Genomic DNA, 72,089 nt, shown 5'->3' with positions numbered 1-72,089 from the left:
TAAGATAATCATTAAGCCATACACACAATGCAGAGTTAAATCTTGACCTGTCAGGTGTTTGATCTGTGCTGGGAAGTTACCATACAGGATCCAGTCATGAGCTAACAATGCCTAGGTAGGCCTTTTTCTCTAAGAGTGGATTACAAGCACCTCAGGGCAGAGTGGGGAAGGGGGCAGTAGAATAAAGTCAGGATATTTGCAGTGGGTTTCAAGTTGGCCAATTCATGGCTTTTGTTCAAAGGGAATGGGGAGCATGTATAAGAAGGTACCTCATCCGGAAAAGCCCATCCATTATAAGTTCACGAGGTCAGGAGTGCTTATCACCCCTCAGAGAGAGGGGGCTCAGGGTCAGCCCGCTCAGACTCTCATGGAAATAATGGCTTGGACTTCCCAGACAGTGGGCCTTTCCCCACACTATTTCACTTCCCTCAGTCACTCCAAGGCTAAACTTGTCAGACAAAGTAAGAACTACAAAAGCTGGATAAGGACAAGAGACCAGTATACTTTAATGATTGCTCTTTTAGTGACTAGCAGGCCACCCCATCACCCAGGACCCTAGTCAAGGAATCGTGGGATTCCCACACAGACATGATGGGCCTAGACCTCTAACAGATTCCTGTCTCTATTGTCACTGGTCACCTCTATCAAGAACAAAATAATGGACCCCTTTGTAGGCCCTTATAGGACCTTACCTCCTACGAGAATCAGCAATGGTAGGGACAGCCTCATTCTCCAGAGGGAGGTTGGGCCAACATATTCTACCACTCAAGGAAGATGAATCCTAAAATTAGTGCAGCCTAGAATGTTCCTAACCATGACCACAGAATGCAAGCTCAGACCTACAGGGATGCAGAGGTCACACAGGCCCCTGTGCTGAATATGGGTCCCAGATCATATCAGTGGGGTTTGCAGTTAGCAGTATTTTTATGCTCTTCCAATATTTGGGAGCTACTCTCTTCCTTGATTCAGCTTTCTAGCCCTATTTCTAGTCTTATAACTCTGACACCATCTTCCCAAACAATACCTTTAGCCCACAATAACAGCAAGTTAGCTGTTAGGCTCAGACAAAAGTTGGTAGTCATGGGCCCCTTGAAATATACCTAAAATAGACCTCCTAGCTTTTTCCAGAATGGAGACCCTGAGTCTCATCTGCTATATTCTTACCTTTAGGTTCCTGATTACTCATCAATTTGTTCTGCTTTATATTGTAATGCTTTTCAGCTGCCAAGTTACAAGTGCTACCATGATGCCAACCTGACTTCCATGGGCAGATGACCTCACCAATGTGTCATGGAACTCTGCTTCTCCAGACCCGTACCCCACTAGGGAAAATGAGAGACAGGCTGGGGGGTATTCAGGTTGGATTGACCTGTCAACGCCCATGTTCAGCGGCGAAGCAATTACAGAAGCCAGACCTTTCACCTTCTGCACCCCACAATGATCCTGGGTCCATGCTCCTAGAGGGATAAAGAATAGGAAACCTTCCAATGAAGGGGATAAGGATACATAAATCTGGTGGTGGGAGTTGTATGGAATTTTTACCCCACTTATCCTATGGTCTTGTCAATATTTCCATTTCATAAATAAATTTAAATAATAATAACAATAATGATATAAAAATTGAAAACAAACAAAAATAATAAAAATAGTTACATTATAAAATGTATTTGGGCTCACTACAAATGATAGGGGATACAGAAACTTTCTGCATAATCCTCCTGACTTGATATAAATTTAAATTTCATCCTTATTAACATCACTCAATAGAATCCTATATTTTTATTTGACCTGAGTTTTGTCCTAGAATGTCAAGTAGTTGGCATTATAAGAAATGCTGTGTCATATCCACTTCTTTCACTTATTAATGCATATTTAAGGTCTTCCATAATTTAGTCATTTCTTTTTATAATTTTAGCACTGACTTAATATATTTTATTTTGTTGTCTGGATGGACTATTAAAGGACATATTGGTTGCTAATTAATTTCAATATTATTAAATAAAAGTACTTCAAACATTATTATATAGATTTTTAGGTAGACATAAGTTTTCAACTCCTTTGAATAAATACCAAATAGCATGACCACTGGATCAGATGGTAAGAGTGTATTCAATTTTCTAGGAAACCACTATTTTCCAAAAAGGCTATACCACTTCGTATTCCTCCTATCAAAGCATCAGTTCCTATTGCTAAACATCCTCAGAAGCATTTGATGTTTTCTTACTTTTTCAGATTTGACTCTCCTTATAGGCTCTTAGAGGTATCTCTGTGCTATTTTAATATATTCTTCCCTGATGGCATGTGATGTGGAGCTTCTTATATACTTGCTCTCTATATATATATTCAGAGAAATATTTAGGGTCTTTCTATCATTTTCCAATTGGAAGTTTTACTTTAGCAGATATATCTTTTGCAAATACTTTCTCCCAGTTTGTGGTTGGTATTTAAATTCTCTAGACACTGTCCTTTTTAATTGTAATTAAATCGAAGTTCTTAATCATGTCTTTCATGAAGCATGACTTTGATGTTTAATCCAAACTGTCATCATCATACCAAATGTGATCAGGGTTTTCTCCTTTGTTACTGTCTAGGAGTTCTTTTTTTAAGTTTTATGTTCTACATTTAAGTCTACAATCACTTTTGAGTAAATTTTTGTGAACGGTGTTAAGTTCTCTGGCTAGCTTTTTTTTCTTTTTTTTTCTTTTTTGCATGTGGGGTTTAATTTATCAGTTATAGTTAACTGAAGAGACTAACATCCCTCCACTGAATTCTTTGTCCCCTTGTCAAAGATAAAATGACCTTACATTTTATGAGTTCTGATTATGAGTTCTCAATTCTGGTCTACTGATCCATTCCCTACTCATTTACCCATACTATACTATATAGATAACTGTAGTTTTATAGTAAAATTTCAAGCTGTGTAGCATCAGGACTCTAATTTTGCTCTTTTCCTTTAGTATTAAGTAAGCTACTCTGGATCTTTTGCCTCTCTGTATGCATGTTAGAATAAATAAATTGCTGGAATTTTTATTTAGATAGAATGACTTCTTGGGTATTTTAGAGCTCTCTAAATCCAGATATAAGTTATAGTTACAAATAACAGAGTAATGTATGACTCCTAAATAAAGCATTAAACAGAGTGAACTAAATCACACAGATTATTGGTCATACTATTATGGGTACCAAGTTTGTCTTTCCTTGTTTACAGGGCACTACACATTATTTCTGTTGAAAGCTTAGAATTCCAAAGGCAGTTTCATTTATTGCTTTATTTATTTGTTTATTTATTAGTTTTATTACCAGCAGAGTTATCACTGGAGCTTGGTGCCTGCACTACAAATCTACCATTCCCAAAAGCCATATTTTTATCTTACTTTTTTTCTGTTCTTTCTATTTTACTTGATAGGACACAGAGAGAAATTGATAGAGGAGGGGGTGACAGAGAGGTAGAGAGAAAGATAGATACTTGAACAGCTGCTTCACCTGCAGGTGGGGAGGAGGTGGGGGCTAGAATCAGGGTCCTAATGCGTGATAATGCCTGTGTTTAACTAGGTGTACCATTGTCCAGCCCCCTTCTTATCAGTTTTTAAGTTTATGAATTGTCAAAACATCAGCAGACTATGGCTTCAGTTTGACATCAAAGTCTAGACACGTTTAGATATTGGCAATTTTGGGCCAGAGGGATAGCTCAGCCTGTTGAATATCAGCTTATATGCCTAATGCCCTAGAGGTTGCAGGTTTAATCCCTGGTCCTGCTGTATTTGAGAGTTGAGAAGTGTGCCGGTCCTTCCTCTCATAATAAATAAATAAATAAATAAATAAATAAATAAATATTAGCAGTTTCGAGAAGAGCTCTTGTACTCTGATGAAAAAAAATAATAACACAACACTGTCCAAGTGGTGGTGCACTGGGTTAAGCGCACATAGTATTAAGTGCAAGGAACGGCTTAAGGATCCCCGTTCGAGCCCCTGGATCCCCACCTGCAGGGCAGTCACTTAGCAAGCAGGTCTACAGGTGTTTGTCTCTCTTCCCCTCCCTACCTACCCTTCCCCTCTCAGTGTCTCTCTGTCCTATCCAAAAAAAAAAAAAAAAATGGAAAAAATTGCCACAGGAGCAGTGCATTCCTAGTGCAGGCACCGAACCCAGAGATAACCCTGGAGCTAAAATAAAATAAAATAAAATAAAAATAACACAACAGCCAAATAGCATTCTAAAAATAATTTGGGCTTCATAGAAAAACCTCTGAACAAATCTTAGAACCTTGAGTATGTTGAGTACTTAATTTTGAAAACCACTAAGTTTGGGTGGATGTGGCACAGGAAGCAGCATCATAGAGCATTGACCATTCAAATATGGAGCCTTGAATTTGATCAGCATATGCCAGAATGACTCTCTTTTTCTGTTTCCCTCTCCTCCCTTTATTATTAATAGATAAAAAAAATCTTCAAAAATAAATAAAATAAATTTGAGGACTATGCTTCAGAGCTAGAAAATACTTTTTAATCTCTATCTTTATCATTTCACTTTAAGTAAAATGAAGCACTGTAGTGTGTATTCCTATTTTATGTCTATTCTGAATTAAAACTGTATTGTTTCATTCATAGTGTTAAGATATTGAAACAGTACAGGTCCACTAGTCACTAACACACCTTTTGTGCTTTCATTTTTATATGTACATGCACATAAAGCCCATAAATCTTTTGCTTTTATTTGTATAAAATATATTACTTTCTTTTCTTTAACTAATTTTTTAAATTTGTTAATATTTATTTATTCCGTCTTGTTGCCCTTGTTATTTTATTGTTGTAGTTACTATTGTTGTTATTGATGTCATCATTGTTGAATAGAACAGAGAGAAATGGAGAGAGGAGGGGAAGACAGAGAGGGGGAGAGAAAGATAGACACCTGCAGACCTGCTTCACCGCCTGTGAAGCGACTCCCCTGCAGGTGGGGAGCCTGGGCTCTAACCGGGATCCTTAGGCCGGTCCTTGCGCTTCGCGCCATGTGCATTTAACCTGCTGCACTACCGCCTATCTTCTTTGACTACTTTTTAAATATTTATTTATTATTGAATAGAGGCAGAGAGAAATTGACAGAAGAGGAAGAGATAGAGAACAAATGAGAGAGACACTGGCAGCCCTGCTTCACCACTCCTGAAGATTTCCCCATGTGGATGGGGACCAGGGGCTTGAACCTGGGTCCTTGTATACTGTAATGTGTGTGTTTAGCCAGGTGCACCACTGTCTGGCCCCTCTATGACTACTTTTCAATTTCTGTTATATATACTTTTCCTTTACTAGCTATTAATGTTTTTTTATACATATTCAGAAATCACTGTTTAGTTTTGTAATTCCCTTTAACACACTGACAAGACCATTCTGCTTGCTCAAAATAGTGTTATCCTGGACAAAAAGTGATTGCAATAATGCCAAAAAAAAAAAAAGAGGGGGACAAATCTAAGTTATTTGAGTGTCTAAATACTTAAATAAAATGGATTTTCTGATTATGATATTGTTTTTAAGCACAATGTCTTTAAGTATTTGGCTAACTTTTACTGGAAAACATGCAATTGCAAGATTTACTATAAAAAGTCTACATGAGTTACCAATAATTGAAGTTTGATCAGTTTGAAATGTATTAACTTTTAGTTACTTGTAAATAGAAACTTTCACTGAATCAACCACAAAGAATATTAGAAAATACACTTATAAGGCATTTTTTTCATGTAATCATCTAGAAAGCATAACTAATAGTAGTAATGCTTGCTCAGTGACTTCTTTAACCAGGAATCTCTTTAGTTCTTTTAACAACCCAATGAATTAGGTACTTATTCCCAATTAAATCTGAGGAAATTGAGGCTTTAAGGTTAATGATCTCATCAAGATCTGAGCAGCAGTAAGTGGAGGTGAGTTTAATCATGAAGCTATTTAAGAGTCATTGTGAATTCTAGAACTGGTTAGAGAAAGAGTTAAGAGAGACTTCACGTGTGGAATGACAACCTTTCAGCTTCATTACTCGGGTGAGACCTTTCCTTACATAGTATTCTCTAATTCCATCCCAGGTGGTTCACCTTCTAACAAAGTCCCAAAACCTAGATATACACCAGTTTCTGTGAGAGAGAGCATATGTTCACACGTATCCATAGACTACTGCAAAATATATACCTGAAAGCAGAAGTACACTAGAGTTTGCAGTGAGTACCCCCCTAACACTTCCTCTCCACTATTCCAACCTTTGGGTCCATTATTACTCAAGAATTTGTTTGGCTTTGTATGTTAACTCTCTTTTCAGTTTTCAGGTTTCAGATGCCATCAGGATGCCAACCAGGCTTCCCTGGACTGAGGACCCCACCACTGTGTCCTGGAGCTCCGCTTCCCCAGAGACCCACCCTGCTAGGGAAAGAGAGAGGCAGACTGGGAGTATAGACTGATCAGTCAACGCCCATGTTCAGTGGGGAAGCAATTACAGAAGCCAGACCTTCCACCTTCTGTAACCCACAATGACCCTGGGTCCATGCTCCCAGAGGGATAGAGAATGGGAAAGCTATCAGGGGAGGGGGTGGGATATGGAGATTGGGTGGTGAGAATTGTGTGGAGTTGTACCCCTCCTACCCTATGGAGTTGTTAATTTATCCTTTCTTAAATAAAAAAGAAAGAAAGAAAGAAAGAAAGAAAGAAAGAAAGAAAGAAAGAAAGAAAGAAAGAAAGAAGGAAAGAAAGAAGGAAGGAAAGAAAGAAAGCTCATGTCAAAGTAGGTGGTTCCTGTCTTAGAACCATAACTTCATTGCACTGACAAATCTCTCACATAGTCTAGCGATGGTGTAGGTTCATGACAACAGAGTTTCTCCTGGGAGGTTCTCCGATACCAGTGTCTCTTTCCTGGGATCTGTGAACTGAGTCATGGTTAAAGAAAGCTTAATGAAGTTGCCTCAAGAACCTTGAGCCTGGATAAAGACAGCAGAGTCTGATGCTGAGCTTCAGAAATTATGACAGACTATTTTGGGCTGGATCAAGAGGGTCAGGATTGACAGCTAGTTCTCAAGGGAACTGAGAGGCAAAACCTCTCTAGTGGTAAGTCGAGTGTGCCCTAGTTATGAGCTGGAAGATATTCCAAAGGGTGGCGCTTACTTGAGAGAAGTTTTTCACCTGTGATATCTGGGGCCTGGAATTTAGTGAATTTCCTATCTTTGGAGGTAGAAGGGATAACACTTGTTCAAGACACTGGAAAAAGAATAATCCTCATTCACCTACATTTCATGAATGAACCTTTAAGATGTATTTCATTTACCAATACACAGAAGAAAATATTAAAACTTTAATTTTAAAAAATTTCAATGAACCCTGACTTCACACATACATCAGTTTACCTTTTCCAGTTGAGACTCTATTGGGGACCAGGCAGTGGTGCACCCAGTTAAGTGTACTTATTACCAACTGAGACTTTATTATTGTTATTGTTATTTAGATGAAGAAGAGAACTAGAGAGAAAATGAGATACACCACAGCACTTGAACTGTACCCCAGTGTCTTGGCACTCCCATACGATACCAAAACTCTAACATGGCAGACATGGGATGAGAGGGTGTCTTACTTTGTGAACAAAGAAAGAAGAAAAAGGAAAAAAAAAAAAACACCACTGTCTTCTAGTTCATCCTTGTTCATCCCTGGAATGCTACAAAGATGTAAACAAGGAAGGCATTTAATTGTTTATTCTACTCCTCTCAACCTGCTCACAAAGAGTCCTTCAAATAACACAAAAGCTAAGAAAAAGGCAGAGATAAAGAATCAGTCCAAAGTTTCATTAGAAACTCATGAAATAAGGGTGGGAGTAGATAGCGTAATGGTAATGTGAGCACTTAACCAGATACATCACCACCTGGCCCCAGCATAACGGTAATGCAAAGAATCTTTCATGCCTGAGGCTCCAAAATCCCAGATCATTCTCTTACACCAACAAAAACCAGAGTTAAGGAGTGCTCTGGTTCTTCTTCTAGCGTTTGCCCTTCTTTCGTAGCCAGTCAACAGCGTCAGGCTGAGCCTGATGTAAAGTTTCGAGACCTCCTTTGAATCTGGAGAGGTGGCAGTCGTTGACTATGTGGGTCATAGTCTGTCTGTAGCCGCAGGGGCAGGTCGGGTCGTCTCAGTGCTCTGGTGAAAAAGAAAGAAAGAAAGAAATTAAGATAGAGAGAAAGAAAGCAAGAAAGGAATGAAGGAAGAAAGAGAAAGAGAGATATTTTTTTTAAAAAGGGGGGGATCAAGTAGTGGTGCCCTGGGTTAAGCCCACATAGTATGAAGTATAAAGACCTGTGCAAGGATCCAGGCTCAAGCCCCTGGCTCCCCACCTGCTGCGGGAGGTGGGGTGGGGACTTCACAAGCAGTAAAGCAGGTCTGCAGGTTTCTATTTTTCTATCTTCTTCTCTACCTTCCCCTCCCCTCTCAATTTCTCTCTGTAATATCCAATAAAACAGAAAAAATGGCCACTGGGATCAGTGGATTTGTAGTGCTGGCACAGAGCCGTAGCAATAATCCTGGAGGCAAAAAAAGGGGGGGGATGCATGGGGTGGCACCTGGTAAAGTGCACATATTATAGCGCACAAGGACCCAAGCTCAAACCCCTGGTCCCTACCTGCAGGGGGACCTCATTGAGTGGTGAAGCAATATTGCAAGTGTCTCTCTGTCTTTCTCCCTCTCTACCTCCCTCTCCTCTTTCAGTTTCTCTCTGTCTCTACCCAATAGTAAATAAATAAAATAAAATAAGTTCATAAAATAAACTCTATACTAGTGTTAAAAGAAAGGAATAAAAGGGAATCCGGCTGTAGCGCAGCGGGTTAAGCGCAGGTGGCGCAAAGCACAAGGACCGGCATAAGGATCCCAGTTCGAACCCTGGCTCCCCACCTGCAGGGGAGTCGCTTCACAGGCGGTGAAGCAGGTCTGCAGGTGTCTATCTTTCTCTCCTCCTCTCTGTCTTCCCCTCCTCTCTCCATTTCTCTCTTTCCTATCCAACAACGACAACAACAACAATAACTACAACTTAAAAAAAAAAAAACAAGGGCAACAAAAGGGAATAAATAAATAAATAATAAATAAATAAAAATAAAAAATATATATAAAAAAAGAAAGGAATAAAAATCATTTACTAATTGGTTAAAAATTATTTAATAACTGTTCTGGTCATGCACAGTTGTAGAAACTGGACAGGTACAATGAATAAAATAGAAAAATGATCCAGTTCTATAAAACTTTCACTATAGGAGATGAAAGATACTTTAGTAAAAAATATATATAAAATGTGATGAATATAGTAAAAGATATGTAACATATCATTAATTTATATATGAAAATGTAGTCAATATTCGTTTTAATCCCTAAACTTTTTTTTTCATTTTTTTTTTTTTTTAGATAGAGACAGAGGGAGTGAATAAAAGAATTCATGGCACCACCAAAGCTTCCTTCAGTGCAATGGGGGATGACCTTGAACCTGAGTCACATACATGGCAACAAAGCACCCTGCCCAAGTGAGTTATTATCAGCCCACAATGCATGTTTTAATCAAAAGATATCAGACTGGCAAAATAACTCAGAGGGATAGCAGGTTATTCTGCCATATGTGTGACCTGGGCTTGAGCTTGCTCCCCAAATATGGACAAAGCCTCAGGGCTACCCTTCCTCCCCACCCCCAACCCCTGCCTCTTCTATGTGAGAAAAGTGTGCCCTGAGCAGTTAAGTCCCATGACAACAACAACAAAATATAATTATTTATTTTTGAGTGAAGAAAAGGCTAGAACACTACTTAATTATAGCATATATGATGGCAAGTTCTATGCTCTACCACTGAGTTATCCCTGACTCAAATGTATTTTTTAAATATTTATTTTATTTATTTATTCCCTTTTGTTGCCCTTGTTGTTTTATTGTTGTAGTTATTATTGTTGTCGTCGTTGTTGGATAGGACAGAGAGAAATGGAGAGAGGAGGGGAAGACAGAGAGGAGGAGAGAAAGATAGACACCTGCAGACCTGCTTCACCGCCTGTGAAGCGACTCCCCTGCAGGTGGGGAGCCGGGGTTCGAACTGGGATCCTTATGCCGGTCCTTGTGCTTTGCGCCACCTGCGCTTAACCCGCTGCGCTACAGCCCGACTCCCAAGTGTATTTTTTTTAGTGAGAAAGATATATAGAGAAAGAGACATAGGGAAAGTGAGTTGAGGGGGGGAGGCTTATAACACTACTCAGCTCTGACTTATGGTGGTGCTGGGGGTTGAACTTGGAAACTTAGAGCCTCAGGCATGAGAGTCTTTTTGCATAACCATTATACTATCTCCCTGACAGACTTAAATATATGCCTTTAACTATTTTTTTAAAAGCAATATCAAAATCTCATTAATAGTAAAAATGAGTTTCAATGCAACATTTTAATTTTTTCTAATTTTTTATTAGTGACTTAATAATGGTTTATAGATGTAAAGATCTACACACCCACCACCAAAATTTGGTGTCCCCCTCCCCCCTATTCCCATGATAATTACCATAGTTCTCAGTCTAAGAGCTAGTTTGGTCATTATTTTTTTTTACTTCCTTACTTTATTAAACATAATCACCTTTATTTTCATCCCTTTTGTTGCAAAGGACAGAATATTATCTTTTTTTTAATATTTATTTTATTTATTTATTCCCTTTTGTTGCCCTTTGTTGTTTTATTGTTGTAGTTATTATTGTTGTTGTCGTTGTTGGATAGGACAGAGAGAAATGGAGAGAGGAGGGGAAGACAGAGAGGAGGAGAGAAAGATAGACACCTGCAGACCTGCTTCACCGCCTGTGAAGCGACTCCCCTGCAGGTGGGGGGCCGGGGTTCGAACTGGGATCCTTATGCCGGTCCTTGTGCTTTGCGCCACCTGCGCTTAACCCGCTGCGCTACAGCCCGACTCCCCAGAATATTATCTTTTAAGAATGTTTTTAATTTATTTATTTTGGATAGAGACAGAGAAACATTGAGAAGGAAGGTGATGAAAGAGAGAGACGAAGAGGGGGGGAGGGAGACCTGCAGTGGCTCAGGCGTCGCCATGCGAGCTGCTTGACAGGGTACCAGCTTCGCAGGAAGTTCAGCACAGCCGGACTCTCCAGGCCAAACTGAAACCATCTCGCCTTTTGCCATGATTAAGCTCTGTGTGGTCTAAATAATATTTACCTATGGCCAGGCTCAGAGCCTGACCAAATGACAAAAATAATGACAAAACCTGCACTGCGCTCTGTAAGATTGAACATAATGGAACAAGCAATATCAGTAATGCAGAATTTTTCAGGAGGCTCCAATAGGAAAAAATGTTTTCCCCTTTATCTACATCACTTCCTTTAGTATTCCCCCTAAAATATAGAAAAAGATTGGTGGTTCCCACAGTGGAGGGGCCACCTTACATAACATAATGGAAAGTTATGGTACCTGCCTAGATACAATGGGCCTTTTACCATCCACCACTATGCTCCCACCTCCTTGTGCAGGAATAGTACACAAGAACCTAGGTCACACAGTGAGCATACACAGAAGATGGATTCTAGCTAGAGAGTTTAACTTGGAACAAAATAAAACAAAACTCCTTGATCAAACAATGGAACAGGTTTTGTGGAAAATGGGCTGCTCAATTTGTTTAAGGCCCCTAGAAACATAACAAGCTTGAATTTTCTATAAACCATTGTCTTCTGATACACAGGGCCAAGAGAATGGCATAAAAGGTAGAATATTAATCTTAATCAATAGGACATTTGCCTAGCACACAGGTACAGGAGAAACAAAAGACACAGGAACGGTGATGTGATCTCTAGGGTGGAAAGTGCCCCTGGAATGTAAATGTTCCACAAAGCAGGAGGTGTTCCCTACCTGTGCTGTTCTTACATGGTGATTTTTGTTTCAATAATCAAAGCCTTGGTGATTTTTGTTTTAATAATCAATACCTTGGTGATTTTTGTTTGAATGATCTAAGTAAGCCTTATGAGACTATAAAAATAAAGTTCTGCTTCGGTAAGACAGAGATGTCTGCTGGAGCTTGATTCAGCATCAGCTCACTAGTCTCTCATCCTTCATTCTTCGCTGAGGCCCCTCCTCCAGGCTGACTCTAATAACCTGCTGGGGCAGGCCCCAGGCACTGCAGCACTGTTTCACAGTTCATCAAGTTCCCTCCTTTTCAGATGGGGACCCAGGCTTGAATCAAAGTCTGTGCATTGTAGCATTGTACTCTACTGGGTGCCCTACCACCTGCTCCCCCCCCATATATTTTTAAATTGCAGAGTAGTAATTCATTGAATATATGCCTTAAAACTTCAATGAGTTTATGCACTATTTCTAAAGAAAAGACTAAGCTTCTTCAAAAGTAAAATGATTCCATTTGCACACCAAGAGTGTATTTGATGAATATGACTTATACCTTTAAATTTAACAAACTCTGACATTTATGTAGATAGTAACTTTTTTTGTTGTTGTTTTTTTCCAAAGCTGGTATTTGCACACACATGATTTCTCCACTCGGGGCTGCTTTTTCATTCAAATAGAGATAAACACAGGGAGAGATACCACAGCACCAGACCTTCGTTCAGTACTGTTGCATCTCTCATGTGATGTCAAGGTTTGAACCTGGCCACACTCATGACAGGCCACAAGCTCTAGCCACTAACCACTTTATTCAATATTAAGTTGAATGTTAAATATCTATTAAAGACTTTGTTCTAGAAGGATCCATGATCCTAGAGGTAGGAAGAATTGAGGAAGGCATAAAAATTTGCAGGCTCATGACCCCTCCCTGATAACTCCAAGTCCAAAAGTATTTAATATGTCACTTAATATTGCATGAAATTCTATCACAAAATTTCAACATTTCTTAGTAAAATGAAAATATAATATAAGGAGTGTTTTTTTCTAACTTTATATTTATTTATTTATCACTAAGATTATGGCTAGTGCTTAGTGCCTATACTATGAATCCACAGCTCTAGGAAACCATTTTCCTCCCCCCTCCCCTTCTATTTCATTTGGTAGGACAGAGAGACTTTAAAAGGGGAGGTAAGGAACAGAGAGGGGAAGAGAAACATACACACCTATAGACCTGCTTCACCACTCTGAAGCTTGCCCCCTGCAGGTCAGGAGTGAGTCTTGAACCCACTCCTACTTAGATTATTTTCTAATATATTTAAAACATTGCAATCCATTAAATCATTTCAGACTTTGGAAAATAAAAAAAACTCAAGAAATATCTCTCAGGCCAGGCAGTGGATACCTGGCTTAGTGTACATATTATCTTGCACAAGGACCAGAGTTTAAGCCCGTGCTCTGCTACCTACAAGGGCCAAGTTTCATGAGTCATGAAGCAAGTATTGCCGGTTTCTCTCCTCTATTTCTTCTCTCAAAATTTTCAGTACTATAAAATAAAGAAAAAAGGAGAAAATAAAATCACCACCAGGAGTGGTAGATTTGTTATGTAGGCAATGAGCCCCAGAGATAACCCTAGTGGCAAGAAAGAAAGAAAGAAAGAAAGGAAGGAAGGAAGAAAGAAGGAAAGAAAGATGGAGGAAGGAAAGAAGGAAGGGAGGAAGAGAGAGAGAGAAAAGAAGGAATGGAAGGCGATCTCTCCCTATAAATGCTTACAGTATTGCTGACTGGACACATGATGCTCATATTTAAAGACTAGAAGGCATCAAGTACCTACTATGTGATAGGTATTAAGTTAGACTCTTTCTTTTAAGCCTTTGACAATCCCAAGATTGTGAGTAGAATCAACGATTGTATTACAGTCATCAGGATGCAGAGAATTAGAAGATTTGTGGCATGCAATAAAGTACATGGAAAATACATCAATATTTTCACATTTCAGAGGAAAACAAATCTTTATTAAAACATTTTCCTTTCTCTAGCAAACATACAGCTTATATGAGTCTGAGAGGATTAATTCTGATGTGTTATTGGAGGATTTTTTTTTTTTATTACTGAGCTGGACTTCCCCACAGTGAGGTAGCAGTTTAAATTTAAAAAGATTAAAGATCAAAAGGAACTCCATGCAATCTTCTTAGTTTCCTAGGATTCCTGATCCAAATAGCAGACTACTTTGTAAATGTAAAATAACCTTAGGACATAGGACAGTTTGAAACATTTTATGCAGTCAACTAAGCGAAAATGAAAAAAAAGACCAAGATTTGGACCCAGAAGTGTCACTTTTAAGGCTTGACGCCATCATTAATTTGTGAATATAGTCAAAACGATTCCTTTTTCCTAGATCTTTATTTATCTGTATGTAAAGAGATTATACTGGGGTTCTTTCAAAATCAAATGATAGAAATTCAAATCACAGTGCATTGAGGAAGCAAGAATAGTTGGTTTTTCATGCAAATAATTTAAAAGTCTAGAATTATTGCTGAATTTAGGTGTGATTGAGGCTGGGAGCTCAAATAATGTTATCAAATTCTCTGTCAGACATCCTACTACACACACACACACACACACACACACACCTCAATTATTTGAAAATACAGCATCTTGCCATTTACTACAGCGTGGAAGAGCTGGATGAGGTTAGGCTAAGTGAGGTGAAGTCAAAGGCTAAGTCAGAAAATGAAGGGCAAATGCTGCATGATTCCTCTCCTATATGGCACATACAGAAACAAACTAAGGGAAAAAGCCAAGGCAAAAGAACCCCTTTGATTCTGACCCCAGAGCTAGAGCAGGGAAGGATCAAAGGACTGAAAAGGTCCATTAAATGATTGTGAAGGCAGTGTCAGGCTTGGGTTCCTGTGTGGTGCAGATGAAGTCAGACCACCATAACGACTGGGTTTGGTCTATCTGACATGACTGTGGGGATGGGGACAGAGGTTGAATTTAACTCTAGCGATTAGTACACTAAGGCCAAATGTGAAAGCAGAAGAATAGCCTGAGGATTGATCTCCACACACTTCCTTATCCTTTTGTTGCAGTGAAGAGTTGCAGCAATCCATTAAGGGCTTTGTTTTAGGAAGAGCCCTGAACCTAGAAGCAGAAAGAGTTGTGGGAGGATGAAAGCTCTGCAGGCTGATGACACTTCCCTTATTGCTCCAGACTCAGTTTCTGGCTTTCAAGCCCTTCCCCTCTCTCCTCCCACTACCACCTCCTCACTTGCACATGTATAAAAAGCTGATGCTCCTGGAAGGGGGGGGGGGGAGAGGAGGGGGAGTGATTTGAGTGAAACAGCCTCCAGACTGTTTCACTGTGCAGTAAAGAAATTTCCCTTCACACAAGCTGCTGTGACAGGAGTTTGCCTTTCTATGGTACTGAGTTTCCTTTAGGCATGGTGTGGTAACGTACATTTGAAAAGATGTGAAGCTACTCTCTTAACACCTATACAATGGGTCTGAGGAGATAGCATAGTGGTTATGCAAAAAGACTTTCAAGGCTGAGGCTCTAAAGCCTCGTGATTCTTTCCCTTTCACTACCATAAGCCAGAGCTGGGCAGTACTCTGGTCTCATCCTCCCTCCCTCTCTCTCTCTCTCTCTCATTAAAATAAATATAATAAAATAAAAACTGTGCTAAAACTATTAGCTCAATTTGAAAAAGGAGTTTTATCAATATGAAGGATGTGAAATTGTTTCTCCTGTTGGCTCAAAAGTTCAAAAAAAGTTGATTCAAAGTTCTTAGAAATTCAACTCAATTTGTGTTCTATTTGACACGCTTATTAAATTTCTGTTTTTGAGGCCCCTGCATGTGAATTTCTGGGCTATACCCTGCACAGCCCCTAGGGGGCACTATTCAAATAGAGAATAGTAAGGATGTAGGTGCAACAAAGTATGGGCCATGTTTTACTCATATTTCTCTTCCAAATTGTATTTGAATCAATATTTGTCACCAAGTTGACTCTAAATAAGAGTTGAGATTGAGAGATTTTTTTTCTTTTCCTTCTTCCCTTCCTTTCATCTTCTTTCTTTCTTTCTTGATTTCTCTCTTTCTTTCTTTCTCCCTATTATTGCTACCAGAATTGGCTGGGGATTAATACTGGTATGAGTAACCCACTGTTCCCTGAGGCCATTTTTTCTATTTTTTTTCTTTGATAGGACAGAGAAACTGGGGGGGGGGGGGACAGAGAGAGTGAAAGAAAGATACACCCCTGTAGCCCCACTTCACCATTTCTAAAGATGGGGAGAAGGATACTTGGGAATAGTAATGGGTGTTCTTAGCCAGGTATGTCACCGCCCACCCCAAGAAATGGTATTTTCCCTGATTAACATTTTAGTAACATTGTTTTGCTTCCAACAACTCTCGAAAAAGAAAAATAATAATAATAATTAATTAGTAAATAACAGTATGAGGCATTATTTTTACTATACCTCCATTTTCTTTTGGTGTGTGTGGGGGGGTCACATCATCTGAAAAAAACCTGTGAGTGGAATGTCGTGGTTTCCAGAGCTTCAACACATTACTAAGGTTTCTGACTGTTTTTGAACTCCACAAACTGCTCCCACAAAGCCTTAGAGCCTGCGTGATGTAGGGGCTGGGAGGTGGAAATTGCACATCACCATACACAAGCAGTGTAACAGTCCTGTAGGTGTCTTTCCTCTCTTTCTTTCTACCTACCGCTCCTTCTCTCAATTTCTGCCCTGTGTGTGCTGTCTGTCAGGTCTCTGGTAGTAGCTAACTGTGTAGATATTTTAAGAGTAGACTGGGGATATGTAGCATATGTCTGGGCAGAGGCTAAAGGGGGGCTTTAGAAATGCTATACCTTGATGCCTTTGTGGTGGTGAGCCTGGTTGAGCATATATAGTTACAGTGTGTAAGGACCCAAGTTCAAGCCCCCAGTCCCTAGATGCAGGGGAAAAGCTTCACATGTGGTGAAGCATTGTTGCAGGTGTCTCTCTCTCTCTCCCCCCACCATCCCCTTCCCTTTCCACTTCTAGCTGTCTCTATCAAATAAAGATTATAGCAAAAAAATAAAATAAAATAAAAAAGAAACTTTTACTAAGTAAATAAAATAAAATAAAAAGAAATCCTACATCTGAGCCACATATAAGGACTGAGACAGCATATGGTTTTGCAAAAGACTCTCATGCCTTAGGCTCCAAGGTCTCAGGTTCAATCCCCAGCACCACCATAAACCAGAGCTGAGTAGTGCTCTGATTTCTGTCCTTCATTAACATAATATAAATATAATATTTTTTAAAAAGTAGGGAAAAGAAATCTCCTACCACATCATACTAGAATTAACAACAGACTTAAAAGCGTGAGGCTGCAGGAATGGTATGGGTTTTCCCCTCCGCACAGGAATGCATCTACAAAAAAGTGTGCCATGGTTGGCAGAACAACACCTAGTAAGGATGAGCTCACACAGAGGTGGGTGTGGACTTGTTATGATTTATAGTCCAGGTTTTTCCCCTAAGAACTCTTGTCAGAAGCATCCAGGAATGAAATTTCATAGGCCTGGTTTCTATCTTTAGAAAGAGGTGGAGGTTCTAACACATCACTTAATTCCAGGGGAATTAAAAATCAAATGGCAGGGGTGGGGCGGTAGTGCAGCAGGTTATTAAGCACATGGCGCGAAGCACAAAAACCGGTGTAAGAATCCAGGTTTGAGCCCCAGCTCCCCACTTGCAGGGGGGTCACTTCACAAGCAGTGAAGCAGGTCTGCAGGTGTCTATCTTTCTCTCCCCCTCTCTGTCTTCCATCCTCTTTCCATTTCTCTCGGTCCTATCCAACAATGACGACATCAGTAACAACAACAATAATAACTACAGCAATAAAACAACAAGGGCAACAAAATGGAAAATAAATTTAAAAAATCAAATGGATTTGACTATCATCTTTGTCCTTCATGCATCTTACTAATTAATGCCTGAGAATCTGCATTGGGCAGCTATCCATTTTTTACTGAAAGCAAGTTTGTTTGTTCAGTATGAAAATTGCCCAGGTATAGTTAAAACTTTTCAATTATTGATACTTTTCATATGAGTACATAAGTCAATGGGTGTCAGTCACTTGCTTTCCTAAGAGAAAGTTTTTAACAATAATCATTACAAAATCAGAGGGTGTCTAGTCTACTTTTTCAGTATTCTACCTTTTGAGAAATAGAACCACCATAAGCTTTCAGAGTACCTGATAGCTGCCTATTTTATCATGTCACCACTCACTGTCACATGAGCACTTCTTGGGGCTGAGGAAAACTTAATCTTCCTGGAATTTTTTTCTATCACCAGCTTAGGTGTAGAAGAAGCTTGGTTTTAGGGAAATAGAGCATTTTAGGGGGTGGAGTCACTAAATTAATTGATAGCCTAGAGGCACTAAAGTTTTTTTTCATCAGGAACAAAAAGTGAGTCAGTTCCTACACCCAGTCATCTCTTTCAAGCTTGGGAATTTTAAAATAACGAAGGAGAAAAAAAAATAAGCTTTAAGTTTTATTTTATTAAAAAAATTTATTGAAAAAGAATAATGCTGTGTACAAACTCCTATTACAATTCCCCCCCAAAATATCTATTGGTCTGTTTCCAGGTACAGTAGAATACAAATATATCAAAATTGGGTAAATTCTGGTGCAGCAATTCTGTAACTTTTTCTGAACTACAGATTTCTTGGTAGAGTATAGCAAAAAGCAACTATATGCATACATTATTAGGATCTTGTGATGTAGTAAAGACCCTTTGAAGTATACATTCTAGAGGCAGACACAGGTTTAGAAGGAACACCATAAAATTTACTATGTTCTAATTCTTTTATGCTGCATTCTTTGGTAACTTAGTCATGTGGCTTCACTGTGAATTACCTGGTTCAAACTACCTATCCCCCTGTCACCTATTAGCAACAGCTCTGAAAGGAACATTTAATAGATAGTTATCTTCCCTACCCTTGCAAGTTACTATAATTCAGAAAACTTCTTCCATACTTTGGCTATGCAAAGACTTGCACATTTGCTTTATCTCTTATATTTGAAGACTTGTTCTAATTCAATTCTGTATCCCTGAATAGGGAAAAACTTACTCACAAAAAGCATATGATCAGACTGATTAATGAAATGAAAACTTTCTTAATAGCTTTTTCATTTAGTGAGCCAAACTTTGCTTTAGCATCTAGCTGCTTGAGAGATGACTTAAGTCAAAAAGCCTGTTTTTAAAATCTCTCTTTTCAAGTGGTCTGAAAAGTAATCTAAAACCTATGCATTTAAATCCCATAATTCTTTCTCCTACTACAGTATTTTTCACCTTAGAAGACATTTACATGTATCCTATTTCACTAGATCCCCACAACAACTCTGTGAGGTAGGCCGGTCAGGAATGTTTTTTTTTAACAGATGAAACAATAAGTCGAAAACAGACAAGTGTTGTGCTCAAACTTAGTCAGTAATTGATAGCACCAACACTGAAATAGGGCCTCCAGACACCAGAACTAACTAACATCCTTACATTATCTGTCTCAAGTGAAGTACCATTTTCCTTAGACTTGATGACAAGAGCAATTGTCAAAAAAGAAACTGAGCGGGTGGGCACGGATAGCATAATGGTTATGCAAACAGACTCTCATGCCTGAGGTTCTGTCAAGTCCCAGATTCAATCCCCCACACCACCATAAGCCAGAGCTGAACAGTGTTCTGGTTAAAAAAAAAAAAATGAAACTGAAACTGAGCACCAACAAAATACTAGGCAGATCTGAGAAAGGAAAGGGGAAAGGAAGGTGCTGAATGAAGAGAAGGCATGTTTATATGTTTTCTTCAATGACTTAATAGCCAATTGAGAAAATAAAAACACTACTCAGGTGTAATTCATGTTCAGAAAATAAGCACAATACCAACTAATTGATACTCATACTACAACTAACAGCTGGTTAAGTATCATTATCTCAATTTGACAGACAGATAAGAAGAGAATATTTGTCACCAAATTATCACAACAGCAAGTCTGGCAGTTCATTCGGATAAACAAACCACACCTACATATTTACATCTGAGAAAGCAGTATGTTTAAAGAAGTGGGGGAGAACTTTTCAGGGGCTTTCAGCTGCATAAATAGCTTGACTTTTAATCTATAAAATCGTGTTACAACACCCAGACAAGCAGCACACTGCTACTCAATAGTACAAATATTTTCAAGGCAAACAAAGATGTTACAGGTCAGAGTACAGGGATCATGTAGAAAGGTCACAGAAATACATCGTTCTGGTCATGCAGAAAGATGTGTGCCCAAAATCCTAAATAGAAAGAGGTTTTTAATGACTTGAGGGATTAAATTGAAAGCTTATAAAATACATTATCAGATTCAGGAGGTGAGCTCAACCATATTTTAAAAAAAACCAGAATAACTGACCAATGGTAAAGCAGATGCTAGCAGATTAATGTAAAAATAAAACAAGCAAGGCCCAGGAAGTGGTGCAGTGGATAACATAAAATAAGCATATGTAAGGGCACAAGAATTGAAGGAATTCCTACTTGTTATAGCAGGCTATGTCTTCTGTAGAAAAATTAAAGGCTAAAGGAAAGTAAATGTGTACATGTAGAAAAATGAGAAATACATCAAATAAACTGCTTATTCAATCAATACAGAATTAAATATTCTCTCTTGTTCTATATATATATATATATATATTTAGGTATGCTTGTGCCAACATAAGAAGTTTCTTATACTATCTATTTTTAATAGAAAAAATGTATATATATATACACATCTATATATATATTTGTAAGAAGTACTCCCCACAGATGAGGTGATTACTCAGTGGAATGCAGTAATATAACAAAAACACCTTCCGTCCATATTGAGGGAGAGATAAAATAAGACTAAGCTGCTTTTGCAATGGACATTAAAAAAAGGAGCTTTTTTTTTTTTTTCCTTTTTCGATATCACAGTTCAGACTATAACAGTCAGAAGTATAAGGTCTTCATGTTGATGACAGTATTTCAACGTCCATTTTCTGTCTACTCCAACAGGTTTGTCTCCTTTGGTGTCTATGTCACACGTAGTCTTTCCCACTGGATGGTGCAGGCTTTGGATAGGGCCGTGGTGTTGGGTAAGATGTTGTTTTTCTGGGACAGGAGCAGCAAAGTAGGGCACCTCCCAGAAGGCAGAGAGAAGCAGCAGCCCAGCCAGTGAAGAGAGCCTGACCAAATTCATACCTAAAAAGAAGATAATGCCATTTGTTTAGTCAATGAATCACTGGGAACTTCTCTAATATAATTAAAGAAGGATAACAATATTATACTCATTATCTTTTCCCACTGAAAAGAATCCTCCTTGATTCTTTGGGGAAATACTTGATGGTTTGTGATCACATGCACACAAGAATGTTTCTATTGCAGCTGTTTACAAGTTGCGATAGTATTTCAGGCAATCCCACAGGCAAGAACAGGCTAGTTGCACAAATATTTCTAATGACCTTTCCATAGGTAGGACTTTCAAAATATGTTTACATATTCTAGCAGCCAGATTTGCAACACAGTTCCTAAATTAAAGTTTAACATGTATGCTACTATGATCAAGTAGTGACCATATTCTACTATTTTTTTTAAAAAATCTATTTGAATATGTGAAAAAGTATCAGTTTTAAACAATGACCCCAGATTTACAATAAAATCTGAAATTTGTGGTTTTATGAAGAATGATGACTAAGCTGATCTAGATTAAGCTGATTCGGGTGGATGCATTAGGTCAGAAACTTGGGGAAAATATCTGTGACTAATTATGGCCAACAAAGGTAGAGCAAGGCTGGATCTAGAGTTCTAAAGTCTGATTTGATTCCTGATGCAAACTCTCCTGCTACAATTGCAGGCTAGTGATTTTACTTCTAAACCTCAGTTGCTGAGTCTCTTAGAATTGGACAAGCCTGGGGGTCAGGCAGTAGCGCAGCGGGTTAAGCGCACATGGCACAAAGCTCAAGGACCAGTGTAAGGATACAGGTTCCTTTTGAGCACCCAGCTCCCCAACTGCAGGGGAGTTGCCTCACAGGAGGTGAAGCAGCTCTACAGGTGTCTATCTGTCTCTCACCCTCTCTGTCTTCCCCTCCTCTCTCCATTTCTCTCTGTTCTATCCAGCAACGATGATATCAATAACAACAATAATTGCCACAACAATGATAAAAAAAAAAAGGGCAATAAAAGGGGAAAATATAGCCTCCAGGAGCGGTGGATTCGTGGTGCAAGCACCAATAACCCTGGAGGAAAAAAAAAAAAAGAACTGGACAATCCTACCTGCCTCACTAGCCTGCTTTCGAAGCAGTTTCACATGTGACAATGTAAATAATGAAAATACAGTGCCTAGCAATTTATAGACTTTTCACATCTGTTACTAGTAAAATTTTAGACTAGTGACCTGCAGCAGTTTCTGTCCCTACACTGTAAATCTTATGGGAGAGGATACAATGCATTAATTGCAGTATTTGTTCTTTCATATGTGGGTGACTATATAAAAAGTTACACACCTTATCTCCTCAACCACTGGGATTTTCATTCACTCATCCTGGACTCAACAAACAATAATTACATCTTAACATCCTGCCTCTGAATGTAGTTATTAAGCTTTAAAGATGTGAACACAGTGAGACAACGAACCTTGTCCTTGATCAAAGCGTGTCATTATATGACATACAAGAATCAACTCTGTAAGGTCCACATATTATAATATTAAAACAGTGTAGCCTTTATAAAGTCAAATTTACAGCTTTGATGGAACATATATTTAAAAGCACTATCTCAAGTTATTTTCTCTCTAGACAAGCTGTTTTTTAAAAGTAAAATTAAACTATTAGGAATAAAGTACTATTTGTCATTCCTTATAGAAGTATTTTTTAAGTAATCCCAAACTTTATTAGCTACAAGTAATCACAACTTTTTAAGTGTCAGAATATACTTCAAAAAGGAATTTTCTAACATGTTAACACTTTAATACTAAAAATAAGAAAAAGTCTCCTATGCAGTTGGAACATATCAAACTTTGGAATTTTCTATGTTTAAAAGTATTTTGTAATTAATATAGACTAGTAAAGCAATTACTATACTCATTATTAACACAAGTCACAGGTTAGACAAATTATTTTGAAACCTAGGAAAAAAAAATTGTGAAATTCTGGAAATCAAATCTGGGAGATTCTGTCACTAGTTGGACTGTTCCAACAAACAAAACCAGGAGATGTTCTCAGAGAAAGCTACTTTATACATGAATAGTGTTACCTGGCATTTACTGGGGTCATGGGGTCATAGAACTCTTGAACAATTCTATGGCCATACCACGCTGTGGCAATTAAAAGAGCCAGACCTACAAAAATTGAAAACAAAAGACTGTTAGCTTCTAGGAACACTAAGCATAAATACGCAGTCCATTACATTTGCAAGTATTTTACAAGAATTCAATCTCATCAATAGTGCTGACATTTTCAATTTAGATAATTTCAGTTTAGGGAGATTAAAGCATTCAACATGATTTATTTCAAGTATTCTGTTCAGACAGGCCAAAGTAGTAGGTCAGAATTAGGCATATTTTATATTCTTTAAGTTGCTTCCCTCATTTATATTTCAAGGACCCTGGTACGAATAGCAATTTGGGGGGAACACTCGTTAGGTCACATCATTCAGGTTCACCTTTAAATTTATTACTATATATAAGTATACAAAAGTGCCTTTAATAAAATTGATGTTCTTGTGGCTTAGAGATGTGACTCAATAGTAGAGCGCAGGATTGCATGCATGAGACCACAAGTTCAATTCCAGACACTACAGAAACTAGAGCAATACTCTTGATTCTCATTTCCTCTCTTTCTTTCTCTCTCTCTCTCACCCCTCTTTCTTGTAAATCTTTTAAAAATCTCACTAGTATAAAGTCACTTGCAAAAGGGAAGATAAATACTATTCTATATTCCTCTTGACTGAAACTCTAATTTACATTTCTTCAGGATCAAAAGGAAAGCAAACAGCTAGATCATTAAGAAGAAAAATTGTCTTCGAATGAATTTAACCACCCAGACTCCTACTAGCCCACTGATCAGACTTTCTAGTTATCACCTTGCAGCTTGCTAAGGATCTACATCATTAATTCATACAGAACATTTCAGTTTCCCAGGTATTCTGTCTGTCCACAGTACTGGAGAAACTACTTAGACAAAATTAATTCATTGTAAGAAATATAAAATCTCTTGCTTTGCTTATCAAAAACATTTTTATAATGATTCTAAGAAATCATATATTATATATATATATTAGAACTTCTTGTTCTCCTGCATCTGTCCCTTCTCAGAAAAATTGTTCAATCAAATCGCCTCTAATACTTAACAAGCCATGGCTTGTTAAGATAGGTAATGTGAATGTTCTAGAAATTTCCAACTTTTATTCTTTATAAATTTCTAAAATTGTTGTGGAAGTGATGCAGTCACTTACAAGAGTTATAAGAAATCCAGAAAAGGAAAGATGTCAGGCAGTAGGTTTGTTCACAGTTTGATGAAAAGTTGGAAAATAGGCATTATCTCTGCTGTGTCTGCCAAGACTTCATCTAGATAAACTAAAAGACTGTCTACTTTAAACTTAGCAAAGCCAATGGCATGCCACCTTAAGTACTGTTCAGTTACATACTTTATGTTGGGAGAAAGGGATCTTTGTTAACAAAAAAAAAAAAACATGATCTTTGTAAAAAAAAAAAAGTGTCTAATTTATTTTTTGTCCATTAAAATTATATTACTGTCTTTTCCAAAGCCAATAGTTACTATATGCATTATAGTACATATAAAAGCCTTTCTAAAAAATAAAAGACTACTATATATTCTTAATAATACAGAGGTATGGTCACTCTGCAATACATATGTAATAGTTTATTTATTATGTAATAGCTTGTACATTATACACACATTATAGTAATTAATATGTTTCATATAAGAATTCACAGTGGAACTGTGATCTTTTGGTACTCAGTTTCTCAAAGGTCATATTGAGTCATCTACACCAGAATAAAGCAACAGATACACATGTTTTCTATGAAAAAATGTAACCACATTCATGTGTCAGGTTTTTTTAAAGCTCTCTTTATAGTCAACAGAGCTCATAACTCATTTAACCTAATTTGTTACCTTTCCAACATTCATCTTCAACTCCAATTGACCTTTCTATTTACTGATCTGTTGATATATGCACACATTCTGTATATTTTTTATTGTTCTACCATGGACAGTGTCTCAATTTTTCTCTGATGATGACAATCCCATCTATTCCTCACATACTTGTTTTCCTGACTTACTCATATATTTTAAAATGTTCCATTCATTATTTTTTACCTTTTCCATATAGAGTCTTTGGAATAGAAATGTTCTTAATGATTTAGAATTGTTTCTCTTTTTAAAAGATTACTTCTCTGTGTGTGTATGTTTGTGTGTGTGTGAGAGAGAGAGAGAGAGAGAGGGAGAGGGAGAGGGAGAGGGGGAGGGGAGGGGGAAGAGAGGGGTTGGAGAGGGAGAGGGAGAGGGAGAGGGAGAGGGAGAGGGAGAGGGAGAGGGAGAGAGAGAGAGAGACTATACAAAGTCTGAGGTTAAATCTAGTTCGCAAAAATCATGTGATCACTGAGCCATCTCTCTGGGCACTAGAGTTGTTTGCTGGTGTACATTAGATAGAAACTCACTTTCTTCACATGGAGAGACTGATTCCAACAAGCCATTTGGTGCCATAGACACTTTTAAGTGCGGTTAATTCTTACATTTGGTTCTTGTTTACAAATGTGAGAATCAACCATTCTAAAAAGTTTCTATGTCTTTAGATTTTAAAGAAACTGGAATCAGGTTCTGGGCAGTGGCGCACCAGGTTAAGCGCACATAGTACAAAGAGCAAGGACCCCTGGTCAAGCCCCAAGCTCCCCACCTGCAAGGGGGTCACTTCACACATATGTAGTAGGTGTCTCTATGTCTCTCTCCCTCTCTATCTTCCCCCACCCCCTCTCAATTCTAGAGCAACATATTCAACATGATCCAACAAAAGTGAAACCCAGTCTATAACCATGCCAGAGAAAGTCGAGTATGCTTGGAAGTTGGAAAGGGGTCAGGATCTCTCTTACCTGAAATAAGAAATATCACACCCCCAATGACAGCCATCCGCATCTTCTGCACTTCATCATCTTCCATGCACTTCATGCACTTCATACCAACAGTGGCCACACAGATGGCTATTAGTCCTAGCAGGATACCAATCACCATCAAAGCACGAGTTGCTTGCAAAGTACCTAATAAATACGTTAGGTTCATGATTAGTCAACAATTTGTTTGTCTTTATATCTTCACTCTTTTTTTTCAGCCACCAGGTTCCAGATTCTACCACAATGCCAACCAGACTTCCCTGGGCAGATGACCCCACCAATCTGTCCTGGAGACCCACTTCCCCAGAGCTCTGCCTCACTAGGGAAAGAGAGAGACAGGCTGGGAGTATGGATCGACCTGCCAAGGCCCATGTTCAGTGAGGAAGCAATTACAGAAGCCAGACCTTCCACCTTCTGCACCTCATAATGACCCTTGGCCTATACCCCCAGAGAGATAAAGAATAGGGAAGCTATCAGTGCAGGGGATGGGATATGGAGTTCTGGTGGTGAGAATTGTGTGGAGTTGTACACCTCTTATCCTATGGTTTTTATCAGTGTTTCCTCTTTATAATTAAAAATTTTTTAAAGTAATATGTTAAAACCAGTGAAAATTCTGCCTAGACCAACAAGACAACTAGTCCAAGTGTGAATCAATATTGGATGGAAGAGAGAAATATGAACTAGGGGCCAGAAGATCCCAGTCCTGAGATGTTTTTATTAGTAACCAACATGGTTACTTCTCCAGAAAAGGAAAAGCCTGGGAAGGGTGATGAGTAAGAAACACTCCAGCTCCCCACTGAATGTTTCCAACATTAAATTCAAAATCTTCTGAAAAACAGTTAATGATATGGTTGAACAGGTTTAGCTGAAATAAGCATTACTAATGGAGTATTTTAATTATGAAATAATAACGTGCATTATTCTTAATATGACAACACTTATAATGTGTGTGTGTGTGTGTGTGTGTGTGTGTGTGTGTGTGTGTGTGTATGGACAGTAGCTAACAGCTTTATACCTATACCCCAATCATCAGGTTTCAGGAAAATGAGGTGAATGTGAAGGATAAAAAATAATTTTTTCCTTGGCTTCCATGACTGGATAAACACTACTTGTATCACTAGCCACTGAGTGGAGACAGGGAAATATTAATGCCTTTTTCTTAGAAAAAAATAAATAAATAGCTTTTGAGTTGTTACTTTGGAGCCTAGTAAATTCATATACAGAGATACTACCAGTTTTGGACACTCAGACCCCTATCAGGGGGAAAGGAGTAGTCATGCTTACTGTCAACAACGGTACTGTAAACAACCCCCCAAAAATGTACTGTAAACCCCAATAAAAAAATGTCATGCTGTAGAACAGCAGAGAATGATTCAGTGTAGTATCTGTCAGAATATTACAAAAAACTATAGAAAAACTTTTTTTCTAGTTTTCTATCACTGTCCTTGGTGGATGATACTACAATCATATAGATAGGGTCTGGTTTGAGATATAATACCTGTATATTTTTTAAAAAGAGTGAAATACATGAAAGCATCATCTGTAAATTCTGTGGGCTAATGTCCTGGAATTAAACATGAGCTGAAACTGTGCTAACTAGAAGAGTTTTCTTGCTTACATTTCAGATTTATTTTCTGTAACTAAAAAAACTCAGTAGAGTTAACCTAAGGCAAGCAGTTCATTTTTGATGTAACAGATTATACTTTGGTACATAACTAAGCATCTTTTGGAACCATGTTTCTATTATTGAAGTATGTGACTGATACTTTTGCACTTGGGAATTTATTGATAGAACAACTTATTTATTTATTTATTTTAATAATTTATATTTTATTTTATTTATTTTACCACCAGGATTATTGCTGGGGCTCGGTGCCTACAAAAAGAATCTGCTGTTCCTGATTGCCATTTTTTCCTTTTTTTTCTTTCTCCTTTCTATTATACTTGATAAAATAAAGAGAAATTTAAAAGGAAGGGGAGATAGAGGAAGAAAAACAAAGACACCTGCAGACCTGCTTCACTGATTATAAAGCGACACCCTCCAGGTGGAGAGCAGGGGCTCTAACACAGGTCCTTGAACATGGTAATATATGCACTTAACTGAGTGAGCCACCACCAGCCAATATTCTCTTTTCTTTATTCTTCTCTCTCTCTCTCTCTCTCTCTCTCTCTCTCCCTCTCCCTCTCCCTCTCCCTCTCTCCTTTCTTAAGCAGAAGAAAATAGAGATAGAGGGCAGGGGAGCAGAGTGAAAGAGACCACAGCATCTAAGCTTCTTGCAGTGCAGTGGGGGCTGGCTTGAACTTGAATCATGCACATGGCAAAGCAGCACACTATCCAAGTGAGTTCTTCTGTCAATTCAACAACAGACTTTTTGATGATCTTCAAAACTTGTTCACCTGAAGACAAGGTTCTATACCTCACAAATCAGTCCTAGGCTCAGTTTTAGAGACTGTTAGGGTTGAAAACATGGGCTACTAATTGTCATTAAATCAAAAGATTTCTAACACTTGATTCAATCTTACTTGCAGACAATTTATGGTAAAATCACAGTTCACACATTCAAAAGGAACGGCAAAGTGTTGTTTTTTTTTTACTGCATATGAGAAACGTTTTAAAATCAAGATCATCATCACTTGATTTAATAGAGCCACTCCCTTTCTTAACTAATATATCCAAGTCTTTATAAGTGAGTATAAGCATATATATATACCCTAGACCCGAGAGTGAATTCACCAGGTTGGACTTATACTTTGCCACATGTGCTGTCCAAGTTCTAGCCTCAGCACCATAGGGGAAGTACCATAGCACCAGGGGACACTCCAGTGCTGTTCTCTCTCTCTCTCTCTCTCTCTCTTCCTTTCCCATAGACTTCTATCTCTCTTTCACTCTCTAGAAGTCTGCATGGGAATAATGACATCACACATGTGTAAATCTCTCACTAAAGTAAGTAAATAAATAAACTCAGACATACCCTATTCACACCCTTATCCTATTTCAGGATGGTGCAGAACTGCTGAATCAAACATATACCCTATGGGTCATGACTTTACTAGGAACTACAGTTTCTTATAGGCCGCTGTAAAGTGTCTTCCTTGGAAGGTGAAAAGAATAAAGTAATATGGTCTCTATAGTTTTGACCTATCCTTATCACATATTTGCCAATAGCTCTGCAAAGACCACCACTACAGATATGGAACAGAAAAATAAAATACTAAGCTCTTAGCATAACAGAAACTTTAGATTTGTTTTTAAGATTACACTCGGAAGGGAAGCACTTCAGTCAAAGGAATGTCAGAGATGTTGAAAGTCATGAAGGTGACCCATATGCCTGGAACCAAGTACCCACCTATTTGCCTGAACTTATCTGGGCCTTAAAATTACAAGTGCAGGGCCGATGAGATATCAAACTCAATGAGATATCAATGAGATAGTGTTCCTGCTTTGCTAGGCTCATGACTAAGGTTTGCATTTGCCCTGAAGGAAATTTTGGTGCTGTGGTATCTTCACCCTCTCCTTTTGCTACTGTCTCTCAACACCTAAGAAAGTCAGCTCACAGCAATAAAGCCTAGATGACAACAACAAATAAGTATTAAAAAAAAAAAAAACCTTACAAATTCTACCTCCTGAGAAGGCCCTCAATCCTAGGCAAATTATAAGAGTTGGTCATTCTATTGGAGTGTGGTAGGATATGATAAGTACAATGAGGTAGCCCATAAAGGTAAGAAAGCCTATATTATGAAGGGACTTGCAAACTAGATAAAGAGGTTTAGAGTTATTTTTCATGTAATCAAAAGTTACTGGAAGATCTTAAAGACAGAATGACAGGTTAGAAAAAAATATGGTAGTCATCCTACAATAGGCCTTCAGATATGTATGGCTCTTAATCTCTCAACCGTTTTGTTTTCTCATAAATACTCAGTTTTCTAGCCCTTTATTAATCACCTTTGCTGCTTTCTCTGATCTCTCTCCAAGTTTTCCACTTTATTTGAGTTGCAGGGCCCCAACCCAGATCCAGCTTCTGTAATAATCATTTTGATCTGTATTTCACATTAAAACAGCAGGCCACTGGCCCAGCAGGTCTGAACACTTGGATCACAAAACTTTTTTTTCACAAGGAGTTTACTGGGCCTCAATCTTATGAGTCAGGCTTGTATAAAACCACCCAGGCAGGAAGCACACATGGATAAATTACTTTAGGGATCTAACTACATTCACCTGGAAGTATCTAACAGTGACTGTTTGTATCTCTTGGATTTTATTTCTTCAAATTCTGAGAGAAGATATATTTGATTCATGTCATATTCTTTCTTTTAAACTATTTTTTATTTTATTTATGTATATTCCCTTTTGTTACCCTTGTTGTTTTATTGTTGTAGTTATTGTTGTTGTCGTTGCTGGATAGGACAGAGAGAAATGGAGAGAGGAGGGGAAGACAGAGAAGGGGAGGGAAAGATAGACACTTGCAGACCTGCTTCACCGCTTGTGAAGGGATTCCCCTGCAGGTGAGGAGCTGGGAGCTCAAATCAGGATCTGTACACTGGTCCTGTGCTTTTAGCCACGTGCAGATAACCAGCTACACTTCCGCCCAACTCCCTCATTTTACTCTTTCTACTACTTTTACAAAGTTCTAAATTAGAGTAGACAAACATTTTTGTCATGTTTTATTTTCCTTAAAGAATAAAGTAACTTCTACAATGCACAAAACATGAGAGAAAATGGCAGAAAAGGTTTACTCTGGAATCACACATGGCATTTAGAGCAAGAGAATGCTCCATTTAAAAAAATTAATAAATCGGATAAAAGCAATGACAATGTTGCACTTATATCCTAGTACCCACTGGTCTAGGAAATTCCTTCATTTCATCCAACTAGATGGTCATCAAATACAAAATTCTATGTTGGAGCTATGTGGGTGAATTATTAGCTATGGTGATATGTGGGTAGAGATAAAAAAATAACTTTTAAAAAGACTGAAAATCATTGCAGCATGAAAATTCACTAGCTAGGTATATGTAATGATGGATTACAACTGGAAGTTAAGCAGGGGCAGTGACAGCAGTTGTGAGAGCTTTCTGTGTAGAAAGACCCCAGATTGCACATTTTCCAGCTGGAACTACTTGACTTCTTCAAATTAAGGTCTTAAGGATGACTTTTAAGTCAAATAATTAAAATACATAATTATAAGCCCTTTGAGGACTTGAGTTTGCTTTTTGTTCATAATTGTATTTAAAGCCCTAAGAAGTACCTGGCACGCTACATGGATTACTCAACCACTGTTCAATAAATTTAAATTAGGGAATGCTTATCCTTTCAAAAATTTACTAATATGGCAGGTTAAAAAATATTTTCTTGTACATAACATAATCATATTTGAAAAACACTGAGAATCACCTCTCTATACATTGTGGGGTTACTAAAATCTTGCTATATAAAGCAAGACTTAGTTTAATCTAGATTTCATTAAACATTAAGAATTCACACAGGGAGAGAAAATTATGTTCTCTCTATTTTCTGTTTTTCAAATTTTTATTTGCACCTAAGGAATTTCCATGATAAGAGTTTATAGTTTATCTCAAAACACAGACACACTAGAAAGATGGTAACCAGGGCTGAGAAGTTGAGAGCTGTTTGAAAGCTACACAATAATATTATGGAACAGACTATTAATTCTAAGATATTCTGATTGGATAAAGTCTAAAGGCAAACATGTTCCACTCCTTTTCCCTAAAATTGCAAATACTTCTACAGTATTTTTATCACTTAATATGTTGTGAAGAAAATGGTAAGTTAACATTTAGGAAGTTACACTATTGTTCCTCATCACTATTCAGTAGTAAAGGGAGAAGGCTGCCTTTTAATTATACTTAACTAGACTGGCAATCTTGAGATTAAAGACTCCCTAAGGAGTTCTCACACTTATAACCTTAAAGTATAATTTTGTGGGGGGGGGGGGAGTACCTACAAAGATTTTCACTTTTAAAACAAGAAATTAGTTAGGAGTTACTGATCTATTACAATTAGGTTAATCAACATAAGTGTAGAAAGACAAAACTAGGCAAGTAAGATGGCTTTTTACCCAAAACTTTCCTAAATTCTTACATAAGACATATTTATATTTATATGTCTATAAGACATATTTATATTTATGCCATTTAGTTGTCATATTACTATATTAATGCCCTACATATCATAAATAAGATGGTAATTGTAACCATATCTTCATACATTCTCTCTTTGCTTCAGTAGTTGTTTGATAAAATTATTGGCATGGGGCGTTGGCAGTGGTAACTCAGTTAAGTGCATATATTACCAAGCACAAGGACCCAGGTTTAAGCCCCTGCTCTCCACCTGCAGGGGGTCCGCTTTATGAGCCTTGAAGCAGGTCTGCAGGAGTCTATCTTTCTCTCCCTCTCTCTATCTCCCCATTTCATCTCAATTTCTCTCTGTCCTATTTAATAAAAATTAGAAAGAAAAGAAGAAAAAAAATGACTGCCAGGAGCAGAGGATTCTTAGTGTGAGCACTGAGCCCCAGCAATAACACTGGTAGCATAAATAAAAAAATAAATAAGAAAATAAACGGACTGATCATTTGGTGACTGGGCAAAAATGCTCCTTTCTTGCCAGTTAAATGAGCTCATCACAAACTGTCACAGCACTAGATTCATATGAGCATAACACTTAATAAGTCTTTCACTTTTACTCAAGTTCAGTTGTCCAAGGGTCCTCGTTGCTACTGTATCCATTTTATTGATGCATGAGCTGGTGCCATTGTTTGTGATCTTTGTGAACACTACACAATTAGAGACTCAATTCATTAGAAATGAGGCAAGACTTGCTACTGTTCAGAATGTCTACAGCTATTCTACTTTTTGGTTGTTTCTTAGAAAAACTACCTTGTTGTTAAATCTGTACTTCTGCATTATCTGTGTATGGTCATCCTTCTAATCAAGAAAACCTAAGCCACTTTCCTATTCTTTTCACTTCTTTGTCAGTAACAAATAATGCTGGCACTGGAAGAAATCAACATTGGCATCTTATAAATCATCTTAGCCACATCCCTAGAAGCTAGGATAGGGTCTGGCTCCCATTTGCTGAATGGATGAATGAATCATGAATTCATTTCTCTATTCCCTCTCACTCTGCCCTATTTTATATGTGGGGAAACCACAGCCCATAGAGTTCAGGTGACTCACCATTATACACATGGCTAGTTAGTGAGAAAACTGGAGTTACAATCAAGACTTTAGATCTGAAATGTAGATTTCTGCTTGATTTCCATCATTCCAAGAGTTAGAACTAATTCTTGTAACAGATATGAACACAAACAACCCTTTGATCATCTTGGTTCAGCAGATGGAATGCAGTTTAGGAAGTATGAGTGGGTGCCTTTGTACCTAGTAAGACCATCCAAGTCAGTGATTTTTGTCTCTGATTGAGCCTGACATCATGGTGAGAGTGCGGGGAAACCTCACTGACAACCAGTGCTCATTAAACACACCTACACGCATGTGGATTCATGCAAAGCAAGTTGAACAGGCTATAGGAGCTTGCAAACAAATTACAGAATCTCAATAGAGAGTCTGGCCTAACCTCCTATTTGTCTGGTGCTTGGATTTTCCATACAACATTCCTACAAAATGCTTACTTATTTTGCTGCACACACCTCCCACCATGCAGCCTCCCAGGACAGTCCAAGTTTTGCAAAGCTCTAGCTATCAAAGTCAAGCAACAAAAAGAAAAGAAAGGAAGGAAGGAAGGAAGGAAGGAAGGAAGGAAGGAAGGAAGGAGGGAAGGAAGGAAGAGAAAAAAGAAAGAAATAAAGAAAGGAAGGAAGGAAGAAAAGAAGAAAAATCAATGAAATAATCAGCTAAGTACATGAAATAGGCACCAGGTTGTCAAAAGTTTTAGAACTACCTAAAGCCAAGATGTACATATTAATCAAGAAGAGTCTACTTCACCTGTTTCTGACATTCTGCTTTATATCCTAACTTTCAGTTGTAGCAGTCAGTAAATATAGCACTGGGTGATATTGAAATTGTCTCAGTAAAGCACCTATTAACATCTGCTTCTCGATGAAGTTTCTCAGTTAAACTGTCATAAATGGCTTTTCAAAAGTCACCTAAAAGAAGTCCTGCTGTAATTCACTTTCTGTCTTCGTTAAAGCATACAGCGCCCTTTTAGATCCTTTATGAAGGTCCTGTGGTATTTACAACTGACATCAGTTAGAACAATGGAACAAGGACTTTAACATGTCTAGTGATACCACCTTGATAAATCTGGTATCTAAATTATCAAATGGGTTGCACCAACAAAGAGAATAAGGTACTATTTCAGGAAACTTTCAAGCAAGATTTTTACCTAAATAATTAAAAAAAAAACTTTCATAGAATGAATGCAATGTTTTATGAGGAAAGCTACAGTATATTTATACAGATAATCCTGTCCACCTGTAGATGTCACTGAGCTATACCAAAACCAACTAATGAATCACTACCTCAAGCGTCTATATCAAGTGGGTGTTAGCACCACTGCCCAGGTGAAGAAACTGAGATAGGTTTCCTGGAATCCATCCAAAGGTATCTAGTGAATCTTTGGTAGGTTGGAAAGAGTAGCTGTGAGTCAGAGCTTCTTCTCAGACTAAGTGTTCAGAGAAAGGCCAAGCATGGCACCACCTTAGACAAACTCTGATTTTAACAAAATGACAGTAATAATAGTAGTAGTAGTAATAGTAATAATACATTTGATATGCTAAAAAAAACTTCGATGAAATCTGCCAAATACAGAGTGGGAGAAAATGAAAGAGTATATTTAGTTCTTCCTCCACTGCTTTAAAATTGTAATTACCATGACAATTAGGAATTAAAAGAAAAAAAAGTAAAATCTTATCATGTATACAGACTGCCTGTCTGAGTATTCACAAGAATCAATCTATTATACTTGGTTATTTAAAGGAGCTAAGAAGGAAACCAATGTAACTATATTGCAAATGAATTATCTCAATTAATCAGAGACCTCTCTGAAATTGTGCTTAGAAGTTTTTCCATCTTCTAGTTCTTCAACATGAAATTCAAATTGCCTGATACCATAGCCTTGATGTGTATCTTTCCTTAGCAAGGTTTAATATGTATGTTCCAAGTGTATATACAACTCACAAGGGCAATAGATATACGTTTAAATTAGGTTATTATGTCTATTAAACGCCTTACATTCGGTATAAAGGAGATCTAAAATGGGAATTTTGAAAAACTGAAATGACACCATTCAAACCACCATGAGCACTGACAAATTAAATTCCACAGGTGTTCAAACAGATTCAGAACAGATTTAATAACGAAACTATATGACTTTTGGCAGAACCATATACACGAAATGGACAAAGCACTGTCGTAAACTTGAGTGATGACAACATTGCTTACACTGAGTGCACAAAGTAGCCTTCCTAGTGGACAGGCTTGTTTATCTAGACAAAGACTAAGGAAACTTTTCTTCAAGCTAGTTCAGGGTGTAACAAACACACAGTGCAAGCTAAGTAATGTAATATTTCAAGGAAGATACTTCACACATGAATTGTTCTTTCTTAAGTCAGTGAGACTGTAATGAATACTTGACAAGGCACTTAAAACTTTCTACTGGGGGGGGCAAAAAAAGCAGGGAAGAAATCTTATCATTCTTTTCCCCACCATACGTAGAAGTAATTCATTTTACATAACCCCTTTCAACTTGACAGAAAAGGACAACATCAGTTTCTCAGAAATTCTTTTGTGAAAGAGGGAAACTTGATGGTGACCCACTCTCCTTCTCACTCTCTTCCTCACCTCCCCCACCAACATCTGCTTTCATCAACTGCATTTCCTTTTCATTGTTTTTTTTTTTTTTTTTCACTGCCTTCACTCTTCCCGGGCTCCTTATTATAATGGGAAAGTCATTTAGAACTCTTCTCGTTGGGGGGCAGGCTGAAGTGCACCTGGCTGAGCACACACATTACAGTACCCAAGGACCTAGGTTCAAGCCCCGGGTCCCCACTTGCAGGTGGTAAATGGTCACGAGTGGTGAAGCAAGTCTGCAGGTGTCTCTCTGTCTATCCCCTCCTCTATTTTCCCCTCCCCTCTCAATTTCTGTCTCTGTCCAATAATAAATAAATAAATAATAACAAAAGAACTCTTCTTGTCATCCTTTTTCTACCTGCTATCAACCTTCACTTTCCAAAATAATGCTATGCTATCTGCCTAAACTGAAGGTCCCTGACAGGAAAGCTAAATTCGTCAGGAGAATCTCAAGAGCCTTCTTCAAGAAATCTTAAAAACGATACTAAAGGGAGACTTCCCACCCTAACTGGATCTTTTTTTTTTTATTTTTTTTATTCATGAGAAAGACAGGAGGAGAGAGAGAACTAGACATCACTCTGGTACATGTACTGCCGGGAACTGAACTCAGGACCTCATGCTTGAGAGTCCAATGCTTTATCCACTGCACCACCTCCCGGATCACCTCCAGTTCTTTCTACCACAGGCAACCCTGTCATGTGAAACAACACAAAGTAATAATTTTTTATTTATATTCCCTTTTTTTTTACTTTTTTTTAAAAAAATTATTTATTCCCTTTTGTTGCCCTTGTTTTTTTTAATTTATTTTATTTTTATTTTTTTATTTAAGAAAGGATTAATTAACAATTAATTGTTAATTAATCCTAACTGGATCTTAAAGTCAAAAGAGCCAGGGACCAGGCGGTGGCACACCTAGTTGAGCATACATGTTACAAAGCACAAGGACCTGGGTTCAAGCCCCCTGTTCCCACTTGCAGGGGGAAAGTTTTGCAAGTGGTGAAGCAGTGCTGCAGGTGTCTCTCTGTCTCTCTCCTTCTCTATCACCTTCTTCCTTTTCAGTTTCTAGCTGTCTCTGTCCAATAAATAAACAAAAAATACTTTAAAAAAAAAAGACTTTAAAAATTCAGAGCCAAAAGATTAAAACTTAAATGTGTGGAGAAAATACTGAGTTGGGTCCTAAGAGTGTCACTTTTACCACACAAAAAAATTCATACTAATAGTAGAATTTTCAAATTTTTCTAACACTTTTAGATTTTTATAATTTTATTTTATAATTGAGAAGCTACCAGTTTCTAAACTTCTTAATTATACATCTTCTCACTTAAATTTTACCATTCCTCAATTTTCTCAGAACCGTAGGATATCTAGGTGATTCCGAATGGATGCTCATGGGATATCCCCCTTCACCGCACTTTCATTGGAATTTAGAGGGGAAGAAAGATGGTCACCTAGGGAGTTAGAAGTGGAACTAGAATTGAGGTTTGAACTTCCCTTCCCCCAAGCTAAAGTTTTTCCCACTTTTCTCAGGATAGAGGACAAGGTCAGGAGACACGATCAGATAAACACTGGTAAACTCTTAGAATCAGGGGCTGGCGAAAACAGCTCCTTTGGATAGTGAGTATTTTTGCCATGTGTGTGACCGAGGTTCAAGTACAATTCCCACCATACTGAAGGAAGCTTGGTACTACAAGGTTCACTCCCTGCCTGACTGCTCCTCTGTAAATAAATAAATAAATAAATAAATAAATAAATAAATAAATAAATATTAACAGAATCAAGTTGCAGCCAATACCCAGTCAGGGTGCGACTGAGGCACTAGGGTCTCTCAGTCACAGCTCAGGATGGGGAAGTACACTCACTATTCAGATTCAGCAAGGAGTCGAAGACTTTGCACTGAATTTGCCCGGTGCTCTGAGATACGCAAGACATCCATAGACCCTCATAGATGGCCTGGGCCGTCACGATGTTGTCGCCAGCGTAGGAATAAATCTTCCACTGGGGTAGCGCAGTGCTCACGATGGAGCCGATCCAGCCCAGGGATGCCAGGATGAAGCCCAACAACTGCAGCCCAGCGTTGGCCATGACTCGCTCCCGCGCCCGCTGGGGCCAGAGAGTAGCAAGGTGCAGACGGTGAAGTTTGCAGGTGCGCGGGTGGGGCACACGGGAGTGGCGGAGCCGCGCGCGGGGTAAGTTTGGTGCAAGAAACCTTGTTCCCTATGCAGATGCTGAAGAGGCTCAGGATCCTGTCCCAGTCCAGGAGGCAGCTGGAGTGCAGATGTGAGGAGCTGTGGCTGCAGTTCTGGAGTTCAGGGATTGAGACAAAGATCTGCAGGGCGCTGAGATTTTAAGAGGTTCCGCCCCGGGACCCGCCCCTCGGCCGCAGCTCAGTGCCTCCCGGTGCTTCCAGTGAGGTTGCCTGGGAGTCTCATTCAGTCCTCAGTGTTAGGAAAACGCGAAGAGTACCTATCACAGAAGTGAGCCACGTGTAAATCAATATTAAAGCACTAACAATCTTAACAAAGAAAAGAAAAATAAACTCAGCAAATACCTCCACCATCATAAATAAAGAAATAAAAAGTGAGTCATGACTTCTTTACTCTTTACTCCCCTATTTGCTATTATCTTAGGTCCTTTCTTCTAGTCTATGTGTTTTTGTTTTTGTTCCCCCCACCTGCCTCCAAAATTCACCGTGTGTATAAACACTCAAAAAAAAAAAAAACTTTGGGGGTCGGGCGGTGGCGCAGTGGGTTAAGCGCATGTGGCGCAAAGCGCAGGTACCGGCGTAAGGATCCCGGTTCGAGCCCCGGCTCCCCACCTGCAGGGGAGTCGCTTCACAGGCGGTGAAGCAGGTCTGCAGGTGTCTATCTTTCTCTCCCCTTCTTTGTCTTCCCCTCCTCTCTCCATTTCTCTCTGTCCTATCCAACAACGAATTGCATCAACAAGGGCAATAATAATAACCACAACGAAGCTACAACAAGGGCAACAAAAGGGGGGGGAAAATGGCCTCCAGGAGCGGTGGATTCATGGTGCAGGCACCGAGCCCAGCAATAACCCTGGAGGAGGGGAAAAAAAAAAAAACTTCATAAAGGTGCTAAATAAGGATCTGGGGAAAGCCGCACTTTCAATCCCGCTCCATCTTATTATAATAAAAGTCATTTCCTCTAAATGTCCTCCCCTGCCTCACTGACACTTCCAACATCTCTCTCTTTTTGTTACCCCCCAACATCTCACCCCTTTCTTTTATCTCTTCTTGTTGCTTTTGTCATCTCTCCTTAAATAACATATTTCTACCAGTTTCATAAGACACCTTTATACTTTATAGATTAGGAAACAGATACCCAGAAGGGAAATTCCATGATTCCATAAAGGTTATATAATCTATTATTTGTTTTCAGCCCATTTTTTTTTAAATTTCTTTATTGGAGAATTAATGTTTTACATTCGACAGTAAATACACTGGTATGTATATTTTCTTAAATAAAAAATAGTTTGTATATGCATAACATTTCCCAGTTTTCCATATAACAATACAACCCCCACTAGGTCCTCTGTCATCCTTCTTGGACCTGTACTCTTACTCCCCACTCACCCCAGAGTCTTTTACTTTGGTGCAAGATGCCAATTCCAGTTCAGGTTCTACTTGTGTTTTCTCTTCTGATCTTGTTTTTCAACTTCGTTCTGAGAGTGAGATCATATTCACCCTTCTGTTTCTGACTTATTTCACTCAACATAAATTTTTCAAGGTCCACCCAAGATCAGCTGAAACAGTGAAGTCACCATTTTTTATAGCTAAGTAGTATTCCATTGTGTATATATACCACAACTTGCTCAGCCACTCATCTCGTTTTGGCTATTGCAAATTGTGCTGCTAAGAACATATGTGTATACAGATATTTTTGTATGGGTGTGTTGGGTTCCTTAGGATGTATTCCCAGGAGAGGAATTACAGAATCATAGGGTAGGTCCATTTCTAGCCTTTTGCAAGTTCTCCACAGAAGTTGGACCAATTTACATTCCCACCAGCAGTCCAGAAGAGTTCCTATGACCCCACAACCTCTCCAGCATTTGCTGCTGTTACCTTTTCTGATGTATGACATTCTCACAGGAATGAAGTGGTATCTCATCATTGTCTTTATTTGCATTTCTCTGAAAATCAAAGACTTGGAGCATTTTTTCATGTGTTTCTCAGCCTTTTGCATCTCTTCTGCGGTAAATATTCTGTCCATGTCCTCCCCCCATTTTTGGATGGGGCTATTTGTTTTCTTGTTGAGTTTGGCAAGCTCTTTATATATTCTGGTTATTAGCCTCTTGTCTGGTGTATGGCATGTAAAGATCTACTCCCATTCTGTGAGGGGTCTCTTAGTTTGGGTAGTGGTTTCTTTTGCTGTACAGAAGCTTTTTAATTTGATGTAGTCCCATAGGTTTATGCTTGTCTTAGTCTTCTTTGTAATTGGATTTGTTTCATTGAAGATATCTTTAAAATGTATGCAGAAAAGAGTTCTGCCAATATATTCCTCTAAGTATCTGATAGTTTGTGGTCTAATATCCAAGTCCTTGATCCACTTGGAATTTAATTTTGTATTTGGTGAAATATAGTGGTTCAATTTCATTCTTCTGCATGTTTCAACCCATTTTTTCCAACATCATTTGTTGAAGAGACTCTGCTTTCCCCATTTAAGAGTTTGGGCACCTTTGTCAAAGATTAGATGTCCGTAGGTTTGGGGGCTCACTTCTGGTCAGCCCACTTCTCTTTCCACAACATTTCAACAAGACCTAAGTATATTCTTTATTATCGTGAAAATGCAGCCTTAAAAGCTGAATAAGGGCAAGACACTGATATACTTTTTTTTAATTTTCCCTTTTGTTGCCCTTGTTGTTTAACATTGTTGTGGTTATTGATGTCATTGTTGTATAGGACAGAGAGAAATGGAGAGAGGAGGGGAAGACAGATAGGAAGAGAGAAAGATAGACACCTGCAGACCTGCTTCATCGCTTGTGAAGCGACTTCCCTGCAGGTGGGAAGCCAGGGGCTCGAACGGGGATCCTTACTCTGGTCCTTGTGTTTTGCACCATGTGCGCTTAACACACTGCGCCATCACCCGACTCAACACTGACATACTTTAAGGATGACTCTTTAGTCACTGTCAGGCCATCCCATCAGCTGGGTCCCTATTTGGGGAATCCTGAGATTCCCAAACAGACATGATGGGCCTAGACCTCAAATAAATCCCTCTCTCCATTGTTACAGGTCATCTCTTATCAGGAAAAACGAAATAGACCCCTTTGTGGACTCCCCCAACATAGGACCTCACCCTCAACTTGGATCAACAACGGTAAAGAATGTTCCATACTCTGAAGGGAGGATGGATAACATACTCTATGTTACACCTGAGAAAGATGGGTCCTGATATTGGGGCAGTTTGGGATGTTTCTACTCATGACACAGAATGTGAGCTCAGATCTACAGGGATGCAGAGGTCACATATGTTCCTAAACTGAGTATTTGGCTTCAGACCAAATCAACTGATGGGGTTTACAGTCAACAATATTTACACACCTTTCCCATATTAAGGAGCTAATCTCTTTCCTGATCCAGCTTTCTGTTCCTATTCCAGCCATGACATCATCTCCCCAGACAATAACTTGGATCCACCTGCATATCTGATTTCAGGCTTAAAAAATAAATAAATAAATAAACTAGTATAGCTACAGGCCCTTTGGAATATAACTCAAATATGCCTACTAGCTATCTACAAAATGGAGACAACCCCCCCCCCCAATTCTTGATCTGCACTATTCCAGCCTTTAGGTTCATGATTGTTCAACAAGTTGTTTGGCTTTATATGTTAACTCTCTTTTCAACCACCAGGTTCCAGATGCTAGCATGATGAAGACCAGACTTCCCTGGAGAGATGACCCCACCAGTGTGTCCTGGAGCTCTTCTTCCCCAGAACCCTAATCTACTAGGGAAAGAGAGAGGAAGGCTGTGAGTTTGGATTGACCTGTCAACACCCGTGTTCAGCCTGGAAGCAATTACACAAGCCAGACCTTCCACCTTCTGCATCCCACAATGACCTTGGGTCCATACTTCCAGAGGGTTAAAGAATAGGAAAGCTATCAGGGGAGAGGATGGGATATGAAGAGCTGGTGGTGGGAATTGTGTGGAGTTGTACCCCTCTTATCCTATGGTTTTGTCAATGTCTCATTTTTATAAATAAAAAAAAATGCAGCCTTAACTTCCCTACACCTCATCTGTTTCTTCCTCAGTATAGTTTGCCTTAGAACAAGAATTCATTATCAGAGGGCTCTAGAGAGAACATTTCATTATCAGATACAGTTCACCAAAGCTGAGGCATAACCATTCCTAATACTTGGGTTCCAGCCCTCAAACTACACGGAGTACCATGGAGTGGTACTGAGAGGTGTCTCTACTCTTGCAAATAAAATAAAATAAAGTAAAATAAAATAAGAATAGAATCCAGGAGGCCACTTTCTATATTGTGCATATGGGAGGTCCCAAGTTCAATCACATAAAGAAGTAATTCCTCAGTAGAAAGAGAACTGGGGCTTTTATTTGGGAAGTCTGCATTCTGGCTCTGGGTTTTGCCACAATGGGCTTTGGTCTCCCCACAGGCCTCAGATTTCAGTCTAGTTGAGTCTTTAGTTTCCTTCTATGTGTCTCTAAGCTTCCCTTTTTGTAGTTACTCAGAACTGGTGTTGTAATTTGGAATAATTCAAATGTTTTCCCTACTGTTTCGTGTGTCTGTGTGAGTGCATGTGTAAGTATGTTTGAGGAGCAGCTTCTATGGTTTTAGTAAAAACAGAAGTACTTTGGAGACAATGTAAAACATGTTAAAGAGAAATCAAGGAACTATTGTGGAGCTGCCTACATGTCAGAAAACTTTAAAAACTTTACTGTGTGGCTAAAGATGGGTGAAAATATCTAACACTTTGGGAATGTTAATAATAGTGGAAGTTATTTATGTGTGAGAATAAGCAGTGTAGGAGAACCTCTATACCAAGTGATCAATATTACTATGAACCCCAAAATTCCCTTAAAAACAAGTCTGTGGTGGGTGAGATACCTAATGTTTATGCAAAAAGACTGTCGTGGCTGAGACTCCAAAGTTCCAGATTCAATCCCCCATAAACTAGAGGTGAGCAGTGCTCTGGTAATACATAAATAAATAAATAAATAGCAAGTCTATTAAAAAAGTGAAACAAAATCCTATTACTGGCCCCCTCACCCCCCAGCTATCTCCAACTACCTTTTGAAGGGCAAAAGGACAGGTCTACACTGAGATTCAGGGAGTAACTAGTAACATAAAAGGTCACTCTTGAGTTGAATGAAGAAATTCAACATGGAGTAAGCAAGACTAAGACAAGTGAGTAATATCCATCTGCCAGCTTCCCCAGATCCTAAAGAGACTCTAAGTAAGCTTTATAGTACAAAACCAATGCAGGAAAATCTGTAAAGTATTTGCCCACAATTATTCTTTGGAGGTCATACAGAACTTCAGTGTAGAGTACAGATGAAGTATCAATAGCATTTGATTTATTTATCCCCCAGGATCACTTAAAACTTGCTGTAGGATTAGACCATTACAATGTAGATCACATGACTTTTTCTTTTCATTCAGAAGTAGAAGTGTTTTTATTTTTTGTGGGGGTAGGGGTGGGGTGGGGGAGATAGCATACTAGTTACACAAAATACTCTCATATCTGAGGCTCTGAAGTGCCAGTTTCAATTCCCCATACTCCCATCAGCTACAGCTGAGCACTGCTCTGATAAAAAAATAAAATTTTCTATGCTTTTGATTCAGTTAACAAGGACAATAAATTCAATGCACATACTTGTGCATAGGGCAGTTTAATCTACAGTAGGGCCTGTATCTATCAACTCTTAGTTGGCAGGGAATTAGAGGGATGAACTCTGTGGTCAGTGTAGGCTCGTGTTTTTTTGTTGCTTGTTTCGTTTTGTCTTTTATTCACAGTCTGTATCAGGCTGATGATTTCACTGCCCACAGTACTGTTTGTGAGGTTTTGGTGGATGCTGTTTACTCCACTGTGAGCCATACTATCTGTGGCATCCTTAATCCTGTCTAGTTTTCTACCCTCCCCTCAGAGCAGATAGATGAGATAATGGCTCAGCATAAATCCATCAACTTAAGAGGAGAAACAAGCTATAAACATCAGCTTTTATTTATAAGCCATAAACAATACGGACATCACTGTGACTGAGATATTTCCAGAAAGCTCATTGATGATGTATAATTAATCTGACCTGTTGAGTAGGAAAATACGTGACATATAGACCAATTATTTTCCATCACTTCTTTACTATTCATAAAATTTTAACTTATTGCTTCAAACAAAAATGTTTCATGAGTAGCTCATCTGAGAGAGTGCCTGATTTATCTTGTGTGACAATCAAGTTAAAGCCCTGCCCCCCCAATACTTAGGGAAAAGTTTAGTGCTGTAGTGTCTCCCCTTCTTTCCCTCTGTCTCTTTTTCTATCTGAACAAGCCAACAGGAGCTGTGAAGCCTTAGTCTGACAAAAATGAATTTTGTCCAGTGATTGCTTTTTATTTTCTTCTTTAGTTTATTGGGAAACTTAATGGCTTATAGTTTAAAGTAAAATACAATAGTTTGTATGTATGTATCATTTCTCAGTTTTCAACGTAACAATCTAAACCCTACCCCCAGGTCCTCCTCTGCCATCATGTTCCAGTACCTGAACACCCCCATTCCCCATCTGTTACTTTGGGACAATATACCAACTCCAGTCCAAATTCTACTTTGTGTTTTTCTTTCTTTTCTTATTTTCCAACTTCTGTCTATGAAAAAAAGAATTTTATGAAAGAGGAAGAAATCAGAACACTTCTCTGATATGTAATGCTAGAAATCATGCATGTAGGGCATGTTCTTTAATTGTTGAGATATTTCCCATGCCCCAGGAGTTAACTTCTATGAAATCAACCAAGTCTGGAACCTCATGGGGCCAGGTGATGGCTTGCTCAGTAAAGCACAGAGGTTAAAGAACCAAAGGACCTGGGTTCAAGCCTCGGGCCCCCAACAGGAAGAAGCAGGAGATTCATGAGTGGAGAGGCAGTGTTGCAGTTGTCTCTATCTCCCCTATTCCTTCTCAATTTCTCTTTGTCTCTATCCAAAGTAAATAAATAAATAATAACAATAATGATAATGATAATAAAACTTATGGATCTAAGTAGAAGTGATTGACATTTGTGGATGATATATGTTGTTATATGCTACATTGAACTGAGAATTTCATATGTGCTCTCCCCTTTGTGACAGAGACAGAAGCAAGTACCTAGGGTCACATTTAGTGAATGGCAGTTCTAGCGTTCCAACTTACACACTTTGCCCTTGAGAGCATGTTCTTAAACACAGTCCTATAGCTAATTCCTATGTTGATCAAATCAATGGAGGACTTAGTCATCCCTCTACCATATGTTTCTACAGTCATAGGGATATGTTTCATTCTGTGACTGCCCTCTGGATCCTTCTATGTTTCTTACTTTATGATTCCTCCCACTGAGTTTCTATACCTTGGAAATCCAGACTCATGGGAGGAAGTATGGCTGCTAAGGAGAATGGAATGTGAAATGTCCACATGTGACTTATACATGGGCTCAGCTATTATCCTAACAGCCAACAATGAGTTGAAGAGATAGAGAAATAAATGGAGAAATGAGACAAAGGGTGGTCGAAGACTGTATATATAAAGAAAAATATCCCCAAGAGCCAGAGTCTTAGAAATACTTAATGATAAACAAAAGAATGTTGTGAAATGCACATTTTTTATTTAGTGATAAAGCAAGTTAACTTTGATTTTTCTGGACTTCCTAGGTGGTAAAAACAGAATGGATAGATGCAATTCTAGGTAAACAACAGATTGTGTAATTTTGAGGTTTGATAAAAGGGTCAGAGTGCAAATGTGAAAGCTCAACATGAGTTTCATTATTGGAATATGCTAGCTACTAATACTAAATAACACTGATACGCGTCTTTCATAATGATTTAAAGTAATCCTTTGAGGGGCTGGATCATGGTGCACCTGCTTTAGCACACATGTCAAAATGCTCAAAGACCTGGGGTCAAAGCCCTGGTGCCAAGCAGCAAGGCAGGAAAGATTCATGAGTGAAGCAGTCCTTCAAAGTGTCTCTCTCTCTCTCTCTCTCTCTCCTCCATTTCTTCCATCTTCCCCTAGGTTTCTATCTCTAATAGATAAATAAAATACAAAAGGTATTTTATTTAGTTAGTTTTTATTTTTTTATTTATAAAATGGAAACATTGGCAAGACCATAGGATAAGAGAGGTACATTTCCACACATTGCCCACCCCCAAGAGCTCCATATCCAATCCCCTCCCCTGATGGCTTCCCTATTCTTTATTCCTCTGGGAGTATGGATCCAGGATCATTGTGGGATGCAGAAGGTGGAAGGTCTGGCTTCTGTAACTGCTTCTCCGCTTAACATGGGTGTTGGTTGATTCATACTCCCAGTCTGACTCTCTCTTTCCTTATTGGGGCAGGGCTCTGGGGAGGTAGGACTCCAAGACACATGGTGGGGTCCTCTATCCAAGGAAGTTGGGTTGGCATCATGGTATTATCTGGAGCCCGGTGGCTGAAAAAGAGTTAAGATATAATGCAGAACAAATTGTTGACTAATCTTGAACCTAAAGGCAAGAATATTGCAGATGAAGATTGGGGTCTCCATTTTAGAAAAAGCTAGTAGGTCTGTTTTAGATGAAAAGCAATCCTTTGAAACTCCTTGAAGTTCTTAAGATGTAATAATGTATAAAGTAAATAGCACAAACTTTTTTAGCCTTAGATTTATCACTTCTTAGTAGAATAATCATGCAAATGTGTACAAAGTACTCACGTCTTGGATTTTTTCCTCTTTTAAGGAAATAAAACATGTTTTCCTATTATTGTGATTAAACAAATTAATTAATAAATTAAATAAATTCATGCATTTATATTATTTTGAACAAAACTTAGCATGTACCAAACACAAAGGCTAATTATTACTTCAGGGAGAACAGATATATTTAAGTTGGCAATCCTGCCATTTACAATTAATCCGCACCTTTTTCAGATGTTTCTTGACTTAATTCTATTAGAATAATATTTAGTGTCATGGTTAAACTATGGAGATATGATATATAGTGGTTCTAGCAGGCAGTTAATTAAAACTGTGTGGAGAAATTCATGGGCAGTAGTGAAAGAGGTGAGGACTTTAAATGAGGTTTATTTATATGAGATGCTCTGTTCTCCTGGCTCTGGGCAGGTTTCCACTCCTACTTTGGAACAGTTTCTTTGGCTAAGATAAAAGGTCAAAGATTAACTCTTAGAACAGATGGATCAAGAAAGAGGGGAGATAAAGTTGCTGCAACATGTGACTCACTCTGCAGATCAGGGAGACTTTGCAGAAAGATGAAAACATACTTACTATCAATGATCTCCCTTGTTGACATGCAAACATTAAGTTTCTCCTTCATCCCTCCTCTCAGCACCCAAAACTTGAAGGATCATTCACTTCAGAAAAAAACAAACATATAGATATAGATATATAGATATAGATATAGATATAGATATAGATATAGATATAGATATAGATATAGATATAGATATAGATATAGATATAGATATATAGATATAGATAGATATAGATATAGATATAGATATAGATATAGATATAGATATAGATATAGATATAGATATAGATATAGATATAGATATAGATATAGATATAGATATAGATATATATGGGGGGAGCTGCTGAGACTGAAATTGGTAGTTGCTAACTTAGATAAGAGTTGGCACTTCAATCTTGAGTTCATATATTTTTACAGTCAAAGGGGGGAATTCCTTCCTTTACAGGAAGCTTTAGTTTCTGTTCTTTTTAAAAAGTATTTTATTCATTTATTAATGAGTGGAATAGGAGGAGAGAGAGAAAGAACCAGACATCACTCCGGTACATATGCTGCCAGGGATTGAACTCAGGACCTCATGCTTGAGAGTATGACACTTTATCCACTGTGCCACTTCCCGGACCACTTAGTTTCTGTTCTTAAACACTTCTGTTGGATATGGCTCACTCACATTATTGATTTTTTCGAAGTATACTTATTTAAATGTTAGTCTCATCTTAAGAATACTTTGCCAGCAACATCTAAAATGATGGTTGATTAGCCAGTTGTCTGCTAGAGTCTAGACACGTGGAGATATTAATATCACCATAACTGCAATGGTGGTTACTATTCTTTTGGATTCTAAAGATTTTGCTTTCATGAACAACATAATATGTAAATAAAGAGAGAAAGAAAGAAAGAAAGAAAGAAAGAAAGAAAGAGAGAAAGAGGGAAAGAAATTCTAAAGAAAGAATGAAAGAGAGAGAGAGAGAAGAACATATGAATCAGTTAGGTTTATTGACTATCATTGCTGAAGAGGAAACTGAGTCTTACATAACTAAGGTAGTTTGCCCAGATTGTATGGGTGGTAAAAGACAGAGCTGGTGCTTACCTATTAAGACTCTTTATGTCTTGTATTGTACTACTTTGAAACGCTTCTCTTCCGTCTCCTTTGAGGTTCTTCAAACAATAGAATGAGAGCCACTAGAGTACTTAACAAGTCCCCAGATCAGAGGAATAGCAGGTAACTAGTGGGTGCTCAGCAAGTACTGGGTAGCTAAGTAATAGATGAACTACAGCTAAAGAAAAATATAAGAGGAATCAGAGACACTGGAGATTAAAAACAATTCTGACCTCCTGGTTTCAGGGAAGCTATAGATCAAAATACAACAAAAATAGTATCAATATGATAAAGATCACAGTTTTCAGAAGCTTGGTTTTTGGGATAAAACAGAATATAGAAATTAATACTAAGTTCTCCCTATGTAAGGCATGTTAGATAAATTAATCCCTCAATCTATTTTATTCATTCATTCATGAAATTAAAAATATATACATATATTTGTCTGTATCATATTGTTGTGATTAGGAAACAAAATTGATTGAGTAAAGTGTACATCCTTGAATAGGAACATGTACAGTGTTTGACAACTTTGTTAGATCATAAGGATCCAGATGTCACAGAATAAGGAATGGTAGGCAGACTGGGATTTGATTACATTGAACTAAATATTTGAACTCTCAGCTACATAAAGAAGAGAATACCTTATACAAAAGAGATAATTTATATCAAAATATAGAGTTACAAACTGGCAATTGCATCTTCTATTTGACTTAAACATATATTTTGTTTGAACTGCCCAGTAGCTTCCCCCAAATTAAACCTTTCTAATTTTCAAAAACTGGAAGAATTGTCCTAAGTATCTAGACTATAGTATAAAAGTGTGCCAATGTTTTGCAGTTTTACGTGAGTTTGGTGGCTTCCCATTTCTCTACAATGTAGACTATTCCTTCTTATTTCATGTATATTATTCCTCTTGTTCTAAGAGGAAGTGCATGTAGTAATTAGTTGAGTTGACAAGATTTGCATGCTGTGCTGCACATAGGATTTCTTAATACCTTATTTAAAAAATATTTAATTTATTTATTTTGGCTAAGAGAGAAAGAAATTGAGAGGGAAGGTGATATAGAAAGGGAGAGATGTGAGAGAAAGACTATTATAGCACTGTTTCACCACTCATGAAGCTCCTCCTTCCATCACCACCCCCGCCCACCCTACACAGGTTGGTACCAAAAGCCTGAATCTCAGTCCTTGCACACAGTAATATGTGAACTCAACCAGATGCACTTCTGCCCAACTAGTACTCTGCTGAATGAGGACTTTTAACATGTACTAGACATTAAAGAGATACCACAGAATTTTAAGCAATTTGTGTTTTAGGAAGGTGTTTTTTATTTATTTTTTTTTTCTGGGCTGTAAAAGGCAGAGAAAAAAAATCAGCTCAAAGAAAGGCTAATGAAATAGTGTAGGAGTGGACTGCTAAGAGGGTGGGAAAAACATCAAAGGCAGCTGCAGTGGAACCTGAGAGATGAGTGTACCCCCCAAATATAGGGAGAGATGAATCCTTTGTTTCTCTGTGTGGTTTTAAATATTTGTGCTGAACTGAAAGCAGTGATGTTTGTTTGTTTTCATAAACACAGGATGGAGACATTATATGTCCCTGAGGAATAGCATTGTTTGGTAAGCCAGACTCTGATTCTTTCTCTGTTTTAACTATTGCAAATGTAACAGAAAAGCTGAATTTACATAATATGTCATTCTTTAATAAGGTCCCTTCCTAAACAGTTTCTTTAAAATTTCAAGGACAATTATATTATGTATCATTTTAGTATTTAAGATGCAATTTTGTTATATTGTAGGAAAAATTATTAAAATTGAATAGGTAAGAGAATAATGGATAATAGGTGATATTTGTAAATATATGTTAATAATTAACTCCACCTGGGCTTATTTATGTATTTATCTTATGGGCAATAGGTTGACCCGTATGCTTCTCCCAATTCTTATTAAATAATATCACATCTGCTGATTGCAACCTAATCAACATAATGAGTGCCACCCCAGCATGCTTCACTTCAGACTGTGTCCAGAGACTTCAGGTGTGGAACGACAACCCTTCAGCTTCATCACTCGGGTGAGACCTTTCCTTTCATAGTATTCTCTAATTCCATCCCAGGTGGTTCACTTCCTAACAAAGTCCCAAAACCTAGATATAGACCAGGTTCCAGGAGATAGAGCATATGTTCACAGGTATCCATAAACTAAGGCAAATATATACCTGAAAGCAGTAGTACACTAGAGTTTGCAGTGAGGACCCCCCTAACACTTCCTCTCAGCTATTCCAACCTTTGGGTCCATGATTGCTCAACAATTTGTTTGGCTTTGTATGTTAACTCTCTTTTCAGCCACCAGGTTCCAGATGCCAGCGAGGCTTCCCTGGACTGAAGACCCCATCAATGCATCCTGGAGCTCAGCTTCCCCAGAGACTCACCCTACTAGGGAAAGAGAGAGGCAGACTGGGAGTATGGACTGACCAGTCAACTCCCATGTTCAGCTGGGAAGCAATCACAGAAGCCAGACCTCCCACCTTCTGCAACCCACAAAGACCCTGGGTCCATGCTCCCAGAGGGATAAAGAATGGGAAAGCTATTGGGGGAGGGGATGGGATATGGAGATTGGGTGGCGGAAATTGTGTGGAGTTGTACCCCCCCATCCTATGATTTTGTTAATGTCTCCTTTCTTAAATAAATAAATAAATTTTTTAAAAAATAATTTTTAAGTATAAACTTACACCACTTAGGTTTGTTCTGAACTTTTTTTTTTACCAAAACTTCTCTGGGACTTGGGTCCATGTCATTCTATTCTACTCCCAGAACTCACTTTTTTTTTTCTGGATAGAGAGTGGAAAGCTGAGAAGGAAAGAGACAGGAGAGACAGACACTGTAGCACTGCCCCACAACCCATGAAGCTTCTTTTTTGCATATTGTTCCCATGTGGTAACCAGGGGCTCTTCCGCAGGTCCTTATAGTAGAAAGAATCTTATGTGACTGTTGTCCTATCTCAATTTCACTATCTCCAACAAATAAATAAATAATTTTAAAAATCTTTAAAAAATAATATTTCACTGCAAAACAAAGATATTGGCATTGCTACCATAGTTAAATGGTAGCAAGTGGATTATTACATAGAACCCACTTAGGAAGGAACCTAGGATATGTTACTTGCTCAGTAAGTATTGTCTCTTGATAAGAGGAAGACAATAAACAACTGAACTAGTATGAAGTAGTGAAAATGAAGAAAAGAATGCAGGCAAAAGATTTTACAATGGGAAAGCTGCTCTATTGTGCCATAAAATGAAACAGTATATAAATAAAATCCCACAGCCCACAGGAAAACAAAATAAAATCTAACTGAAATTAACCATCCGAAAGCATGGATGTATAATATAAGTACATTTTACTTTCAAACTTAGTCAAATTCTTGAAATAAAATCTGCTGCTGTATTGGCCCTCTGATTCATCCCATATTTATTCCCCTTACTTGAGAAAACCTTGGAAAAGATTACTTATTCTATGAAAGTTGCAAAAGGTTAAACCAGCTGGAACCCAGAATCAATGAGTAAACATAAGAAATAGGAAGAGGACAAAGAACAGGACATTGCAAAAGTCTAAGAGTTAGGAGTGAATTTGAAGCAGATTTCCTGTTACTCTGATCTGCTATCCCCCACTCACGGGGTCAGGGCCACTAGACAAGAGTGATTTGCTGGTTGGATACACCTGACCTTATCATTGCAGAGGCCAAACCAATCAGAATTAGCTGCAAAAAGTTGGTACCTTCTCTCCAGTAACTATTGTCCTTTACCTCCTTCATGTTTATAGTAGCTGCCAACATAGTCTCTTAAATGTCATTAAATATTTACTGAATGTCTTTTTATATAGATTTTTATTAGTGATTTAGTATTGATTTACAAAGTTGTAAGACAACAGGAGTATAATTCCACACCATTCCCACCACCAGGGTTCCAGCTTCCCATTCTCACCATTAGAAACTGCAGTAATCCTCCCAGGGTCACAGATATGGGTTGACTATTATTTCCCTATCTATCTATCTATCTATCATCTATCTATCTATCTATCTATCTATCTATCTATCATTTTTCTCTCTTTTCTCTCAAGGACCTGATAAAATTGGGTTTCAGAGCCTTCTAGTTATCATCCCCTAACATTTATCTCCCTCTGGAAGTACATACCAAAATTCTTTTTGGGGTGCAGAAGGTGGGAGTTCTGGCTTCTGCAACGGCTTTTCTGCCTGACATGGATGTTGGCAGGGTGATCCATACCCCCAGCATATTTCTATCTTTATTTCCCTAGTGGAGTAGGGTTCTGAGAGGTGAGGTTCCAGTATACACTGGAGAGGTTGTCTGCCCAGGGAATTTAGGATGGAAACAGTAGCATCTGCAACTTGGTGGCTGAAAGGCAGTAGCAGAGGAGAGGTACCTAACTATATAGAGACACTTGATACGTTGTCTAATTTGATAGCCAGTAGTCACACGAAGTTGCTTACATTTTAACTAACCAATATCAAAAAAATTATTTCTCTTGACATATTTCAAGGACTTGATATATGTGTGTAGTATATACTACACACCAGACAAAGCAGGGTATAGAAATTCTCCATCTCATGTTATTTTGTTTAGTGTTGGATTAGAAAGTTCTGTTCAAAGTTCTACAATCAATTTAACCTGATGAATGGGTTCTTCATCATTTTAACTTTTAATGCACTCTGAAAATGAACATATTGGCTTTATGTGAATACTTCAACAAATAACCACTGGTGACTTAACATATTATTATCTTACAGTTCCAGACTTCAGATAATCTAAATGGATCTCTCTGGAAAAAATTAAGTTTTTGCAGGTCTTCCTACCTCTCTGATGATTAGGCTACTTTTCTTTGCAGATTTTAAAGGTCACTTCCCTTCCTGGATATTTTTTTTTTCATTTATCTTCAGAGTTAGAAAATTCAGATTAAGTGAATTTTGTCCAGGAGGTGGCACAGTGGATAAAGCATTGGAATCTCAACCATGAGGTCCTGAGTTCAATCCCCATCAGCACATGGATCAGAGTGATTTCTGGTTCTTTATCTCTCCTCCTCCTATCTTTCTAATAAATAAAATCTCTAAAATAAACAAAGAAACAAACAAAAAGAAAGAAACTTCAGGTTAAGTCCTTTTGTCCGAGCATTTCTTTATTTCTCTCTGTGTTACTTCCCCTTCCATATGCAAAGTGTCTTATGAAAGACATTGGACCTGCGGAAATCATTTTAAATGATTTTCACATCTCAGGGTGAGTTGATTAAAAAAAGTTCACTTTGGGAGCCGGACAATAGCGCAGCGGGTTAAGTGCAGGTGGCACAAAGCTCAAGGACTGGCATAAGGAACCTGGTTCAAGCCACCAGCTTTCCACCTACAGGGAAGTCGCTTCACAGGCGGTGAAGCAGGACTGCAGTTATCTATCTTTCTCTCCTCCTCTCTGTCATCCCCTCCTCTCTCCATTTCTCTCTGTCTTATCCAATAACAACAACATCAATAACAACAACTACAACAATAAAAAAACATTGAAAAAAAGTTCACTTCATCTGCCACCTTAACTTCCTTTTTCTGTATCATGTGACATATTCCTAGATTTGAATAATTATGATACAGAGCTATTCAAGGGGCTATGATTCTACCCACCTTGATAAGTAAGTTGTTTATAAAGTTCAGTGGTTCTCTCTAAAGAGGTTATGTGAATATTTCAGAGAAAATTATTCACTATTCTGCCAACAAGAATTCTAATTGCATGCAACAACATAGTTTAAAGTAGTTAAATTACAATAAAAATATAAACACTCTTTTTTGGAGTTGGAAATTTGCACATTTATGGTTTCACCCTCTGGGCCACTATCTGCTTCAGAAAGAAACAGAGAAGAGAGGTACCCATAGGACTGATACTTTCCCTGTTGCCATAGCATTATGTTTCCAGGGCTTGAACCTGGGCGACATACAATGCAATGTAGACATCCTACTTAAAGAGTTATCTTCCTGCCTGGAAAAACAAGGTGTCAATAGTTTATACTTAATATGAAGTAGAAGCTGAAGTCTAGCTTCTAAGCACCAAGGATGTCTATGAGTTCCTAAATGAATCAATAGAGATAATAGTGGAATCCTAAGAAGTGGAGTGGGATATGCAGAGAGTCAGGGAGTGTTAATCAGGAAAATAAAGTTCCCTTTCTATCATAAAAACCTATCTGACTGTGCAATTTCTCTGGATTTTGGTTTGTCATGTAGATTATATATCCTTTTCAACTCAAAGCTTTGCTTTATGAACTTAGATAAAAGAAAAATAGGATTATAACAATAATAATATTGGGTAATATAGAATTGCACCATATTATTTCAAAATAAACACAGACTGAAAAAAGATAACTTAATCAGAGATGGCAAAGCACTTTTTTTATTATTTTTTGTTACAACATAAGACATTATGAATAAAGAGGTAAAGAATTTTTCTAAACATAATTATACGGAGGCTGGGAGCTACTATACAGCTTAATTATGGATCAAAATTAGAAGGACTATCAAGAAAATACTTGTATTTCTGGGTGGGTTATACTAGCACTAATTATTAGTCTAAAACATGTTTAGACAGTGTTTCTTCTCCCAGCTTTATTTTAATTATGTATTCAGAAAAAGTGGAAGAATATTTTTGTCATTAAGTAGACTAACATTCTGTCAAAAGCTGTCAGACTTTCCACAAATAAACCTTTGCACTTGACTAAGTCCATAAACAAATGAGGCTGTGCTGTAGACATGGACATGTATCATGCCAAATTCTCAAAGCATGGGATAAATGCTTTTTCTCCACAAAGTTATTTAGAAGGGTTTTTATTTGTTTGTTTGTTTCATCTCTTGAATAAACTTTGAGTTTGAGAACTCTGAAAAGGTAGGACTTTCAGACCAAGTTCTTTAAAAGCACAATTTATTTTTATTTATTTAATTTTTATTTATAAAATGGAAATATTGACAATACCATAGGATAAGAGGGGTACAGTTTCATACAACTCCCACCTCCAGAACTCCGTATCCCATCCCCTGTCTTGAAAGCTTTTCTATTCCTTAACCCTCCGGGAGTATGGACCCAGGATCATTGTGAGGTGCAGAAGGTGGAAGGTCTGGCTTTTGTAACTGCTTCCCCACTGAACATGGGCATTGGCTGGTCTATCCATACTCCCAGCCTGTCTCTCTCTTTCCCTAGTGGGGCAGGGCTCTGGGCAGGGCTCCAGGACATATTAGTACTATTTCTAAAATGTTATTCTAGACTTTAGTCAGATTTTAGAAAAAAATTGAGTTAATGATTATCTAAATATGTTAACAAATCTCTAGGGTTAAGTACTTTAAGACACTTTTACCTAAAAACTTCCATACTGAAAAACTATAGATAAAATAGTTTACATTATCAATAGAATTTCCTTTATACAAACTGAAAACTATTTAGCTAATGCCACTAAACTTAATCTATTTCTACCTTTATCTATATGACCAAATACTTACCCATTATCTGTTTATAATAATCTGCCAAATATTGCATAGTCCATTCTAAATGTCACACCTATTAAAATTCTTTTATTATTTAAAATTTCTCCTATATTTCTGAAGAAAAAAATGCAATCTCTCTTCTAAAGGCTTTATGGTTCTTATTATGTTTTCATGCATTCAATCATTTATTCTCCTTTCACAGTCTTCAAGGATCTATTATTTGCAAAGAACTTAAAATAAAATGAGGGGAGTATTCCAGTGGGGATGACAGGTGCTTTATGAAGCCATTGTAATACGTATGGTGATTTTCTATAATAAACGTAGATAAATGGTTATGAAATGCAGGTAAAAAAAAGCACCCAAAACTTAATACTGAAAGAAATGGTAAAAGCTTGCATAAAAAGATGTTACTTGAAACTGAATCTTGATGTATACGAATGAATCATTGATTCTTTCTTTCATCCACTTATTGCAACTGTGTGCCAAAGCAATGCAAAGCTGAAGCTATCCTTCTCAAGTAATTTAAGTTCCGTTTGAGAAATAGATTTATAAAAAGTTAAAAGACAGAGTGATTGTTGCAAGGGTACAGTGTATCTGTGTGTGTGTGTGTGTGTGTGTGTGTGTGTGTGTGTGTGTGAGAGAGAGAGAGAGAGAGAGAGAGAGAGAGAGAGAGAGAGAGAAATAAAGAAGGTGCAATGAGTTGAGGAAGAGATACCAGGCAAAAAGAAACATATTTCAAGAATGCAAGAATGGAAGTTTGGGAAATATTAGTCAAAATATATGATATGTCAAGCAGAACATCATGAAATATGAAGCCCCAGAACAGACAAGAAAGAGAGTGTGGAGACTCCATCATACTGTTAGCTTTAGGAAATGTGGAAGACCTGATTGATTTTATAGTAGAACTACTGGATCTTTTTTGAGTGTACTTTTCTGTGTTCACTCTATAATGCTCTCCAAACTGTTTTGGGTCCTCTGACATAAATCTTTGTAGATAAACCTGTGTTCTCTCTTGTTCTAAGTCTATGACCAAACAGAAGCTTCTTTAGGTGATCACAAGGCTGGAAGACAGCAGAGCTGATTTGGTTGAATCTGTCAGTGCACTCCTATGTTTTCTTTGTCAGGATGGTATACTCATTTTAAGTGCTACAACTGAGGACCATCTCACTAGAAGATATCTAGGAAGTTATGTGACATTCCACTTTATCAATGACCTTTAGCAAGTGGTTAATAACACAGTGGGGATAACAGGCAAGATCCTCTGGATCTTGCTAGCACAACCTTTGTCAACAATTGAGACTCCAAGGTTCAGTACAGACTGAGGATGAATTTAAGCCACATCTTTTAACTAATTTATTCCCTCATTTTTCTTTTTCCATTTCCTGGTTTATCCTTATCCTATTCCCTGAATAAACCACATGCAAGAAGATTCTTTGATCCAGATTATGATTACAGGGGATATAATTAAGATAGGTACCAGAAATGGTCCTAAATAACAAACCATTATGATTTAATTCTGAAGTAGATCAGATACCAGCTGGATAACAATGAGAACCCTGTCACTAATGGTTAGTGGAATGTTGATGGTTCCTAGGATATTGTAGTAAGACTAGTGATATTTATTTTTTAATGCTTTTATTTATTTTTATTTTGTAATGCCTTTATTTCTTCCTTCATTTATTTCATTATTTTGTATGAGTCTGAGAGAAATTGAGAGGGAACAGGTAGACGTAGACAGAGAGGGAGAAAGAGTGACATCTGCAACTCTGCTTCACCTCTCATGAAGCTTCCCACCCACCTAGTAGGTGCAAGTGGGGACCAGGGCTTGAACCAGGTTCCTTGCACACTGTAATGTATACACTCTACCAGGTGGGCCACCACCTAGTCCCTGACATATTGGCTTTAGCTGCCTCTAACATTTAAGAGACATAAGAAAAAAATAATTTAAGAACTGTGAGATTGAATGACTATTGGCAAATGCCTGCTAATATATTCAGTAACTTTACTGATTAATGCCCACCACTTTACAGTTAAGTGTGTAAATCAGAGGTCCTTTCTGCCAGTATTTTAAGAAATCCTTATAAGCTGGAAATGAAAAGCATACAATCAATAAACTGATGAGGTGGTATAGGATGTGACTTTGAGAATAATAAAACCGGAGAAAAGACTGAATTCTCAGCCTTGCTAATGCTATGGATGCGCCAGAAGACTCAAACACATCACAGAGCTGATTTCATAGCTGTGAATTTTTTAAGCATCAAATGGTTTGAGCACATCCCCCTGGTCCTGGAATTTTCTCTTCAAGGTAAAGAACAAAACAAAAGGTTATACTTATGCATGCTATCATTAACATAGAATAATAGAAGCAAAGTCCAGAAATACAGGCCCAAATGATATATCAAGTGATATATATGCAAGGCTACTACTCTTCAATGGAAGCCTCCAGCAAGAAAAGACATGTGCAGACTACAGTACAAGGAGTCCTACCACCTAGGTCATGTGACAAACCCGACAATGCCTCAAAGTTATCTGCAGGAAGATAAGGACACAATGTGAAGTCTCAGACAAGTCCAAACAGAAGAGTTTCAAAGCAGGCAGCTGAGATTCTGGAACAAGGTCATGCTCTCTGCAACAGAAAGCACAATTCAAAAATACAGCTGCTGGAATGCTACTGGGCTTGGTGTGTTTTGTCAGGGTTCTCAAGAAAAAAAATAATAAAAATATGTACATATAATGTAAAATAAAAACAATATAATATGAAACATGAATATGTGGTATGAATTATAATTAGTACTATCTATCATAAAAACATGAGCATATCTGAGATTTAATATAGGAATTGGGTTACATAACTATGAAAGCTGAGCAGTCCCACACTAGACCCACGAAAGTCAGTGGTAATTTAGTCCAAGTCCAAAGACCAGAGAAACTGGGAGTGTCAGCTTCCAAGAACAAGAGTATGTAGGTGTCGCAGTTCAGTCTAAAAGCAAATTCACCCTCGCTCTTTAGTCCAATTAAAGCCGCAGTTGGACAGGGAAGATAGCATAATGGTTATGTAAAAAGATTTTCATGCCTGAGGCTCAGAGGTTCAATCCCTCATGCAGCAATCATAAGCGAGAGCTGTGGTGCTCTAATCTCTGTATCTTTCTCTCTCTATGCCTCTCTCATCAAAGTCAAGTAAATTAAATATAGTAAAAACTAATAGCAAATCCTCAATTAATTAGAGGGTGCCTACAGGCATTAATAGGAAGGTTTTTCTTTACTTATTTAACTAATTTCTTCCTGAGTCATCATCACAGATTTTTGCGTAAGTAGTGTTGTACTAGTTCCCTAAGCTTTCTCTTTAAATTGGCACAGTTAATTATAACAAGTTAAGCCAGGGCCAGTTGGGGGTGCATCTGGTTAAATGCTCATATTAAAGTGAGCAAGGTTACAGGTTCAAGCCCCTGATCCCCATCTGCAGAGGAAACGCTTCACAAGGGGTGAAGCAGGGCTGCAGGTGTCTCTCACTCTCTATTTCCCCCTCCTCTCTCAATTTCTTTCTGTCTCTATCCAATAATAAATCACTAAAAAGATTTTTTTAAAATAACTAAGTTAATCCTTTGTCAATTGACACCTGTAAGTATCTTCTTAAATCATACTTAATTTCTAAATAAAGACAATAACAAGATCATAATTTTACACAACATAATACAAGAGTCCTGTGTATAGCTATTAATACATTAAATCATTATTGAGAAGAAGAGATATCTCTGAGTGATGTTTATGCTTCTCCTTGTATCACTTAATTTTAATATTATGATATAAGATGATATAATACTGAGATGAAGTAATATATTTTATGTAATATCAATATAAAATTAAGGATATGTGCATAATATAAATGTATACATACATAAGTACATTCACAAAAAAGTAGAAGTAAATATTCATGGGTATACAGTTCTTTTTCTTTAACTGTCTTTCTTTCGTTGCCTCTAGGGTTCTCACTGGGGTTCATTGCTAGTACTATGAATCCTCAATGTGGGTAGTCTGGGGCTCGAACCAGGATCCTTCTGTTGGTCCTTGCATTTTGCACTATGTGAGCTTAACCGGTTGTGTTACTGCCCAGCCCCCTCTTTGTATTTTTTTTAAAGACTATACTACATCTTCCCAATTTTCTTTCTACAAGTTCTTAGAAACTGACACCAACTATAATTATGAAGAAGGAGAGATCAATAGGTTGTGTTTGTTGTGAGAAGCAAATATTTTCAGAAGAAAATGGCAGAAGCTATTGAGCCATCTCTCCAGATTTTTTTAAAATTTATTTTTAAATAAAAACTAGAAAATATTGACAAAACCATAGCATAAGAGTGGTAAAATTCCACACATTTCCCCCCACCAGAGTTCCGTATCCCATCACTCCCACTGGAAGTTTTTCTATCCTTTATCTCTCTGGGAGCATAGACCCAGGATCATTATGAGGTGTAGAAGGTAGAAAGTCTGGCTTCTGTAACTGCTTCTCCACTGAACACGGGCATTAGCAGGTCAATCCATGCTCCCAGCCTGTTTCTGTCTTTCCCTAGTGGGGCAGGGCTCTGGAGAGATGGGGTTCCAGGTTCGTTAGGGAGGTCCTTTATTGGGGGAGTCAGGTTGGCATCATGGACATGAAGATACAAAGAAGAACTAAGTGTTTGATAATCTGGAACTTAAAGGCAAGAATATAGCAGATGAAATGTGTGGTTGCCATCTTGGAAAAAGCTAGTATATCTATTTTTTTTTTAACATTTAGTTTATTTATTCCCTTTTGTTGCCCTTATTGTTTTATTGTTGTAGTTATTATTGTTGTCGTTGTTGGATAGGACAGAGAGAAATGGAGAGAGGAGGGGAAGACAGAGAGGAGGAGAGAAAGATAGACACCTGCAGACCTGCTTCACCGCCTGTGAAGCGACTCCCCTGCAGGTGGGGAGCCGGGGTTCGAACCGGGATCCTTATGCAGGTCCTTGTGCTTTGCGCCACCTGCGCTTAACCCGCTGCGCTACAGCCCGACTCCCCTGCTAGTATATCTATTTTAAGCATATTCCAAGGGCCCATGACTTTACTGATTTTTGCCTGAGCCTCCTAACAGGAGCAGCTAACATGCAGGTGGACCAAAGGTATTATCTGAGGAGATGGTGTCAGGGTTTTTGCTAGACTCATGTACCTATCTCACAGTTGCTTCAGATCTTGCTAAATAGCTGCCCAGCCTACCTTATTCCTCTGGAAGATTACTCTAAACTGGTTGAAACTGCCATACCCAGAGATTCTGTTAAATTGAACTATCTTCTTCCACTGCAATATATAGGGGTCAGCCAACTCCATGCTGACTCATGCATCTATAAGACTTTCTAGCTGTCTTTACTGTAAGCAGGAAAACCTCTGGCTACGATCTGTGGTCTAGATTATATTATGCCATCAGACTGCACCTAAACCTCTTCTGAAGCCACATACTTTGATTTTTCTTAGCCTTCTTGTTTCCTTACAGCTCTCAGTAAAGAGGACTCCTTAAAAGTTACTTACGCAAGATAGACTCTGCACCTGACCTAAATCATTTGGGTATAGTGATGGCTGTATTCATCTACTATGAACTACAATACAGGTTTGGCTTGTTTGCTTTTGTTTTTGCAGTATAAAGCATGCTTATATAAAGCATGCGTATTTCCACTGCTCTTGGAAGATTTAATTTTTCTTTAATTTTTTCTTTTATGCTATTAGTAATTTAATATTGATTTAAAAAATTATAAGATAACAGGGGTGTAACTCAGTACCGTTCCCACCAGCAGAGTTCCGTATCGCCATTCTCTCCATTAGAAGCTATCTTCCAAGTTATATCTCCCAAGACTGTAGACATGGGTTTACTGTTATTTCTACAACCATATGTCGATAGTTGTATGTATTTACCCATTCTTTCCCTGGTCCTGGAAAATTTTATTTTTCAATTCTTTTTTTTTTCTCTCTCTCTCGTTTGTTTGCTCCTTCCTTTTTTCCCTTGCTTTCTTCTTTCCTTCCTTTCTCCCTTCTGCCCTCCATCTCACTCCATCTCTATTTTTATTTCAGAGATACAGAGATAAATGGGGAGGGAAGAAAAAAGAGATGTCACAACCCAGGAGCTTTTACCAGTATCATGTTCTTATCTTCTGACTCAGGACTACAGTTTTATATAGGAATGAATCATATGTAATGTAGCCCTCTTGCTGGGTTCTGGTAAAAGATTTCTTTGTTCTTTAGGCACACTTTGTGTTCTTATTCTTAGAATCTTTACCATTTCTTTAATCTTCCTTACATCTTTGAAAGTAGTCCTTTTCAATTCTCTCATTTTTGTAAGACATTGATTTCCTGTCACAGTCCTGGCTATGAAAATAGGGTCAAGTTGAGAGTGATCTGGTCAGATTTACATTTTGAAGATCAATCTTGCAGCAGAGGAGAGACTTTAAAAAAAAAAAAAAAAGTAAATCAAATTTCAGATAAATCATTTAATGGGTTATTATATAAACCATAAAATTAATTGATAAGTTTAAATCTTAGTATAATGAAATGGCATGTGGAAAGTAAATTAGAAAGATAGCAGATTATAAAGTTAACTTAAGGATTAAAATGCCTTAACTTAGTAAGAGAACTAAAGAGAACTAAAACCATGTAAGTAGTATTATAGTATCTAATCCATTAAATAACAATTGGAACTTGTGGTCTCAACAGTGACTTATTTATATTTACTTATTATAAGAGGCAAAATAAAATAAATGTATACTACAATTATAAAAGGAATACTATGAAAGAAAGTATAATGAGGCACAGAATTGCCCAATTTTTATAGCTAAGTACACCATCAAAAAGTACTACTAATTACCCCAAAATTTTTTGGCAGCTTTTTAAAATTCTTCCAAAAACAAACAAAAAACCACATAGCAGAACTTGGACTGGGTTTGGTGTATTGCTTCAAATTAAAAGACTGATGGATGTGAGGGCAATCTGGCTGCGATATCTGTCACCCTTTTGTTCACCAAGGTTGATTAGGCTGATCTGGCTAGGCGGGTGTCCCCTTCCTCCCTCACTGCTCCATGTGCGTCCTTCTCAAAGCGAATCCCCTGCAGGTGGGGAGCTGGGAGATCGAACAGGGATCCTTAAGCTGGTCATGCGCTTAACACGATGCGCTACCACTTGACTCTCGTTATTATAACACTTCTTAAGTGATACCAGGTTTCAAACCTGGCAAGTCACAAGCCTTACTTGGTTTGGGCAGCTATCTCTCTAGTTCTACCATATTCATAAGGGTAGGCCAAATTGAAGAGATGAGGAAAATGAAGCAACTTTGAAATTAAAAAATATGGGAGTCAGGCGGTAGTGCAGTGGGTTAAGAGCAGGTGGCACAAAGCGCAAGGATGGATGGAAGGACCCAGGTTCGAGCCCCTGACTCCCTAACTGCAGGGGAGTCGCTTCACAGGTGGTGAAGCAGGTCTGCAGGTGTCTATCTTTCTCTCCTCCTCTCTGTCTTCCCCTCCTCTCTCCATTTCTCCCTGTCCTATCCAACAACGACAACAACAGTAATAACTACAACAACAATTAAAAAAGTAAAAAATATATGTCCAAGGTCACAAAGCAAAATATTGGCTACCCACGTTGAGCTGACACAGAAACCAACAATGCAACTACTACAGACCAACTATGTGTCAGTGGTGTTAGTGCGTATGGAACAAGGTGGACCTGATGAAATCTTTCTTTTTCAAGAAATATTTTTATCCATTTATTTTTATTATCTTTCTTTATTAGATAGAGACATTCAGAAAGGTAGAGGGGGAGAGAGACAGAGAGAGACACCTGCAGCACTGTTTCACCACTCGCAAAGCTCCCCCTCTGCAGGTGGGGACAGGGGGCTTGAACCTGAATCTTTGCACTTTGTAACATGTGCACTCAATCAGGTGTGCCACAACCCCGTCCCAATAGATTTTTGATTTCTGTTATATTATTGTAATAAACTCAAATGAATTAAATGACGTTTAAGCAAAATTGTGTTCTGTAAGAGTTTAGTAATGGTTAAATTAATTATCAGTGCTTTTGTATTGCTATTGCTGTTGCTACTGCTTTGTAAGCCTTATTTTTAAATCAGGTTTTCACCATTGCGTATGATGTTGGCTATAGGTTTGCTTTATATGGCCTCCACTATCTTGAAGAATTTTCTATCTATTCTCATTTTTTGTAGTGTTTGATCATAAAGGAATATTGGATTTTGTCAAAGGTTCTCTCTGTAACTACTGATATAATCATGTGGTTTTTGGTTTTGCTTTTATTGTTGTGGTGGATCACATTGATTTACGTATATTAAACCAACATTGTATCCCGGGGATAAACCCCATTTGGCCACAATGCACAATCTTTTTAATATACTGCTGTATTCTATTGACTATTGAATTTTGTACAGTATTTTAGCGTTTATGCTCATCAGAGATAATGGTCTGTACTTTTGTTGTTGTACCCTTATTTTGCTTATTTTTTTAAATATTTTTATTTATTTATTATTGTATAGAGACAGAGAGAAATTGAAAGGAAAGGGAGAGAAAGGGAGAGAGATAGAGAGGCACCTTCAGACCTGCTTCACCACTTGTGAAGCTTTCCCCCTGCAGATAGGGACCAGGGGCTTTGAACCTGAGTCCTTGTGCACTGTAATGTGTGTGATCAACTAGGTGCACCACTGCCTGGCCCCTGTGTCCTTATTTTTAAATAAACAAAATGCAGCTTTGGGATGCATAAAGGAAACCATCCTGTACTACTCTAGGTCCTTCAGAAACTGAACAAGCAGTCAGTTAGGCATGAGACAGATTGATAAGGAAATTTTGAGAAGCTTGTTGATAGCATGTGCCCCTCCTATACAGCAGAATATCTGAGTACTTTACAGACAATTGAAAAAACATGATTAACTTGGAAGGCACTGTAAAGAAAGGATTGGGGGTGGGGAGCAGGAGGCTACCAAAAGATGGCTCAGTAAAATAAAGGCATGCAAATTTAAATTCTGTCTCCTGAATTGATTAGATCTTCCCTGGAGGTACCCTTAAGGGAGAAGTTGATGTGTAAATAACTTCAAAAGGAAATCTCCATTCTAATGGACTCCACCCTAGGCTACATATTAGCATATCCTAGTATGGGGAATGACTGTTGCTTGAGAAATAAAATAAAAATAAAATGATAACAACAAAAAAAAACCTATACATTGTATTTGCATATACAATTAATGCAAAAACAAAAAAAGAAGTAATTAGAAAGACCTGAACTTATTTCACCTTTTAGCCATCAAAGTCATTGATGCTGGAGTTACATAACGTGACCTTGGTGTAACAGGATCATTGGAACTAAATGCTCTCTTAATCAGGGAGAAAAATTCAAGAGCATTCCCATTAAGCTATGCTGTTTTCTCTGACACATACATACATCAGAATGTCAGAAAGATGTCTAGCAAGCGCAGCAAAATGTTTCCCCTTGTTTGAATTACCCCAGTAATTACATACATTCTACTTTTTGCTTAGGTTGAGAGCACACAGGTAATTAATGGTGTTCATTTTATAGTGATTACAATTTGGGATCATGCTCTACTCAAGAGCATTTGTCTGAAATTGAAACCTGGAGGATAAATGTAGGAATGAATTTGTTTTAAAAGAAAGAAAATGACTAATAAAACTTACCAAAAGAAAAAGGGAGTCTAGAACAGCTTTTAATGTCAAATGTAATAAGGATCTTTTAAATAATGAGGGAAGGTTATTAAGGAAAATCATTCTTTGTTTCTCTAGACATTATGCCTGGTACAGAAAGTTTCCGTGTTTGTGTTATACTGGAATAGCTCAGAAATAAGATGTGGTGTTGGAATCCCATGCCCGTCTGGACTACCGATACAGTAGAAGAATGAAAGCAGACATATGAATAAGATGACATCCAAAGTCATTTTCAGCTTTAAGAATATCTATTACACTATTTTGGAATATTCAATCTAAAAGTACATTCTGCTTTGTGTAGCTAAGTGTTCTTTGAATTGCTTATCCCAGACAGAGCTAATCAGGTTAGTTTCTAATCATGTAATTAAAAATTAAAGTAGCTGTGGTTGAGAGAAGATGTGCAGAAAAATGCTATATTTGAATGTGATGACTTTTTTTTTTGTTTGTTTAGTGGTTCATTAGTATAAAGCAGAGCTGTAATTTCAGAACATCAAAAGGACTCTGAAATGCGGTTGTTGCTTTCAAAACAGTTTGGGACCTCCAGGTGAGCGTCTCTTAGACTTTATCAGGGTTCTGTCATTTTTTCAAATCATCTACCTCCAGGGCAGTGGTTTTAAAAAAGTTGGGTGCCCTAAATTATTTCATGTCTTGTTACCCTCTTTCTTTTCTCTGCCTTTTGGACACTGTTATCATACAGATGTAAACGTAGTACTAGCTAGTATAAGTGGTCAAGTGTATGTGTGTGTGTGTGTATGACTGAGGAGAAATATAATTATACATATTTTATATATACTCATAATCAGTGATCAGTATTGGCTGAATAAGTTATTTTGTAAAATGGAATCAACATTACCAAATTTGTATATACAGAATACAGAATACAGAATCACTGAGATTGTCAGCTTTTTGGTAGTTCTGTATGTTGCCTATTATTAATTATATTAACTATAGAAGTAGGTTAGCTTCATCCGTAAGTCAATGTGAATGCTCTAATGTGAGTAAGCTACACCAATAATCTATTTTTTAAAAGAATGTATATATCCTGGTACATACACACTGAACCTGGAACCTCAGATATACAAGTCAGAAGCTCAACCAGTGAAAATATTTTTCCAGTTGTCTCTAGTAATATCTTCTTCGTCAGTCTCTTTGCTTTCAGCTTCTTACCTTCAGCCCTGACTTTCCACACTACTACCAAAATTAATTTCTAAAATACAAATTTTATGAAATCTATGACTTTAAGCTTCTAGTGCCTTTTTTATGGAGCTTGTCAAGTTTACAGTAATAAATAAATAACCCAAGAACTAGCTATATTAAGTCATTTATCTACTATATATATATGATTTATTTCTTTTGGTTATAGAATTCACCATGAATTCCATCTTTAAGACCACCAAGATAAATACTGAAATAATGTTACCGTAATAACAAAAAGTGAAAATAGTCTTTATTTAAACATGATCACAACTATGTAAAGTTAATTTTTGAGTGTTTATAGCATAAGTGCAAAACAATTTAGCACACACATCTGGGGGAGGGATCTGAACTAGACATCTTATCTATATAAGTCCTAGAATCTACCATGAGCTTCCTCCTGTTCCACCCAACACTGTTTTTGTTTTGTTTTCTTTTTGTACAACTTGAACTTGTATTGTCACATCTCTATCCATTAGGCTTTTGTATATACCTTTAGCAGTTATAGCACAGCACCATAGTACATATTTATTGCAACTATTGCCACACAAAAGAATGTCAAGTAATTATATACAATCATAACATTAAAAAAGAATATTTTTTAGAACTACCTTGTTTTAAACTTACTCTTACATACAACAAAACCTCCTAGTAATCTGGGTTCTCTTTCACACACCATTATTACATGCTTTCAGAGATAATTAAATGTCTGTGAAAAATAGGTTTTGCCATGGCTAGACTTAGACTCATTTGCTTTTGAGGTGTTGATACCTTTTAATTTTGTGGTTTTTATATTTTAATTTTGGCCTGCTACTGATTCCTGTATATTTTCTTTATTCCAACTTAGTTCCTTTATTAAGTATTGACTCGATTAAAATTGTCAAGTTTTAATTGCTTCTGCACTTCATTTGGTAATATAAAGGCAATATTCAATATACTTCTGCTAGTTTACTGTTTTTGGAAAGCTTTCTAATAAATACTGGTTGAGAAATAATTCATATTAATTCATTATTGTTTTACAATACTACAGAATCTCTGGCAAATAGCTCTATACTTCTTTTGTTTTTGTTGTTTATTTATTTATTTATTTGTTTGTTTTTTATAAAAAGGAAACACTGACAAAACCATAGGATAAGAGGGGTACAACTCCACACAATTCCCACCACCAGAACTCCATATCCCATCCCTTTCCTTGATAGCTTTCCTATTTTTTAACCCTCTGGAAGAATGGACCCATGGGATCCATGGATGCAGAAGGTGGAAGTGGAAGGTGGAAGAAGGTGGGATGCAGAAGGTGGAAGGTCTGGCTTCTGTAATTGTTTCCCCTCTGAACATGGGTATTGACAGGTTGATCCATACCCCCAGGCTGCCTCTCCCTTTCCCTATTGGGGTGGCTTATGGGAAATCAGAGCTCCAGAACACATTGGTGGGGTTGTCTGTCTAGGTAAGTCTGGTCAGCATCATGCTAGCATCTGGAACCTGGTGGCTGAAAAGAGAGTTAACATATAAAGCCAAACAAATTGTTGAACAATCATGAACCTAAAGACTGGAATAGTGCAGATGAAGAGTTGGGGGAGATGTCTCTGTTCTGTAGATAGCTAGTAGGCATATTTTAGTTATATTCCAAAGGGCCTGTGGCTATAGTAGCTTTTTTTTTTCCTTGAGCCTGAAATCTGATATGCAGGTCCATGCAAGCTATTGTCTGGGGAGATGATGTCATGGCTAAAAAAAGGAATAGAAAGCTGGATCAGGGAAAAGAGTAGCTATCAAATATAGGAAAGGTGTATAAATATTGTTGACTATAAACCCCATCAATTTGATCTGATCTGGGGCCCATATTTAGCTAAGGAGCGTATGTGACCTCTGCATACCTGTAGAACTGAGATCACATTCTGTGGTCATGAGTACAAATGTTCCAAGCTGCCCCAAATCTAATCTTTGATAAGGGAACCCAAAGTATTAAATGGAGAAAGGAAGCTCTCTTCAATAATGGTGCTGGGAAAACTGTATTGAAACATGCAGAAGAATGAAACTGAACCACTTTATCTTACCAGAAACAAAAATCAACTCCAAAAGGACCAAGGACCTGGATGTTAGACCGGAAACTATCAAATACTTAGAGGAAAACATTGGTGGAACATTTTCCCACCTAAACCACAAGGACATCTTTGATGATACAAACCCAATTGCAAGGAAAACTAAAGCAGAAACAAACCAGTGGAACTACATCAAATTGAAAAGCTTCTGCACAACCAAAGAAACTATCACACAAACAAGGAGACCACTCACAGAATAGGAGACGATCTTCACTTGCCGTATATCAGACAAGAGACCGATAACCAAAATATGCAAAGAGCTCAGCAAACTTAACAACAAAAAAGCAAATGACCCCATCCAAAAGTGGGCAGAGGATATGGACAGAACATTCACTACAGAAGAGATCCAAAAGGCTAACAAACACATGAAAAATTGCTCCAGGTCACTGATTGTCAGAGAAATGCAAATAAAAACAACATTGACATACCACCTCACCCCTGTAAGAATGGCATACATCAAAAGGACAGCAGCAACAAATGCTGGAGAGGCTGTGGGGGGACAGAGGAACCCTTCTGCACTGCTGGTGGAGTGTAAACTGGTCCAGCCTCTGTGGAGAGCAGTCTGGAGAACTTTCACAAGGCTAGACATGGACCTTCCATATGGCCCAGTAATTCCTCTCCTGGGGATATACCCCAAGGACTCCATAACACACAATCAAAAAGATATCTGTACACCTATGTTCATAGCAGCACAACTTGTAACAGTTAAAACCTGGAAGCAACCCAGGTACCCAACAACAGATGAGGATGTGAGGGCGATCTGGCTGCGACATCTGTCACCCCATTGATCGCCAGGGTTGATTTGGCTGATCTGGCTGGCTAGGCGGGTGTCCCCTTCCTCCCTCACTGCTCCAAGTGCATCCCTCCTGAAGCTGCGGTCGAAGAGGACGGCCTTCCCCAATAAAGACAGACTGGTCTTCGGTCGGTCGAGGGTGTATGAGTAGCTGCGCTCCCCTGCTAGAACCTCCAAACAAGCTCTCAAGGTCCCAACAACAGATGAGTGACTGAGAAAGCTCTATACTTCTATATGTGTATAGGACACACCACCAAAATGCCAGTGTTATAGTTTCCTAGGGTGAAATAAGAAGGACTTAAAAGAAAATGTCAGGTTACTAGAAAAAATATAATTAGTGAACTTTGAATACTTGTTCCAGTAATTATAATGATAAACATATATTATAAAAATTTAAAGCATTTCATCACAATTATGTATAAAGAATTTTGATGTAACATCTGCATTCACTAGTATCCTAGTGGAGTGATATCATCAGTATTAGGAGATCACCCACATAAAAGAAAATATGAAATATACTCCATTGTTGCTATGATATAGTATGAAAATATGAAAAAGGAAATAAGCAATATCTATGCCCATAATTAACTTTTCAATTTGTGATTTTATTTTAATTTTCCTATTTAAGGAACATCTGAGGTCCTACTTTTTTTTTTTTAACCTTTGGGGTGTTTCTGTGAAGGTTTTCAGTATGATTAAAATATGTTGAGTTTAAGAAGGAAGAAAAGGGGGAGTCGGGCTGTAGCACAGCGGGTTAAGCGCAGGTGGCGCAAAGCACAAGGACCGGCATAAGGATCCCGGTTCGAGCCCCGGCTCCCCACCTGCAGGGGCGTCGCTTCACAGGCGGTGAAGCAGGTCTGCAGGTGTCTATCTTTCTCTCCTCCTCTCTGTCTTCCCCTCCTCTCTCCATTTCTCTCTGTCCTATCCAACAATGACAACAACAATAATAACTACAACAATAAAACAACAAGGGCAACAAAAGGGAATAAATAAAATAAATATTTTTTTTAAAAAAGAAGGAAGAAAACCACTATGATATTTGCAGAAATAATGAAATTTTAACAATATAATTATATATATTAATTTATATATAAATGGAAAGAAATAATAGCACCAAATCTTCCTTTGCCTTTATAGCACCCCACTGCCCCACCTCCACCAAGTGGTGCCAGGTCTCAAACTTTAATCATACACATGACAAAGTAGGTGAGATGTATTTCTAACCCTTTTAGGTTATTTGTTTTTATAAATGTTTTTATATATTCATATATTTGTGTGAGAAAGGAGTGAAGGAACCAGAGTATCACCATGGCACCTCCCTTGCAGGGGCTTGAACTCATAACCTCATGTTGGAGAGTCTAGTGTTTTATTCATTACACCATCTCCCAGGTCACCCTTTAGGTTATTTTTATAATTGCATTTTCTGAAATTCAGAAGCAAGCTTAATATATCATCTGATTTTTTATTTTTTTCAAGGTTGTTGTACTTTGTGAATAACAAATATTTTTACAATATGCATAATGCAATTTGAAAGTTATAATTGTTAATTCCAGATACTTCTCTCTGTAAACATACATAATGTCTGGAAGAATCTGTAGATTTTCAGACTAATGTGTCTGTAGGAAAAAATTTAACTCTGAGGCACAAATGACTCTATAGTAAATTTGTATCTTTGGTAAGCAACAGACATGTTTACTTAGAATGAGTAGGTAGCTCTTCTCTAGTCTCATTTAAAATTCACTGCTATTCACATTTGAATGTATAAAATAATTTACTTTTAATAAAGCTGGAACTTAAAAGCAATGGAGATGATTCTATATGTAGTATTGAGATAGCTTTCTACTTTGAGATAATAATTTCATCTTTTTCCAAGATCATACATTTTTGTTGAAGTAAATATTGTATGCATCAAAACCAAAGCTTATGATTAGAGCTATGAGGTATTTATACTATTTTGAATATTAATAACAATGGATACCATTTATTTTAGTTTGAAAATATTTTATAATTTAATTTTAATCAAATAAACAAGAATTATAAGGTAGTAGGAATCTGAGATTTTGAATTCTGCTTACTAAATTTTCTTATCCTTACATGTTTTGTATAAATGATACTGAATGTACTTTTCTTTGTGGTATTTAGAAAATTATTTTCTTCTTGTCTCAAACATCTGTTTCACAAACTGAAAAAGAATATCTGTGGAGAGATGTTATAACTATAAAAATAAAAATAAAGAATTATCCCTCAAGTGTGTTTTCTCTCACAGTTTATGAAGCACACCAGTCATTTTCTCGAATCGGCAACTTTCAGAGTAGAAGCAACACATACGACTAGATATGTAAGTCTGCATAAGGGTCTTATAAATTCCTTCATAGTAC

General features: G+C 37.8%; 1 protein-coding gene across 1 annotated transcript; it reads right to left on the bottom strand.

Annotated features, from left to right (window-relative positions):
• Positions 1–18,374: 18,374 nt before the first annotated feature.
• Positions 18,375–38,180, bottom strand: CLDN1 (claudin 1). The gene is made up of 4 exons (XM_007525662.3): positions 37,701–38,180; positions 25,999–26,163; positions 23,142–23,226; positions 18,375–21,092 (listed from the first exon to the last, which is right to left on the bottom strand). The coding sequence occupies exons 1-4, from the start codon at positions 37,921–37,923 to the stop codon at positions 20,930–20,932; spliced, it is 636 nt and encodes a 211-aa protein (XP_007525724.1). The 5' UTR covers positions 37,924–38,180; the 3' UTR covers positions 18,375–20,929.
• Positions 38,181–72,089: the final 33,909 nt, after the last annotated feature.

This window comes from Erinaceus europaeus, chromosome 9 (genome assembly GCF_950295315.1).
Source record: "Erinaceus europaeus chromosome 9, mEriEur2.1, whole genome shotgun sequence".
Taxonomy (NCBI): Eukaryota; Metazoa; Chordata; class Mammalia; order Eulipotyphla; family Erinaceidae; genus Erinaceus; species Erinaceus europaeus.
The sequence above is the reverse complement of the archived record's forward strand: the minus strand, read 5'-3'. Positions and strand labels throughout refer to the sequence as shown.

Bases quoted from the DNA above. Each gene is read 5' to 3' on its own strand.
- CLDN1 (XM_007525662.3), bottom strand. From the start codon at position 37,923: ATGGCCAACGCTGGGCTGCAGTTGTTGGGCTTCATCCTGGCATCCCTG. The intron at 23,227-25,998 runs GTAAGAGAGATC...CAATTTTTGTAG, and splicing joins TGTGATATTTCTTATTTCAG to GTCTGGCTCTTTTAATTGCC. The intron at 21,093-23,141 runs GTAACACTATTC...TCTTCTTTTTAG, and splicing joins ATGACCCCAGTAAATGCCAG to GTATGAATTTGGTCAGGCTC.